Here is a 72,089-nt window from a genome sequence, read left to right on the forward strand (position 1 = left end):
TTTATCCTCAGACAACCATACTCTTTGATACCTTTGAGATGTTGTTGTTTCTTCTATCTAAAATAGCTCTCCCCCAATCCTCTCTTAGCTGTCTACACCCAGCTCAGATGTCACCTTCTTGTCGTAGCTTGCCAAAACATGTCAGGCAAAATTAATTACTCCTTCATTCGGATTCCCATAGCACTTTGTACATCACTCTATACTGCTTGTCACATGATATGCGAGTATTTGTTCACATGTCTCGCTGGTTGGATGATGCACTCTATGGAGGGGAGGGGACATTTCTTATTCTTACTTACATCCCCAGGGCCTGGAACAAAGGAGGGCTCTGTGAACATTGTTGGACAGTGGCAGCAACAGCAAAGGTTTTTTTGTTTTGCTTTGCTTTGCTTTGTTTTGCCAAGGGTCCTGGGAAGTTCCTTGTGGCCAGGAGCACAGGACCAGCTCCTGAATGACAGGATCACTTCTCCCTCCCTTACCACATTCTCCAGTGGGACTCAGCTCGGTCCCTGGAGAGGACAGCCCCCCAGTTCTCATACAAGGAGGACATTCAAGGGGCAGAGTTTGGTTGGGGGCTCAAAGTGTCTTTTGAAGGGCATCAAAGTTCCTTTGCAAAACCGTGATGATAGCTCCCTAGGAGAGGGGAGTAGATACAGAGATGGAGTCACCATTTATGATCAGGGTAACTTTGAACAAGTTAATTCATCTTTCTGAGGTTCAATATCCTCATCTGTACAAATGAGAAAATATGCAGACCTTGTGTTGCTGTGAAGATTAATAATTACTGTTTACTGGATTTATTGGAGCTCTAAGGGCTCTACAAACACCACCCAGAGAGAAAGCCACAGGGACAGAATCAGAACTTGAACCACTACTCCGTGTGAAAAGGACATGGAAAACTGCCAAAGAGCACACAAATGTTAGGTATAGCCATTTACTGATAGTTCATTTAAATCTGAAAACCTTTGTCCTGTTAGGAACTGAAACTGGGCAAAGACATTTTTCCTGGGCCATGCATGGTAAATAACTGTTACAGGAAATTCAAAGGTGGGTGGTGGCAGGGAGAGCTAGTTGTCCACCAACAAATTGTGCTTCACTTTCCATGGGCTGAAGTGGCTGTCCAGACAGGATTCCGTCTCCTGGCTCCTCTTGCATGTAGGTGGGGTCATGCAGTAGCTTCTCCTACAGAGTGTGATCAGAAATGACGTGTCATTTGCAGGTCAAGATGATTAGGAGAAGGGTGTGGATAGCTAAAAGGTAGAAACAACCCAAGCATTTACTGACAGATAAATGACTAAACAAAATATTGTCTACACATACAATGGAATATTATTCAACCTTAAAAATAAATGAAATTCTCACACACACTACAGCATGGATGAACCTTGAAGACAGTATGCTAAGTGAAATGAGTCAATTGCAAAAAACAAATATTCCACCTATATGAGGTAGCTGGAGTAGCCAAATTCATAAGAGACAGAAAGCAGAATGGTGGTTGCCAGGGGCTGGGTAGGGGGTGGGGAGTTAGTGTTTAATGGGTAGAGAGTTTCAGTTTGGGAAAATGAAAGTTCTCGAGATGGATGGGTGGTGAGGGTTGCACGATGTAAATGTGCTTGGTATCACTGAACTGTACACTTAAAGGCTGTTAAAATGGTCAATTTTATGTATATTTTACCTCAACAAAGAAGAAGGTAGAGGAGGAAGAGGAGGAGGAGGAGGAGAAGAAAAAGGAGGGGGAGGAGGAGGAGGAGAAGAAGAAGAAAAAGAGGAGGAGGAGGAGGATGTGGTGGAGGAGGAAGAGGAGGAGGAGGGGGAATAGGAGGAGGAGGAAGAGGGGGAAGAGAAAGAGGAGGAGGAGGAGGAGGAGGAGGAGGAGGAGGAGGAGGAGGAGGGTCTTCTCTACATTTGCCAGTTAGATGCAGAGAATTTCCAGGTCCAGAGACTGGAACAGCCACACAGTGGAAGTAGCCACATGACAAAAAGCCACTTGCTGACTAGGAATCTGGCGCTGGGCACTTCTGTGAGTGATAAGTAGACTTCCAATGTGTGAAACCATTTAAATCGGGGTTGAATTTGCTACAGCAGTGACTGGAACTCTAACACAACCTGCAGCCAATGCTGATGGTTGATGTCACAGGATGTTAACACTGCAATGTGGTCCCCTGAGGATGGCATGAGGGACAGTTCCAGAGCTTGGCTTGGTTTGGGGCTGAGGAGATGTTGGCGCTAAGGGCCCACCTTCAAGTTCAGCAGTTCTCAAAGACTGAGTTAGAATCCTTGGCTGTGAGATGGCTTCCAAGGACTCTGTTACTGAGGAAACCCAAAGGAGTTTATCTCCTTCAAGACACATCACCCATTGAGTGATAAGAACTGGGTGTAGAAATGCAGAGAGAGAAGGGAACTGTGGCCCTCAGTCACCCAAGGCAGACATGGGAACCTGTCCCCACATGCTCTTCTCGGCACCCTTGGGCCCAGGGGAAGCGACTCCCTGTGGCTCCAGTTGGGCATCAGCCTTAGCTGAGCATAGCATTGAAGGGGGCAGGGATTGTCCCATCTTGTGCTCAAGAGACAATTGTCAGTGGGACCTGCACCAGGGCTGATGGCTCTGCCACTAACCCCAGGATTAGCAATAAGAGGAGTTCCAGCCTCAGGAGGTGGGAGCAACCAGGACAGGCTCTGGGGCTCAAATGGAGTCATGGAATTACAAACTGGCAGCAACTACAATTGTGGGAGCTGGTTGTTCAGACTCTAGCCCCTCTGACTTTAGCAGCAACCCAAGACCCTTGCATTTGACAGTGACTGAGGAGCTCCCTAACCTCAAGGCATGCCTGTGAGGTGGCTCCATGTATCAGATAAGCATCCAGATAAGAACACTTCTGGACCTCTTTGGCTCACCACAGGACAGTGACCTTGGGAAAGAGAGAAGGCCCTCCTTGTCCTTGAAATAGAGAGACTGAAGCTGGAGCTAAACTAATGGAACTGATAAAAGAGGTGCAACCTCATCTCATTCTTAATTTTGCAGAGAATTTATTGTTTTAATGAATTAGAGCAGCGGTCACCAACCGATGGTCCACGGACCACTAATGGTCCATGAGGTCTAAAAGGTTGGCGACCGCTGAATTAGAGCAATTCCAGGTTACTTTATAATGACAATACTCTTATGTGTATGCCTCCTGTGCTCCTAAGCTGGAGAGGAAGCAATGGAGTTAGGCCTAGGGAGCCAGGAATTGCACACAAATTCGACAATTGTGTCAAAATGTGGGAAGGCCCATAAGTGTGAGTCATGCAGGTGATGGTAATGTGAGTTACATTGCAGTAAAGATTGAGAATGATTGATCTTTACAGATTCCCACCCCTACCCTACCCCTGGATTCAATGTCAATGTTTATTAAATGCACGATTGCCTCTCTCTTCCTCATGATAGCTGAAAATCTCCAGGATTCTCCAGCAGTGTTCATCACACTGCTGTTGGCTCTTACCTCCCCGTAGCTCGCCCTGGGCATTCCCTGTGTGATGTGACACACCAGGCTCTGGGGCATTCAGAGATAACAGCACAACATTCAAAGAAAAGAAAACGTGCAGATCATAACCTTTCTTTGCATTCCCTGTGTCTTGGCGTGTCTTGGAGTCAATTCTCCGTCTTCCTCTAAGGTGCCTTGTGGGGAGCTGATATAGGGTTAAGCCTCAGACTGACCTGTGGGCAAAGTCATAAACAATTCGCAGCTTAGAGGGCACAGTCCTCTTAGCATAATTAGGCTTGACCTTATGAGGCTCTCTAGATCTTATCTGGGAAGCTAATGGGCTGAGGGAAGTGCAGGAAGTGTAACTATGGTCAAAACAAGTGAAACTCACAAGAACTGTGTAACTATAGAAACCACTACCTTGTTTACTCTCGCTATAAAATAAAGGCTCAGCTTGCCTTGGGATCTCTCTCCTTTTTCTCTGTGGCCTCAGCCAGGCACAGGGAAGATCCACGGAGACTAAGGAAAGCTAGAGAGTTCTGAACACTGTCTCTGTGTAAAACTTTCTTCGCCGACTCCATCCACACCTTTGGGAACCCCTGGACTGCTGGGGCTAGCCCCCAGCAGTGCCTGTTTGCTTCTCCAACTCTGGGCGAATGTTTGCATTTTCCTTCACAAGGCCAAGGTGGAGTGTCAGCACCCGTCCTATTGCCTGAGCCCTATTTAATGAAAGTTGTTTTGGCTTCCCTGGCATTTTTCACATCTCTGATGCGATCTTCTCCCAGGCCTTGTGCAAGAGCCAGCTGATAAGCATCTGAAGCCAGCCTTTGAAACAGTGCCAAGACCCCAGGGCCAGTGCTGAGCTCTCGCCCCTCCAGCCCGCCTGACCCGAGCAGGGCCCAGTGGGGAGTGGAAAACCTTAGGGAAGGGGGACCTGTCCCTTGCCAATCAGAGGCTGACTCAGAGCTGCCAATCTGGAATCCCAGCTCCCACAACATCTCAGTGCTCTCCTAGCCACTTGCTGTCAGGATGACCCGCCTCCTGCCTGGCTGTCAATGCTCACCTTTATTGGAAGCGCTCACTGGGTCATAGGAGTATTTTCCTATTCCCTTCAGCACCTGAATGTCCCTCCTGCCCTCTTGCTGCCACTGGGAATGGGCAGAGCTATTCCTAAAACACGAGTTGAGCAACACTACAGGGAAGCTATGCAAGAATGAGTATACCCAAGCTGAGATCACCCTGCCTTGCAAAACTCAAGTCCACTTCCATGGAAGGGCTAATGTGCCCAGGTGTCTGCATATTCCTGGCGGGGCAGGTGAGAGTGGACTCATGTTCTTGGGCTCACCCCTGGCTCCTGGTGTCCGCTGCCATTGGATTCTTTCAGTTTGAGTCCCTTTGCCATCTGTGTGTGCTGTCCCGGGTCTGCACTCAGATGTGGAACTCAGGGCCTTATCTTGAATTCCATCAAAACCAAACTCCCATGTAAGACCTTTGTGTGTGCCGCAGACTGCCCCGGCTGCTCAGGCCAAGGGGATTTACACTGTGGCAATGCAAACAATTTCATATGGAATTTTTTATCTTTAACGATCTTCTTTGAGGCTACCCTGATGTCCAGAGATTTCTCACTGGCCAGACCACCGGACATTACTAACGAAGCTCATGTTTCTCAAAAAAGTGGTTTATGAACCACCTTTACTAGAATCACCAGTGTAGAATGGGACAGAGGGTCTGTTGGAGGGCTCTGTGTGTGTGTGTGTGTGAGAGAGAGAGAGAGAGAGAGAGACAGAGAGAGAGAAAGACCGAGTGGAGTGGAGTGTAGTTTGTTTGGATTTTGTTTTTGTTAAAATTTCGTAAGTAAACCTTTACATTTGAGGATACTCCCCCATGATATTTAGTGTCCACTCACTAGAGTGGCCTCTTAGACCATATCCACAAAATCTAAAGATTGAAAGGAACAGTGGATGCCATAAAATTCAGGGGTTTTCAAGCATTTTGCTTGCATTACCCTCAAAAAACGTTTGAAATATTATGCACTCCCCTCAAACATTTTTGTATTGATATCTAAAAATTTTCATCTTAAGTTTATATTTTTCATCTTAAGTCTAAACAGCTGTTAGAGACTAAATGTCATTGTAACTTTAAAATATGTGAACAGTTTAAACATAGAATTCAAGTGTTATAGCAATTGATATCCTCCATCATCCTTTAAAAAATACAATGAATGTGCTGTTCTTTAACAATTGGAAATATCACATTATTCCTTTTTCTCTTTGAATTTTCATTTTTCCTCCTCTATATCTTTATCTTAAAATAATATAATTTATGATGCAAATCTTTTATTAATTATTTTATCATAGTTCTTTTAAAAGTGTATATACATCAGCCTGGACACTGTGGCTCAGTGGTTGAGCATCACACCTGTGAACCAGGAGGTCATGGTTAGATTCCCCGTCAGAGCACATGTCCGGATTTTGGGCTTGATCCCCAATCAATGATTCTCTCTCATCGCTGAAATCAATAAAAATATAGTTTTTAAAAAGTGCATACACATTCAATTTTCCTTCCATTTCTGTGGCCATAAAGTTCTAAAGCTATGCTAATACTGTAGCCACTGGACACATGTGAGTATTTAAAATTTTGCATTAAATAAAATTTAAAATTCAATTCCTCTTTCATGCTAGCCACATTTCAAGTTCTTAATGGCCACATGTGGCTTATGGACCATATTGACAGACAAATAGAAAACACGTCCATCATTGCATAAAGTCCTATTAACAGCACGAGTTTATAGTGTGACAAGATTTTCGTCTGGAACTAGTTGTTATTACAATTAATAGTAACACACAATTCATCAAAATAACATAGATATATCAGCACATTTATTGAACAATTTGATAAGATGATAATCCAAAAATTAACATTTTCTTGGAAATGCCTTTCCTAATTATATGATTGGTCCTTTTTTTTTTTTTTTTTTGTATGTATGTATGGCTATTACTTTCTCTAAGTTCAGCACCAATTCTACCTTTAATTTTCACTTTTAAAAAATATGTGCTAAGAAAACTTGCTCAAAATGAAGGGGGTTTATTGTAGTGATATTATTTGAATCTTTGAACAAAAGTTATACATGATGACAAGGTTATTAGTGATTTATCATCAGATATTAAAAGTTCATTAGTTTCTCCTGCACCTTTGCTAAAATGATGAGATACTATCTGACTTGCAAAAGGATCTGTAATCCAATCTTTAGAGTAATTTACTTTCTTGACTAGAACCAAGAACTCTGAACTCTCCCGATGGAGTCCAGAGATTTTTACAAATAATAAGAAGACAGAATGGGCCACATCTTTCTTCTGAAAAACACAGGAAAAGGACATTTATTTTTATTTATTTTTTTAAATATATTTTATTGATTTTTTACAGAGAGGAAGGGAGAGGGATAGAGAGTTAGAAACATCGATGAGAGAGAAACATCCATCAGCTACCTCCTGCACACCTCCTACTGGGGATGTGCCCGCAACCAAGGTACCTGCCCTTGACCAGAATCGAACGCGGGACCCTTCAGTCTGCAGGCCGATGCTCTATCCACTGAGCCAAACTGGTTAGGGCAAGGACATTTATTAAAAAGGAAAGGAGAACAGCCCACTCAGGGGAGCAATCCAGGGAGACTGGTTTTAGGAAAGAGGACATCTGGCTGTGAGCATCTAGAAATTGATTTCTTTAGTATTATCTGCATTGCAACCCTTTAGAGTCTCTTCATGGATCCTGGGAATGTGCTTATCCCAGTTTAAAGACCGCTGCTCAAAGAATTCCAAATGTTTCTCAGTTCAGCTCTCACCTTTTTCTCTCTTGGCCACTACATTTTTTAAAATACAAATACATGAATTAGTTCAGCATATTTAAGGGCCTATTCTTTTTCCCCTTTCTTTTCTTTCTTTCGATCCAATAATTTATACCTAATATATATATTTAAATAAGGTACACACATAGATAATCTATAATAATAAAAGCATAATATGCTAATTAGACTGGACAGCCAAACGACCTTCCAGAACACTTTCCGAACGAAGCCAGGGCTGCAAGGGCCAAGCCCCTTGCACGAATTTCGTGCATTGGGCCTCTAGTATTTAATAAGCATACAATAAGATTTATTTATCTAGCCGTAACCTGTTTGGCTCAGTGGATAGAGCGTCGGCCTGCGGACTAAAAGGTCCCAGGTTCGATTCTGGTCAAGGGCATGTACCTTGGTTGTGGGCACATCCCCAGTAGGAGGTGTGCAGGAGGTAGCTGATGGATGTTTCTCTCTCATCGATGTTTCTAACTCTATCTCTCTCCCTTCCTCTGTAAAAAATCAATAAAATATATTTTTTTAAAAAAGATTTATTTATCTATAAATATATAGTATGTAATAATTAAGCAAATACCTGTGAACCCACCACTCAACTTAGGAAGTAGAACAATATCAAATGACCCTAGTTAGTTTCCCTCCTTCTATCCTTCTACGGACATGATCAGGTTGTACTCCCTCACTCCCTTGAAGTTACACATGGCCATGTGACTTGCTCTGGCAAATAGAATGGGGTAAGCAGAAGCAAAAAAGTGCTGCTTCTGGGTGGCCTTTAAGAACCAGTGCATGATTTGCCATGTTCCCTCCCCTCGCACACCTACTAGAGACATACCATCTGACGGAGGCCCTATCAGCTTGCCCACAGAACACCTTTGCTGTATTTGAGCCATTGTGACCTCAGGTGTTGCTTGTTGCTGGAGCATAACTAGCCCGTCATAACTGAAACAACTCTCTCTGCCTCTTCATGTCTACCCCTCAGCAATGTTCTTCTTCCCCTCTCCCCTAGGGACACCACTCTCCTTGCTCTTCTTTAAGGTTTTACCACATATTTCTACCCCTAAATAATATATTTAATGTGTTTTTGAACTCTATAAATATGAAATCACATTTTATTATTTTTATATAATAATTAAGCAAATATTGATAACTGTGAGTATACCACAATTTATCTGTTCTACTATTTATAAACATTTGAGTCGGAGTTTTCTTGGTTATAAATAATACCACTGTGGACATGTTTGTACACATCTGTTGGGAAAGACGCATGAAGTCTTCTCTGGAATAGCAGTTCCCAAAGTGTGGTCTGAGGACATCTGGGCGCCTCTGAGACCCTCTCAGGGGACTCTGTTGAGCCAAAACTATTTTTGTAATAATACTAAGATGCTATTTGCCTTTTTCTCTCCAGAGTGAACGGTGGAGTTTTCCAGCAGGTACATGACATGCGCTGTCACAAGACGCTGGTACAGAAGCAGGTATGAGAATCCTGTTGTCTTCTATGAAGCCAGATTTGCAAAACTATGAAATGATGCCACCCTTCCCACTAAGCTGTTTTGCTTTGGAAAATATAGCTATTTTTTTCATAAACATATTATTTATGTTAGTATGTATTGTTGCTTTTAAATGAATTAATAATTTTTTAAGTTCTTTGTTTTAAGTTCTACTATGGTAAATATAACTCACCTAAACAAAAGTTATTTGAAGTCCTCAATAATATTTCAGAGTAGAAAGGGGTCTTCTGGCTCTACTGGGCTGAAAAGGAGCTTCCATGGAGAAAAAAATGTTTCCCACTTTTTTTCCCTCCCTGTCTTGGAAGAAAGAATCTAGAAGGCCTGTTCTTGCCTCAGAAACACAAAGAGGTAGAGCTTATTTTTACTTTCCATTATTCAAAGCATTCTCAGGCAGAGACCACAAATAGCTTCTAATATTCCTTCTCTGAGAACAGACACACGCACCTGGGAATAATTGCACTCATAGGAAGTAGACCATGTGCACAACAGCCTGGGGGAATAAAAACCATCCTGATACTCAGAAACATGTTTACTTCAGAGCAGGGTTTTTAACCAAGAAAAATGCTTCTGGGTTGTGTCCACTCCCTTGATGCCCTTGTCCCTCCTCCCTTCCCACAAATCTCCCACTTCCGTCACAAGTTGGCAGGAACTTGACGTGCCTCAGCCCTGGGAGGCCTGCCAGAGTCCTCCCACTTTCCTGAGAGATTCTCTTCTATTTCTAAGCAGAGTTGTTTAAAACCGGATGCCACATGCAGCCCTGGCTCCTTGGCCTCCGATCCCCCCTCTCTAAACCCCTTGCCCCATGGAGTAGCCCTCCTCCCTCACTGCTCCTGACTTCGCAGCCAGACAGTGTAACCACAGCCAACTTCCTCTGTGGGGTGGGCAGGCGCACGCTTTGGGCCAATGCGGGGGAAGCTTCCAGAGGAAATTTCACTGGGCAATCAATGAGACTTCCAAAAGGCCTTTCAGCCACCTCTGCCCTCAGCTCCTTCCATTACCTTCTCTCCCTGCCTCAATGTCCTAGAACCCTTAGGCCAGAATAATTAGACCAGCTCCTGTAGCCCTAGCCCAGTGATGTCGAACCTTTTGAGGTCGGCATGTCAGCATTTTGAAAAACCCTAACTTAACTCTGGTGCCGTGTCACATATAGAAATTTTTTGATATTTGCAACCATAGTAAAACAAAGACTTATATTTTTGATATTTATTTTATATATTTAAATGCCATTTAACGAAGAAAAATCAACCAAAAAAATGAGTTCGCGTGTCACCTCTGACACATGTGTCATAGGTTCGCCATCACTGCCCTAGGACCTGACTGCAACAGGGCCAGACTTAAGCCATCCCAGATTACAGGGAGATATCCTCATTGATAAAGCAACCAAAGGAGTGTCTACAGCTTCCATTCATTTAGTTCTAATACACTACTCCTTGAGCAGAAGGTGTTCATTCATTCATACCTCCATCATTCATTCATCTTCTATTCAACAAGGTAACTACGACGTACTAGCTACTCTTCACAGTACTGTGTCCTCGTGAATCCTATGTACCGATGGATGTTAGGAATTTAATACAAGGAAAGAAGGACTAGGAAGTCATTCAAAATATGATAATAAAGAGAGTAATTAAAAGGCTTCTCAGTTCCAGAAAATGACAATAGCTTGGCCCAGGTGCATCTAGGGCTCACCAGGCCTGAAGCCCGGATCTGGAATCAGGAAGGTCAGAAAAACAGACAAGAATTCGATGGCTAATGGGAGCGAGACATTGGAAATGTGGCTTTGGATTTCTCCCAACACGTGTGTGGAAGGGGGTGAGCCATCTGAAGCTTCAGAGCGGTGGCCCCGGCCCACAGCAGTAGACCTCTCTGCTGATGTGTTTGGAGCAGCTGGCGGTCAGAGGGCCGCCCTCAGGCGCAGGGAGGGGCCCTTGGCCTACTTGCCTGGTGCTGCTATTCTGGTTTTTGTAGGATCTGTGACACTATTATAGCCTCAGGCCACCGATAATGACAGTGAGGGAGACCCAAAAAGAAACAGCCACTGCCTTCCTGAAAAGCTGAATTGATGTCCATGTCTCTGCAAATCAAATTCTGCTTCCCACAGTGAACTAGTCAGCCGGGGCAGGGGGGGGCGGGGGGGGGGGGGTGGCGCTTGTTCCCTGCTCCTGATTATTGTTCTTGGGCAATGCCTCCAACATTTTGCTTTCAGTTTCTCTGCTTCCAGCTTATCTGTCACACGGATAGTGATCTATAAATACACAGTTATTCATTCATTCAAAAACTTACACTGGGTAGCAGGCAGGTGCCAGACCCTGTGCAGGGCACTGGGAATGAGGAGAGGTATAGGTCCTGCCCTCAGGGTTGTAGTGGGAGAGACAGGCGTCACCTGGAACAGCACACACCTGAGAACTGCTCTCCGGAGAGACCAGTGTGCTCAGTGGTCTGGGGCAGACCGGAGGGCACTTCTGACTTCACTGTGGGGCGCCCTTGAAAGTTCATTGAGTGCCGGTTGCACTGTGCTAAGTGCTGGGATCACACAGGGTTTAGCTCAGAAGGGACATGAGCTTATTCAAGATGAGTGAATAGAAGTTTCCAAGGCAGACACCTGGTAGAAGGGGGATGGGGGAGTTCTGTAGTCATAGTGTGCAGCCTGTACAAGGCTGAGAGGTGGGAAAGAGCAAGGTTCACCGCAGGGCCTGCGAGTGGTTCCCAGGGTCTGAGCCTGAGGAAGGGGGTGGGGAGGTGGCCTGATTGGAGGGAGCTGGGATGAAGGGTGGAGAGGCCAGAGTGTGTGGAGGCTGTGCCAAGGAGAGTTTGGCCTTTATCCTATAATAAAGCAAGAAGGAGCTGTGGAAGGTTTTTATAGCTGGGTATGACTAATTCGATCTTAGACATAAACTCACGCACAAACAAATATACATTTATATTCTAACACATTGTATCTACATATAAATATCAATCACTTAAAATATCTAAATATATACACACTTTAAACACATATGTATACATTTCACCTATGTAAACCGAGGTTTATATGCTCTTCTTCCTCTATTCCCGCTCCCCTAGCCAACAGAAGCCGGCACATTGCCCAGGAGAATGATGATTCTCTTCACAGAAATATAACGAGAAAAACACAATTAGCATTCAGTAGGTTTTTTTCTCTTTCTTCCAAATGGTGCTCTAGCAAATCAATAAGCAGGGTTCTTGAAAAGTGAATTTGGAAGAGAACAGAAGAGAGGGAAAGACTACAGATGAAGCCCACACCTGCCCACTGCCATGGTCATAGCACTTCACCATAAAGGTAGGTTCCCAAACCTTTCAAAACACTCAGCACCCTCAGGGGAATAATCTCAGGCCCATGATTCCCACAATCGACCCTGGACTCTGTCCCGGCATCAGGGCAGAGCTGATCCACTGTAAAGCCCATGAAGCTTTAAGATCCAGGGACTCTCCTTGCACTGGCCTCCATGGCTCTCGATATAGCTTTGTAAAATTGACAATATGTATGTGTGTATACAGTATATGTATATAGTATGATATATATTATTCAATATATAATATATAATATGTAGTGGATATATATATATATATATATATATATTATGTACAAGTCACTAAGTCTACCTGTAACATATATTATACAACATACATTATATATAATAAAATATCTATAATAATAAAAGCATAATATGCTAATTAGACCAAACGACCTTCGGAACGACTACGTTCTGACACCCACTGGCGCCAGGCCAGCCAAGGCAGATGGTCGGGGTCCCGGCCATTGCCCCACGATCACCCCGGAGAGGGAGGCCCAGGCCACCGGCTGGTGGGGCTGTCAAAAGGAGGGTTCCATGATCGCCTCAAAGAGAGAGGTCCAGGCCACCAACTGGCAGGCTGTGGCGGGTGGGAGGGGCCTCCCTCTGCGAGGGGAGCCCGGGTCCCAAGTGTCAGAGGGAAGCTGGTGCCAGCAGCCAGGGGAAGGAAGGCCTACTCTTACACAAATTTCGTGCATCAGGCCTCTAGTACATATATAAATATAATGTATATGCAGTTTACCCTTCAACAACATGGATTTGAACTGTGTGGATCCACTTATACATGGAATGTTTTTTTCCTTTTTCTTGAATTTATTGGGTTGACATTGGTTAACAAAATTATACAGGTTTCAGGTGCATAATTCCACAACACATCATCTGTACACTGTATTGTGTGTTCACCACTGCAAGTCAAGTCTCTCTCCATCACCATTTATCCCCCCAATACCCTCCTCCACTACCCCTCACCACCCCTCTCTACATGGATTATTTTCAATCAACAATTTGGAAAAACTCACAGGCAAACCATATAGCCAAGAAATATTGAAAATTTAAGAAAAAGTTAGGTATACCATGAATGCACAAAATATATGTAGACATTAGTCTATTTTATCATTTACTCCTATAAAATAGTCACAAATCTATTATAAAAAGTTAAAATTTATCAAAACTTACAGACAAAAACACTTACAGGTCATACACGGCTCCATTTTCAGTCAAGAGAAATATAAACCAAAGTAAAGATGCAGCATTAAATCAAAGCTGCATAAAATTAACTGTAGCACAGACTCTACTACTGTAATGCTTTCATCGCCACCCCCTGTTGCTATTGCTATGAGCTCAAGTGTTGCGAGTAGCCACTTAAAATGTCATGTGAAGCTAATCATCTCCACGTGAGCAGTTTGTCTCTCCAGCAAGTTGCCTATCATGGTAAAAAGTGATCTCTTGTGGGTCTCATGTACTTCTCATTGCGGTTAGTTTAATACCGTAAACCTCGAATGACACCATGAGACCCATACTAAGTGCCACTGGTTATGCTGGAAGGGCTCCCGAGAAGCAAAGAAAAGTCATGACATGACAAGAAAAAGTTGAATTGCTTGCTATGTACCAAAGATTGAGGCCTGCGGGAGAAGTTGCCAGCCATTCCAAGGTAAATGAATCCATGATAAGGACCATTGTAAAAAAGAAAAGGAAATTTGTGAAGCCGTCGCTGCAGCTACGCCAGCAGGCATGACAATCTTGCACTTGTTGCTAAATTCCTTTTTTTCTGCATATTGAAAATGCAGCTTTTATGTTGGTGCAGGATTCCCATAAGAAAGGCATGTCTATAGACCCCAATATGGTTTGCGAAAAAGCAAAGTCATTATATGACAAAGCAGAAGGAAGGTAAAGGATCAAAAAGCTGGAGAATTTAATGCCAGCAAAAGATGGTTGAATACTTTTAGAAAGAGATTTTGCTTTAAAAAAATATCAAGATAAGCAGCTTCTGCTGACCAAGAGGCAACAGACAAGTTCCCAGACACCATTAAAAAAAAAAAAATCACTGCAGCCCTAGCTGGTTTGGCTCAGTGGATAGAGCGTCAGCCTGCAGACTGAAGGGTCCCCAGTTCGATTCCAGTCAAGGGTACATGCCTGGGTTGTGGGCTCATCCCCAATGGGGGTGTGCAGGAGGCAGCCAATCAATGATTCTCTCTCATCATTGATATTTCTATCTCTCTCTCCCTCTCCCTTCCTCACTAAAATCAATAAAAAATATATTTATAAAAAGAAAAAGAAAAAGAAAATCATTGAAAAGAATGGATATTTTCCTGAACAAGTTTTTAATGCAGACAAAAGTTCCCTATTCTGAGGAAAAAATACCACAAAGGACACTAATTAGTACAGAAGAGAAGCAAACACCAGGATTTAAGGCAGGAAGGGATAGGCTAACTCTACTGTTTTGCTCAAATGCAGTGAGGCTTATGATCAGAATGGCTCTCATCTATAAAGCTGCTACCTAACCTCTGAGCATAGAAGGGGAGAGATAAATGCCAGCTGCCAGTCTTTTGGTTGTACAACAAGAAAGCCTGGACAGTGAGAACGCTTTTGCTGGATTGGTTCCACTGATGATTTATCCCAGAACTCAGGAAGTACCTTGCCAGTTAAGAGACTGCCTTTAAAGTTCTTTTGATATTAGACAATGCCCCGGCAACCAGAACCCCATGAGTTCAACACCAAAGACATCGAAGTAGTCTACTTGCTCCCAAACACAATGTCTCTAATTCAGGGGGTCATGAGGACCCTCAAGGCTAATTCCACATAGTATTCTATGGGGAAAAAATGTCAAGACTATGAAAGAGAACCCCAATAGAGAGAACACCATCAAAGTCTGAAAGGATTACATCATTATAGATGCCATCATTGTTATTGAAAAAAACTATAAAAGCCATCAAGCCTGAAACAATAAATTTCTGCTGGAGGAAACTATATGCAGATGTTGTGTATGACTTCACAGGATTAATGACAGAGACAATCAAGGAAGTCATGAAAGGGATTGTGAATACGGCAAAAAAAAATGATAATAAAAGTGGGAAGACGAATGGTTGCAAGACATGGATCTTGGAGAAATTCAAGAGCTAATAGACACCATGCCAAAGGACTTTACAGAAGACAACTTGATGGTGATGAGTGCTCCCAAACCAGGGCCAAACAATGAGGAGGAAGATCTATTCTAGAAGAAGCAGTGCCAGAAAACAAGTTGATGTTGATTGAACAATCTGGCAGAAGGGTTTCGGTTATTCAAGACTGCTTTTAACTTCTTTTATGACATGGACCCTTCTATATCAGCACTGAAACTAAACCAATGGTGGAAGAATTGGTACCATTTAGAACCACTTTTAGAGAGATGAAAAGCAAAAAAAAAAATCAGACAGAAATTATGATGGGTGTTTTTAAAATTGTACCAAGTGTGCCTGCCTCTCCTGCCTCCCTGTTCCCCTCCTCCACCTCTTTGGCCTCTGCTACCCCTGAGAGAGCAAGACCAACCCTCTCTTCCTCAGCTTACTCAATGTGAAGATGATGAGAATGGAGACCTTTATGATGATCCACTTCCACTTAATGAACAGTAAATAATCACCATGCCGCACAGTTAATGTCTGTTGTGTATGTGTGTGTCTTTGTGTAAAAATCTAATAATTATTGGCAAGAAATGTATAAGATGTGTTTGTTATCATCATCATCATTGAGTAAGAATTCATCATGTATCATCATCATTTCATCACCGTGTGTAAAACTTATATAAAAGTGGGTAGCCTATCCTTATATAGGTATAAGGTGAGAGATATCTCTCTATATAAAAGCCTAATATACAAAGTGTCCCCTCGGGAGTTTGACCAACCCGGAGCTCAATTGCTCACTATGACGTATGCTGACTACCAGGGTGCGGCGCGGAATGATGGAAGGCTCCAGCCAGCAGCCAGCAGCGGGGGGAGGGAGGCCCTGACCAGCAATTGGCAGTCACTAGGGACCCTATCCATGCACAAATTTCATGCACTGGGCCTCTAGTCCTATATAATAAAACCATAATATGCAAATCGACTGAACGGTGGAACAACCAGTCGCTATGACACACCCTGCCCCCCGCTAGAGTGAGGCAACCAGCAGCGGCAATCAAGGGGTGGGGCTGGCCAGTGAGTGGCGCCAGGCTGCCAGCCAAGGTGGGTGCCAGTGGGGGCCACCTGATTGTCCTGCCCGCTGGTCACCCCACAGATGGCCCTTATCGCCAGCTAGGCCTAGGGACCCTACCCTATATATTGGAAACAGTCTCTTAGATTTAAAAATTAAAACCTGGCAAGGCTACTCTAACACTGAAAAAACAGGATGATGCAGCGATGACATGCATGGACTCTGGTTTGCACATTTTGTGGTCAGCCCTGATTCTGACACTTATAACTGTGACAAAGCCAATTACTTAACTTCTCTCTGCTTCAGTTTTTCCACCCATAAGATGTGGAAAATGGTACTACTGCCTCAAAAGGATCATGTTATGTACTGCTTTTTATAATCAGGGCAGAAAAATGTAGCTGCCCATACAACAGCAATATGCCTTTCACCTGTATGAAAAGTATGGTCACTGGTGCATGCAGCGTCCCAGATTTGAGAGGATGTCTGACTGCCGGTTTAGGCCTGACATCCCCTGAGGGGTCCCGGATTGTGAGAGGATGCAGGCCAGGCTGAGGGACCCCCCATCAGAGGAATTTTGTGTACCAGGCCTCTAGTTTAATATAAAATGTGTTAGTTTTTTAACTTTGTTTTATAACTTTGCTTTTAAAGAATTACATTACTATAAAGTATGCCTCTCTCTCATTATTGAAGGAACTGAATATTAGCCTACTATCACAGGCATGTGATTAAAAAAAAGTTTCCAATACTGTATTATGAATATAACTGTAATATTGTGTGCCATAAAAATTTTACAATGGTTCATTTATTAGTGTATAAGCTAGGCTACCATGAAGCAATTTCACCAACTACAGTGGGCTACCATAACACAATCATATTGCTGCTCCTTTATTATCAATGCATGGATCAGTATACCTGTAAATAAATACAAATTTTTTACATATTATCTTTTCATTTTTCATGTTTAGTATTAGTAATACACATAGCATCTACAGTGTTTCGTATCATATAAACAATACTGATGTAAGTACTGACAAACAATTCATCTTGTAAATAAGATGATGTAAACTTACAGTATCGATAACCAATGCAATACTGTAAAAGTATTTTCTCTTTTTTATGATTTTCTTAATAACATTTTCTTTTCTCTAGCTTACTTTAAGAATACAGTATACAATATGCATAACTTACAAATTATGTGTTAATCAATTGTTTATATTATTGGAAAGCTTCCGGTCAACAATAGGCTATTAGTAGTTAAGTTTTGGGGGAGTCAAAAGTTATATGCAGATTTTCGACTGTGCGGGTTGATACCTCTAACCCCCATGTTGTTTGAGAGCCAACTGTATTTCTAACAGTTATAGTTTAAGATGACAGCCTCTCTCCACTTTCCCTCCTCCTCTATCATGCATCTCCCAGGTCAGGCAGCCCTGGAGTGGTCGTGGGCATTGGGGAATCTGGCTAAGGAGAATTCAAGTTGGGGATACATTTGATGTGGGCTTAAGGGAATATTTGTGGCCATTTCCATGTGCAGTTCAGTGATAGTCAGCCACCCCAATGTAGGAATGGCTTCAACAGCCCATTCTGCCAGCTCACCCAGTGTCCTGATTGAAGGCACAGAGGGGTTGTTGTGCTATGAATGTGATCTGGGCTCCCAGCACCAGAACTAGTCAGGTGGTGGAGAGAAATACACACACCAGGAATAGAATTTTAAAGCCAAAAGCTAATGTAGGGAAAGATTCTTCCAACTCTCACAGCTTTGGTATTAAAGAAACTCAATTACGGTTTCCCCAGACTTGACTACAATTCTAAAAATACATACATTACTAATAATGAGTTGTGAAGTAGAAAGAAACTTTACTGAATTATCAACAGCTTAGAAAAACAAGTTTTAAACACATTAGAGGAATTACTGAATTACTGGCTTTCTATTCTCTGCAAAGAAAATTATAGTACAAAATTATCACATGAAGAGAAAATCAGTGTATGCAGAGCAAAGCTATGGGGGGGGGGGGGGAAGTAGTATAAAGGTGTGTCAGGAAACAAATTAATAAAAATATTATGTTATTTTTCTGGATTCTGTATTTATGATATTTTTCATAAAAGAGGTAGTTTGTGATTTATCACTCTCAATATTCACTTTTATATTTAATTTGAATGGCAATTTTACATCCTTTTTCTTAAAGAAGACCCCTCCACAAACCAGGACCCACCTTGAAGGAGAGGCTACTTGCTTGGGATTCTTTCCCCACCTGCCTCTCACACTCATGCCTCTCTTCCTCACCGCCTTTCCTCCCTTCACCTACAAAGAGATCTTCACAGAATCCCTAAGTGGCATGAGAAATTTGTGTCATAGACAGCCTTTGAATTATAATGTGGGTGCTGGTGCATTTCTTGGGTCCACTATTCATTTTATAGATGAGGAAACTGAGATCCAGAGGGCAAAAACTATTTTCACAAGATCATACAGCAAGCTGGTGGCAGAATTTAAATACAGGGCCCTGACTCCTAGTCCAGGGCTCTTTACACAGATGCTTTTAGTTTGTTGTTATTCCAGCAGCTTGCAAACCAATAAGCGCATCAAAATTACCTGGTGGTTTGAAATGCAGATTACAGGGCCCAATCCCCAGAGATGGTTTCGTTACAGCTGGGTCTAGAAATCGGTGTTTTTAAAAACCTCTCCAAGTGAAGCTAAGGCAGAGATGAATCAGCCTAACTCACCCCGGCCTTCTTACTCCTCAAATCCTACAATCCCTCCTTCCACTTAGTCCCCCCACCACCTCCCAGTAAAACAGGGAGAGGGAGTGCCAGATACCAGCTCACTTCTTAGCCTCTTACCTTAGTCCCATCTCCCTCCAGATTATAAGGATAAATACCCAGTGAACCCCAAGAATTGTCTAGAGTCTAAACAGCAAATAGACCACAGGTCACATACCAGGATTTTTTGAAAATGATTCCCACGAGATTTCACAAATGTTTATTTGTCCTCCATATGAAATGTAAAATTTGGACCTGTCACATCCAGTTTCGTCATTGGCCATGGGGATAATCACAGGGCGAGCCAGAGAATATTGCTGGTGTGATTAATTTCTGACTCAGGCCTTTAATACCATCTTGACGCTAACGACTGGTGATCTGATCTGTTGGCTCCAGAAGTCTGGGGCCACATGAGAATGACAACCAGAACAGGACACACAGACAAAGTGGGTGCCATTTGAGGCCTTAACAATTATGGCCCCTGAACTTCACCGGCCTCTAGCAGCCCAAATTAGGAGAGGGCAGTCTTTACCTAACCCCCAGGTAAAGTGAGATAATGTATATGAAACTCTGAAAATTCTCAGAAATAATATAAATGTTCCTACTCACTATTTATATGAGGTCCAGACCAGGAAGTCCTCGAAAGAGGTTCTTGAGCCCGGAGTAATCAGTTGGTGCTCCCCTAAAGCACATAATCATGGACCTGACTAATAACCAGGTCCCCCGAAGAACTCCTCATGGCCCTCCAGTTCATTTTATTTTTATAAGATCTATAAGGAAGATTATTAATGGCAATGCTTTTTGTTATTAATAATTGAGCTTGCAGAAACGGTTTCCTATGGTGTGCAGGTCCTCAGGCACAATTCTGTGTGGGGTTCCCCGAGACATGAGGGGTCTCCTGGGGCTCAAACCAACCAGCCTCCAGGAGTTGCTGGCTTCTTTAGTTACAAAAGTATTACCATCCTAAAAGCATGTCTATGTTCTGTTCTGTGGCCTTTCTGCTTCTTCTATGTTCAGTGTTCCAAAACTAAATTCAAAAGAGGAGCTAAAAGCTACTTGTCTCTCTAAGTCAGTGGTTCTCAACCTTCCTAATGCCGTGACCCTTTAATACAGTTCCTCATGTTGGGGTGACCCCCAATTTCATTGTTACAAATTGAACATAATTAAAGCATAGTGATTAATCACAAAAACAATATGTAATTATATATGTGTTGTCCGATGGTCTTAGGCGACCCCTGTGAAAGGGTCGTTCGACCCCCAAAGGGGTCTCGACCCACAGGTTGAGAACCGCTGCTCTAAGTAGACTTGGATTTAGTACTCCAAGAAGAAATGTCAAACCTACCTTTGTAAACGTAATGGTCCTGCTTCTAGAGGTAATAGCTACAGGGCAACTTGTCCAAGTGGTTTAGGAAATGCTTTTCTTCGTTTTAAGGGTAAGAATAAAGATCACTCAGATCTGTGATTCTGTCTTGGCAGAGAGTTTCAGAGTCTGGGAACCAGAATCTATTGGATAAACACGCATAGGATTAATTTCATAATCTCAAATGACAGAGATTTTCTCGCTGACTGCAAATGAGGACCCAAATGCTTAGCTAGTTTTGATATTTTAAACTAGCACCCTTAAAATAATAATGAAGATCATCTCTTGATCTGCCTTATATCAAAATGTATTCTCAAACTGCCTCAACAAATAAAAGTTGACGTTCTATCATTGAGAAAATGACCTAGTAAATTACCGGTAAACATTGGTTGATATGCAAAGAATTGTGCTAAGTACTTCGGTGACAGAAAAACATGGGACAACATTTTCATCCAGAGGACCTCACAATCCACTCATGGAGACAAAACAAGTACACTGGTAAATACAAGTAGAATATGAGAAGTACCACCAAAGAAGTACAAACAAAACTATAGGGTTTCAGGCGCAGGAAATTACTTCTAGCTGAAGGGAATCCACGGAGATCTTAAAGGAGGTGACATTTGAGCTGGGTCTTAAAGCATGTGCACAGTCTTGCCACTGGATCTGCCTTATATTTCTCCAATTACTCAGTTTAGTTTTCTTGCCAGTGTAGCTCATGGTTCTGACTTGTGTTAGTTTTCTATGGCTGCCTAACACATCACCGCTAACGTGGTGGCTTGAAACAATACCTATTTATCATCTTGCAGTTCCTGTTGGTCTGGGGTAGCTGGGTTCTCAGCTCAGGGTCTCACAGCTAAAATCAAGATGTCAGCCAGCCTGTGTTCTCATCTGGAGTTCTTCCAAGTTCAAGTTCAAATTGCCAGAGAATTCTCTTGCAGTTGAAGAACTGAGGTTCCTATGCTCTTGCTGGCTGTTGTTTGGGGGTTGCTCTTGGCTCCTAGAAGTCACCCTCATATTGCAGCCACTTGGTCTTCTCTCAACAGGGCAGTTTTCTTCTTCAAAGCAGCAAGAGGATCTCTCTCTGGAGGGCAGATCTGAACCTTTCTTTAAAGACTCACCTGATTATTTCAGGCTCACCAAGGGTAATCTCCCTTTTGATTAACCCAAAGTAACTGATTAGGGACCTTAATTACATTTGCAAAACCCCTTATCTATCTCATGTCATCCAAACACCCATCATGTTCACAGGCCCCACACACACAATGGAGGGAAATTATCCAGGTATGTACATCAGGGAGGTAGAAATATTGGGGTCTATCTTGAGGCCATTCTGCAAAATATTTTTAGAGCAAAATTGCAAGCTTTAGCACCTATGTGATAACAATCCTTATTACAAATTCTGTCTCTGTCTATAAATTTAAACCAATAGGACTATAAGAGTGTATACATGTACTCTACATTACTACAGTGTAGTGCATGTAGAACACTACATACACACATACATACACACACTACACATATTATTCCTACAATGTGACATTGAACCCTCCTCTCATTGGGTAGTGGAGTCCATGTCACCCGCTTTGGACTCCACTACTTGGACAGAACTATGTACCTGCCTCAGCCAATAGAGTATGGCAGAAGTGATGCTAAATGGTTTTGAGACTAAGTCATAAAAATAACATGCACTTTCACCTTGTCTCTTGTGACATCCACTTTTGGAACCCAGCCACCATGCAGTGAGGACACCTGTCACATAAAAAAGCTACATGTAGGTGTTCAAGCTGACAGTCTCAGCTCAAGTCCCAGCCAAGAACCAGCAACAAACACCAGACATGTGAGTAAATAAGCTTCTGATGACTCCAGCCCTCAATTGTGGAGTCACCCCTCACCTTCAAGCCACCTCAGCAAGATCCATGTGGGAGAAGAGCCCTGCCCAAATCACAGACTCAGAGGTGAAATAAATGAATGTTGTTTCAAGCCACTTAATTTGGGGGTGATTTGGAACGGCAAGCTGTGGACCTGGCGGCTCTGGAGTCCCCAGAATCAAGAAGAAACCTTCCCATAACCAGGAAGGTGGAAGCAGAAGTATTGAAAACTCTGAGGCCCAGCGTCCTAACAACCGTGCAGCACCCTAATCTTCCCTGCTTTGACCTGGGGCTCCCTCCGTGAAGCAGATCAAAACTCTGAGCTACTGTCCATAGTAAAAAGAGAGAGCAAGGGGGCTGGAGAGATAAGTGAAGAGCAATAGAACCAGAGAAAGAGATGCAGAGAAAAGAAGAGGTTGAGTTTAAAATTGGAGTCTGAGATGTAAATGCAGGTGTAAATAGGGGAGCGCAGAGATTTTAATGAAAGACACCCCTACACACACACACACACACACACACACACACACACACACCTTTAGCTGCCAGCAAGAGACAACACAGCCTCTACCCTCTCTTGCCCTCTCAGGTCTGGGAAAAGGAATTTGGCTTCCGAATGCAAACCGAATTTCCTGTTGCCATGCCACGTCCCTGGCTCTCTACAAAGCATATAATTCCAGCTGTTTGGCTGCATCTCAAGGGACACTGAAATAAGAAAGGCTTTCCACATGTGTTCTTGTTTATTTGGCTGGGTGTAGGAGGAAGGATTTCTGAAGGATCCAGAAATCCAGCATAGATGGGGCAATGTGGGAGGTTGCTCTGGATAGCAAGAATAAATAGTGCATATACTATACACACGACCCACATACACAACACATACCCATTGCACACATATGCCACACACAACACATATACACACTGCACATATACACCTATACCACACACTATACATACCCACATCTATATACACACTATACATACACACTACATATGCACACACGTACACTGACATACATATACAGCCATCTAAACTTCAAGAGGAGGAGCCTAGAGATAGGTTTTAATTTAAACACTTTAATAATCTAAGCAAAAGTGCAAATTCTACATTTATAATATTTTGCAATCATTTAATACAATCTCTCCACTTTATGGGCAAAGAAGCTGGGGATTAGCTGAAAGGAGGAACTGTGTTCTCCTCCCCAGGCTGGAGCTTTTTCCTCTGATCTCAGTGCTAAGGAAACCCTCACAGTGCCTCTCCTTGAGTTTTAGAAATATCTATGTTGGTTAAGACTTTGGCTCCAGTATTATTATTATTATTTCTTCTTCTTCTTCTTCTTCTCCTTCTCCTTCTCCTTCTCCTTCTCCTTCTCCTTCTCCTTCTCCTTCTTCTCTCTCTCTCCCTCTCTCTTCTCTCCCTCCCTCCTTCCCTTTTTCCTTCCCTCCTCCCTCCCTCACCTGTGCAACTGTTGTTTTGACTTAAGTAAAAAAATTTAAAGGAAAGCATCTGTTGCTTCCACCCATCCCCATGCATAGAACCATGGGCTCCCTTTTGCTGTCGCATACACAATCTCATCGTTTATTTTTCAATTTGAGCTCCAAATCCAGATCTAAAAACTCCAAGGATAAAGTTGCTGTGGAAGCTGAGGCTCAGAGCCCAGTGAGAAAAGACAGGTGACCACAGAGCCTCTCTCTTCACCCAGATGCCTCACTTCCCCACCCTCAGAGGTCACCCTTCGCTCTGATGCCTGCGAGCACTGCCTGTGAGCCCCTGAACCACATGACCCAGGAGGCCAGGCTTTCGCTGGATCCTCTACCCAGGGAGGGCTTCCTGGGACTCCTCGGGAAGGCAGACCCTTCGGTCTCACTGTGGATGGCTGTTGCCAGGAGCGGTGCTGGTCACTTGTCATTCCATAACCTGCCCCTCCAGGCCACCTGAGTCTGGTTAGACAAGGCACATCCCCACCAAGTCAACTGACAGAACTTGTGAATCCTATGAGAAGACACCAACTTCCCCTCGCCCTTGTCTCCCAGAGGCTCCGCCACATTGCAGGCAGGTTAATCATAATCTAGAGATGCAGCTCTGTCCACCATGAGGAACTTCTGCACCTGTGACCAGGAAGGTTTTCACCATAGCCCAGCCCCACCCAAATCCCTCTGTTGGGTGTCCCCTTCCACACCATCCCCCCCAATCTTGGGGCCAAGGAGGACCCTCTGTTGTGGAGGGGCTTACAAGTGACCTGGGCTGTTGTCGAAGGAGTCTGTCCTGGGTGGTAGATAGAGTTCCTCCAAGTTACTGGGCATAGGAAGGTGTCTTTTCCATTGGTGATGGGAGACCCTGTCAGATAGCAGGTGTAGTCATCTGCTAGGGTTGTCATAAATACCACAGACTGGGTGGCTTAAACAGCAGAAATTTATTTTCTCACAGTGCTAGAAGCTAGAGGTCCAAGATCAAGGTATTAGCAGGTTTGGTTTTTCCTGGAGCCTCACTCCTTGGTCTGTATGGCTGCGTTCTTGCTGTCTCCCCACATGGTCCTGTATCTTCTATCTCTTTTTTCTTCTGTCAGTCTTGATAGAAGTTTGCCAATTTTATCAATCCCTTTAAATAAAAAAAGCTCTTTGTTGTGATTTTCTCTATTGTCTTTCTGTTTCCAATATCATAGATTACTGCTGTTGCCTTTACTGTTTTATTCCTTGTGCTTGCTTTGCTCTTCTTTTTCTAGTTCTGGGGGTGGCATGGGGGGGGGGGCTTAATTGACTTGAGCAAGGGGTGCTGCAGAAGGAGGTAGAAGTCCAGGGTCCCCACATGGTCTTTACACAAGATCACATAGTTAGTCAGTTGTTGAGTTGGAACTCAGGCCAAAACCCAGGGTCTTAAGTACTCCATCATAATGCTATGAACTGTGATTATAACTTCCTACAAATATTTATATAAATGGCCAAAGACTCGGGAGTTATGGAGGCATGAGAATAGTAACTCTGTTAGAGGGAAATATAATGACCCTTTTTATTTAAAAATTATTTAAAAGTATTTCTGCCTCCAGGAAGATGAAGCAGACATACGTATCTCTAGCTCTCCTACTAGACACTACTAAAAACTCTGGATAAAACAGATATAAGAAAACTCTGAAATATAGAGATAAGAAGGCAGACAGACTAGGAACCTCTGAGCCCGAGGTTCATATGTTTAATCTTTATGAGCGTAACTGTGCTCTTCTATAAAATGTGGATACTCACAGTACCTCATGAGGTTGTTGAGAGGCTTCCGTGAGATAACGCAGGTTAAATACTTGTCACAGGGCTTGGCCTGTAGGAGGTGCCCAGTGTTAGGATCGTCATTGCTATTAGCTGTCACATACAGTTGTGGCTCCAAACACTGGCTCTCAAGGCAAGGGACCCAGTGAGTTGTTTTGTCGTCTTCAAGTTGGTATTTCCATTTGGGTTGAGTTCATTAGTGTCTGTGAGACTGTAGATTGTGAAGCTTCTTTCTAAAAGCCCGGGTTGTCTGATTGCTCCAAATGACAGTCGGCTGGCTCCACAGGAATGATTTGGAGTCCTTGTTACAAGTACAGATTTCTAAGACCCACCCAACCCATTGAATCAGAATGTCTGGGGTAAACTTACTATAATCCCTGTCATTCTTAACATTCCTAGACTATTTCCCCTTTGTGTATCCCTTTGACTTCTTACTGACTTCTGAGATCTGTAATGCTTCTTTCTCACTTGCTTTTGAAATTCTGACACAATAAAATTTCCTTCAAGCAAGGAATAAATTCTACTATCTAGATTCCTTTAAAAAAAAAAAAGATCAAGTAATGACATTAACATTCTATTTTGTTTCTAGTTGAAGACTAAATTATGTAAATTAAATAGCTTTCTAATAATACTCAAAAGGTGAATCAATTTGTGAAGGCTCAGATTACCCAGCCACTCTAAAATATCGTAATGCCAGAATATCTGTGCTGAATATTTTCCATTTGTTCTTTCAAATACATTCACCTCTCTTTCTATCCTCTCGGGGCTTCAGGAGACTGACCTTTATGGATTACATTGATTTTCCTCTGACAGTTGGGTTCAGCCAATGGGAGGCACCCCAGGAAATCAGAGAAATCATCAAAGTCAGGATATTCATAGCCTGTTCCCTCCCTCCCAGGTAACTACAGGCTGACTATGTCTCTCTTTCAAAGGCTGAAGCTCCTCTGAGGGAGCCCTTTCCTATAACTATTGCTCTGGGTTTTATTGCCTGGGCCCTCTCTCTAACACTTCAGGTCTAGAAACAGTACCATTATTGCTCGCCCTGGGTACTGTGCCATCCCTTGTTAGCTTCTCTTAACATTACCATGCCTTTGTAATTATTCATTTAATAAAGGGAACATGCTCCTCACCATGTTCAAGACTAAGACCTTGACAGAATATCCTACCCATTTCTTCATTTTCTTTCAACATTCCAAGGGCAACTTCCATAAGCTTTAGAAATTTTTAATGTATTTTTATATTTTTCAATTGCAGTTTACTTTTAGTATTACATACTTTGTATTGATTTCAGGTATACAGCATAGTGATTAGATAATCATATACTTTACAAAGTGTTTCCTCCTGATATTTCTAGTACCCACCTGGCACCATACATAGTTATCACAATATTGTTAACTATATTGCCTATGCTATACTCTACATCCCGTGACTATTCTGTAAGTACCAATTTGTGCTTTCTTAATCCCTTTACCCTTTTCACCCAGTCCCCCACTCTCCTTCCCTCTGGCAATCGCCAGTTTGGTCTCTGTATCTATGTGTCTGTTTCAATTTTGTTTATTTTGTTCTTTAGATTCCATATTTAAGTGAAATCACATGGTATTTGTCTTTCTCTGACTGACTTATTTCACTGAGAATAATACTCGCTAGGTCCATCCATGCTGTTGCAAATGGTAAGATTTCATTCTCTTTGTGGCCAAGTAATATTCCATTGTATATATGCACCACAGCTTTTTAATCCATTTGTCTATTGAGAGGCACTTGGGTTGCTTCTGTATCTTGGCTATTGTAAATAATGTTGTAATGAACATAGGAGTGCACATATTCTTTTGAATTCCTGTTTTGGATTTCTTTAGATAAATGCCCAGAAGTGGAATTACTGGGTCATAAGATAGTTACATTTTTAACTTTTTGAGGACCCACCATACCATTTGCCATAGATAAACCTTTAATTTTTAAAAGTGAACAACTGTGTCATCAACAAGTTTACCTTTGTACTAATATCAACAGGACTTTTTTTTCCCCATGAAGAGATTCAATCAATAAAGCAAACAGATGGGAAAATATTCAATATTTAGTTTTATTTTTATTTTTGATCAAAAGACAAATTAGCCCAGGCAGTGTTGCTCAGTGGTTGAGCATCGACCTCTGAACCAGAAGGTCATGGTTTGATTCTCCATCAGGGCACATGCCCAGGTTTCGAGCTCGATCCCCAATGTGGGGGATATGCAGGAGGCAGCCAATAATTATTCTCTCTCATCATTGATGTTTCTATCTCTCTCTCCCTCTCCTTTCCTCTCTGAAGTCAATAAAAATATTTTTTTTAAGAAGGCAAATTAAGCAACAATAAACTTTTTTCCTGTAAGTGAGTTCCCTGGCAAAAATATAAAAAATAATGAGATTACTAGTTCATGTAAGGACACAGAGAGTCTGGTACACATGTACTTTGTTAACAAGTTTATTTTTAAAATCATTCATACCTTTTGACTCAATAATTCTGCTGCTGATAATTCAAAAGGAAACAATTTATAAAAACTAAAGGATAATATTAATGTTTAAGTTAATTAGATCATAATTTTAAATAAGCAAAAAACCATATTAGAAACAACTTAAATATCTACTGACTAGAAAATTGTTGAATAAATAAAAAGATAAATAAGCAAATTAAGTAACAATGAGAGAAGATTGTTAGAGTACAATGCTAAGTTCAAAGGCTTTTGAAATTGTAGCGATGCTAAAATGGAACAATTAAAATTTAAAAATTGATTTTTAAGATAATAGAATTATGGTTAATTATTTATCTTTTTCACTTATTTTGTCTATACAACTAATTTTTAATGGAGTCAAAGGATACCTCACTAAAATAATAATAATATATAATGTAGTATAATATATATACCATTTTACATGGTATTACATTAGATACTTACCTATAGCTTGGAGACAATATAATCCTCATTTTATACATGAAGTGTCAAGCATCATGGAAACACCAACCTACCTACACTGGCAGCCACAGCTTCCACATGGATGTAACCCCCAAATCAGGCGGCTAAACAAACGTCGGTGCTCTATGTACCTGCCTGAACTGCAATGTACATATATATCAGGCATAACTTTGGGAGTGCCTTCTATATATACAACATTTAACAAATTGCTTACCCAGGGATTGCCCAATATTCTTAAGATCTAGTTATTAAGCATTTAAAGCCAACTTCCAGCATATGAGATATAAATCATAATGTGTTCTGAAAACTGCAGTTGTCATAAAAGCTGGTCTGGAAGAATTGCTTTTGCCCAGGGACAAAAGCACTGATAGACATTTGAGTGGCAAGTATTTTAGACAGTGCCATTAATTCACGCCTTTACACACAGCCTGAAGACGGAAGGATTGTCTTCCTCAGCTTGCTGTTGCTAAATGCACTACAGTTTTTTAGTAGAACTATTTCCAAAAGAGTGCAGTGTGAGTTTACTATGTATTTAACAACTTGGATTTAAGAACTTGTGCAGCTTCAGACTTGACCTTCCCAATAAGGCAGACAAAAGAAATGTTAACAACAAATAACAGTGAAAAAAAATGACTTGCCCTACATAGCCGGTTTGGCTCAGTGGATAGAGTGACGGCTCTCAGACTGAAGGGTACTGGGTTCAACTCCGGTCAAGGGCACATACCTCCATTGCAGGCTTGATCCCTGGCCCTGGTCAGGGTGTGTACAGGAGGCAACCAATGGATGTCTCTCTCACATCAATGTTTCTCTCTCTGTCTCTCCCCCTCCCTTCCACTCTCTAAAAGTCAATGGAGCCCAACCGGTGTGGTCCAGCAGTTGGGTGTCAACCCAGGAACCAACAGGTCACCTGTTTGATTCTCAGTTAGGGCAGGCTGGTTCCCCAGTGGGGGTGGGCAGGAAGCAGCCTATCAATGTGTCTCTCTCATCGATGTTTCTGTCTCTCTATCCCTCTCACTTCTTCTCTAAAATCAATAAAAACGTATTTTTTTAAAAAGTCAATTTTGCCCAGCTGGCATGGCTCAGTAGTTGAGCATCAACCTATGAACCAGAAGGTCATGGTTCGGTTCCGGGGCAGAGGATATGCCTGGGTTGCCAGCTCAACCCCCAGTGTGGGGCGTGCAGGAGGCAGTCGATTAATGATTCTCTCTCGTCATTGATGTTTCTCTCTCTCTCTCTCTCTCTCTCTCTCTCTCTCTCTCTCTCTCTCTCTCTCTTTCCCTCTTTCTCTCCCTTCTTTGAAATCAATAAAAATCTGTATATATTTTAAAAGTCAACGGAAAAATATCCTTGGGTGAGGATTAACAACAAAAAGACTGACTCATTTCTTTCCATAAAGGTGTAAGAGAAATGATCATTAAAGATACAATCATTTTCCAAAAAGCTTTATTGCAGTTTCATGCAAGGCTTTCTAGAGCTTTCCGCTCGTGTGGTGTGACAGCAAAGCCAAGAGAACTGAGCTGGCATCCTTCCCTGGTGACTCAGGCCCGGCCGCTCTTTTCAACAGCTCTTGTTAATCTTGTTAAATCGTAAGTGCCTCTTGGTTTTATGAGCCAGGCTCGCTTTCCCTTCCAGCCCTCACCGACCTTGCTGTCTTTGTGTGGCTTGAATGTCGTCTCACGGAAGAAGCGTACAGTTAATTCTAGGACACCAGCAGGCTGAAGAGTATGTGTGTGGCCCACATCACAGGGGAGAAGCACAGGAACCAGGGCGCATATCAAGTGCCCATCGAATTCATTTTAGATCTGTGACCAAACATCTTTTAGAGACTGAATTTTGGTGACTTGGGGGTTGCCTTTTTGTCTTTGTTATTTAGAAGGGGAAAATGAGTTTGTCTTAGGGTTGGTTCAGCTATGTGGCGACGCATCACACGTGGGAATAGGAAAATGAGCCACACTGGACAGAAACTTAGCAGTATCTATAAAACTAGTTGATGTGCATATCTTATAATCCAGGAATTTCACCTCTAAGTACTCAAATGCTTTGATTTTCACAAGAATGTGTCCTGATATTTCTGTTACTCGTAGCATTCTATGAATAATACACTTTTTAATGCTGAGTCCAGCTCTTGGAAGAGTTAAATGTCTAGCAGCTGAGATGGATTCCAAAGGCAGTGTCTAAGGACTGAATATAGGCACTTTAAAGTCCTGAAACAACCCACCTTTTGAGTGTTCTCTGAAATAAGGCTTATTTTCACTGGGTCCCATGCACTATGACCAGCTGAAAAAATGACTACAGAAAGGCAGGTCAGAATTGGCAAAGGGTCAATAGGGTGCCTGAAGGATTCCAAGATATGTCCCCTCCCTTCTACCATTGCTCCAGTCCCTACCCCTAGGCAGTGCCCGCCACACTTACTGCTGCTTCTGCCTTCATAAGCCTGTCATGTTTGGGAAAAGATTCTTCAATAGAGTCCTAGAGTTCAGAAAAAATTTGTTGGTCTCCCACCCCAAATACAAAAACCATTTACTCCAGGAAACATCTATGTTTCACTGAAAGCATGCTCATTTTCAGGAGGATGCCATTAGTAACATTCTGTGTTCCAGACACAGGAATGTCTCTTCTCACTCTCCCCATTTGGCTTAGTGTAATAAATCAGTTTGAGTAGCTTCTCTAACCAAGATCTATATGTGGCATCATGAGTCCTCTTGTAGTTTAAATTAGATTTGAACATCTTCATATTTGCTTTGCTTTGTGAATTAGAGAATTGTTATTCTGTGGGTTTATAGGGCAAGATTCTAAGATGGCTTTATGTGGTATGAATAGGGGCAAATCGTGTTGAAATATCCATAAGAGCATGTAATAGAATATGTGACAAGGGAAAGGACCTGTTAACATAAGGGTCAGTGATGGTGACATAATCAGTTCAGTAGCAAGAATGACCTTTATTCAGATCCCAAGTAGAATCCTTTAATCCCTCTGGCTCACAGGACACATTTGCTCTGCTGGGAAGTTTACATGTCCTGTTGCTGAATTTTATCCCTGCTGACTATTTTTGCAGAGAGCACTTCCTACCAAGATTTTTATACCAGCCTTTTGGACCCTATTTTCTATACAAATAAGGGTAGTGAGGGAGTAAAACAGAATTTCTCAATTAAACTCAAAGAGGGGATTTCACCAAACTCCAGAAAAAGAAATGTAAAACCAGTTCATCCCTCTAGAGCTAAAGCTCTTAAAGATAATGACTTCTATTGCACGAACTCTTCTAGACAACAATAGCATTGCAAAATAGGAGGAAATGTGTATTCTGAATCATCCAAAATAAAACTTGCCATCCTTGGATTTCCTCCTTACCTAAGCCTGATCTTTAGAAATAAGAAGTCTAATTCCATAATATAGGAAGTGGTTTTAAGGTATCTTTAAAGATTTTTTAAACGTATAGTTCCAGAAATAGTGATGAAAAAAATGTTCTGCTCTCACCGGATTTCCTCTTTCCTCCCCACTTCTGTCCAAGTCCACCCATCCACCCATCCCCCTCTGAGGAGAAGCCTGGGCCCCTACCTTTTACCTCCTCTTGTGCCCTCTGGTCCCTCAGTGTTGTGCTATCTTAGAGACCCTCGGAAGAGTGTCCAGGGCCTATCCTGCTCACACTGCTGAACCCTCTTCTCCCTCCTTTCCCTTCTTTCCATGGTGCCACCTGCTTTTCCCTTGGGCCCTTTTATTTAACATCTCACTCCTGTGACAGGCAGAGCACAGGACTGGTTGGTCTTGTCCTACATTTTATAGCCTTTCTTCCACCTACTAGCTCCTTGCCCTAAACTCCGAAGGAGCCCTTCTTTCGTGTGCAGGAATTCACGCCTAGTCATTGCCCCTTAGCACCTACTCCTGATTCTTACATTTTTACAGGCAGGATTAATATTTGAATGCAGTAGACAACCCCAAATTATCACCTTTTGATGTTATTCTTAATAAAGGCACCAACACAAAGTGAGGCATGCACGCACCACACCACACACACACACACACACACACACACGCATGCACCAAATAAAAAACTAAAACACTCGTGTGAAAGCACTTTACAGTGTCAAAGTGCAAAGCCAATATTGTTTTTTTTATTATTATCAGGCTATCCTCAACCTCTCTATGAAGTAAAGGCCAACACAGGATAGCTGCCTAGTGAAAAGCTCTCATCCTGGAGCCACACTGCCTGGGTCAAATCTCAGCTCTGCTACGACCTAGTATTAGCAAATTACCCAATTCCTCTATGCCAGTTTCCTACTCTGTAAAATGGACTTAAAAGGACCTGCCTCATAAGGTTGTCATGAGGGTTGGATGAGTTAATATTTGAGTAGACACAGAGGTGCACTGCCCTGACTCCCCTTCAAGGGAGAACTTGCTGCCCGAGGCCAAGCCCTTCCTGGGGAAGCCCAGGTTTGTGACTGAGCAAGGTGGGTGTGTGAAGGCGAGCGATTCGGGTCTGGTGCAGAACACGCTGACGGGCAGCGCTCCCCTCAGGCTTCCTGCCAGGTCGGCAGAGACTTTGTTGAGCCTGCATCGCAGTTGGACTTCTCTCTGCTTTCTCTCCTTTCTCTTCAAAGGTGGTAGTCCCTTCTACATACCCCAAGGTCTGTCCCAACTACTGCTTGCGGAGACCTTAACCTGCGAAGGCACTGTCAACCATTCAGAGAAGTACCTGGAGCATAGTGAACACTATGTAAATCTTGTTCAGTACGATTAAATAGGTAATCTAGAAAGACAGCACCTTCATAACTCATCCCACTTAGAGAAGGTGTTCTAGCTAATGTTCAATATTGGGTTACTTTAAAGAGTCTCTGAGTCTACTAATCGGGATGAGGAAACAGTCATACCACTAATGCAGCCACTGTATTGCTGTGCTTGTGCTTTGGGCTTTCCCCCTCACTTTCATCTTTTCTGTGCTTGATCTCACCAATTCAATTTCTCATCACTTACAAAGGCGCTTTCAAACATTTTAAATTTAGGTTCAACAACTTTGGCTAATGCCTAATGAGAACTCACATATAACCCCTAAGGCATCTAGAATCCAGACTTCTCAGAGTCTTCCCATGTCAACCCAAGGATTGACTGGTCTCAGGCTGTGTCACAGGAGGAAAACGAGTGGACTCTGGCCTTGGGACCCTGGAATCCGCCACAGCTCTTCACTTGCAGATCTGGGGCCGAGCATTATTCATCAACTCCTTCATTCAGTCAATAAATCTTCACTTCTCACAGTCACATAGAAGAAAGACAAGCTCCTGCTCTCGAGGCTCTTACCCTCTGGTGTGGAAAGGCCACACCAGGTAATAAACGAGACAATTAGAGATGAGGTAAATACTGTGGAGAAGATGACCACACAGTAAAGAGCCCTGGCTAGGGCCTATATTAAGGAAGGCCTCTCGAAAGACACTTGATTTAAGAAATTAAGGGTGAGAAACCAGAAAAGTGCCTGGGGAAGCAAGTTTCAGGCATGTTGAACAGCAAATGAAATGAGTGTGCTTAGCTGTTGGAAGAACACCAGGGAGGCCAGTCTGGGCTGAATAGTAGTAAGCCAGGGAGAATGTGGTACCCAGGTGAAGTTGGAGAGATGGGGCCCGATCCTGGAGGGCCTTAAAAGCCATGGAATAAATTAGGGCTTCATTCTAACTACCATGAGAACCACCAAATGATTTTAAGGAGGGTTGACATTACATAATTCATGTTCTTAAAAGATTATACTGACTAAACACAAGCTCAACATTGAAGAAGGGAACTGAATTACAATTTACTAAAAGATGTGGGTACTCTCAGATTCCTGGGTGATGCTCTATGTTAGCATTGTGTAAACATGTCTAAGGGCTTTTGGGCCAACCCGTGGCTGGTTTAATGAGTTGCTCTCAGGGCACTAAGAATAAACAACACTGTACATTGATTAAAATCATCGCTAGACCTGAAAAAAAAAAATCATTCAGCCCATACTCAGAAATTGTACCCATACTCTCATCTCACTAAGCTCATTCCTTCTTATTTCTATTTATAGCTTATCGCCTGGCATTGGATAATCTGTATAAATCTCCTAAGCCAACCTTTAGTCGTAGCTTCTCTAGAATAATTGTTAGCTATATCACTTTGGCTTGAAATGGGAACCATTTTTTGGCCTCCCCTGGGTGTGGCATCAGTCTGTCAATGGTGGGCTCAGCAAAGACAGGAACTCCTGCCAAAGACCCATATGTAACTGGGACATGCTTGTTTTTAATTTTCTCTTTCAGACTGAGAACTGACTTACCAAAGACAAGCTGTGGAGGAGAGTGCAGAGCTAATGGAAGGAGTAGGGAGGAGTCTGAAGGGCCAGGAATGAAGGGGGGCAGCCTGTCCAGGGGAAAAGCGGGGATTACTGGGGAAAATGAGCTATCTGGTATCATTACGTTAAGTGCCATTGAACTGATGTGTAAGGTGGGTAGAATGGGCCAGGAACCCAGTTAAGTGTGGAAAGATTCCAAATTGGTGTCAAGGAGAGCAACTGTTAGCAGAGAAAGCTTTAAAGGATGGATAGTTAATACTTGTATCTCTGCCTCAGTCATCTCAAAAAAAAAGGTAAGAGGTTCTTCTCTCCTGTTGATGGAGTTTTCCCTGACATTAAGTCGATGGGATCAAAAACAAGCACCGACAGCTAATTTGCTTCCTCTCCCCAAGTTACTTTTGTTTATTCCTGGTAATTAAAATGAGGATTGCTTTTCCCTCCCTCCCTACTCTACCCCGCCTTCACACGCACATGCACACACGTGCACACACACATATCAGGCAATCTAGAAAAGTCGTGCCCAGCCAAACCCTCCTGAATTTATAGAACTCCAACTAATTGGTAGGTTTGGAAGCAGCGCCCAGCCAAGCAAGGCCAAGTTATGAATGAATGAAATGTAAGGACTCTAATATAGACTGCCAATTTGAACTTCTGCAATTTAAAACATTTCTTTAACTTAATCTTTCTCTATTAGATAAGTTAATCATTTAAACAATTCAGGCCTACAATCAATGTGATCAGATAAACTAAATTTAGATAAGAAAACATGTGATCTGATTGGAGGTGGGATGGAACCAGCCTCTGAATTCAAAACATGTCATTTTTATTTTCTGGGCTATGTTGCTATGTTGGTGGGGTAGCTCTTAGACCCATTCTGAATATGGTCAGATGGGAGAGGCAGTGTGCAGGGAGGAAAATATAATATGAGAAGGGTAGAGATACCCCTAAAAAACTCATATCTTAATGGAGGGCAAGTACTTTAAGTTCAAGTGTATGTATGGCTGTTGCTGTTTTTTAAGAAAGTAAATAAATAAATGAACTCTGTCTTCTCTGAATCACTTTGGTTAGTCACATTTGGATGCCAAGTTTAAGTTCCCAGGTCTCTCCTGGCTGGTGGTTCGTGCAGAAGCTGTGCGGTGCTAATCCCTACTCTGTGTCATTCACCTTTGCAGTCACCCAAACACGGTACCTCTAAAAATCAAATTACCACCTGGCAGCAAGCCTCCTGAGTTTTCCTCCACATTACTCAGGATTTCCAAATGACTGCTAGATCTGAATGTTGGTCTCCTTCCACCCAGCAAGTTTCCATGAAACTCCAAAACTAAGAAATCCTTTATGCCACTTGACAACAAGAACATAAAATCACAGAGACAATAAAAAGGAGGACTCTGAAGCAGCAAAAGAAAACAGAAACTGTTAAGGATAATGAGAAAAGTGAAATTAGGCCTGGGGCACCGCCACCCAGGCCAGTCCCATGCCTTACTGGTAAAGGGCTGGTGGAAGAGCAGATCTGCCTGTTGGAACCGCCTAAAGATGAGAGAAGGCGCAGAAGTATGTCCTTGGCTCTCATTAGAGGCACAAAGCCCTTCTGAAAGAATCTTAAAATATCTTCCACTCATGTCGCCAGCTCTGAAAGCTGGGAGCAGTGTCCTTTCTGCTTCCCCATCATCGAGGGCTCTTGTCAACTTTCACGGGAGTGAGCTCTCTCAGGAGAGGGTGCACTTCGTGGCTGTCTCAGTCACACTGAAGGGCCCACAGGGGTGTCCCTGGGGCAGGAAGCAGTGCATACCTTTGAAGCCTGGACTCCTCCTGGGAAGGGCTCATTACTCTTCAGTGTGGAGGTTTTCTGAAATCAATCCTGCCTGTGCTAAGTAATTAAAACACAAGCAGGAGGCTGGTTCTAGTTTCCTTATAAATAAACTGAAAATAATGAAATGTTAGGAACTGGCATTGGCTGCCAAGTTTTATGGCTGCCCCCTAATTACTTTGCTACAACACAAATTTTTGTGTGTGTCCAACATAATTATTTGATAACCGTGACCATAGTTCCCAAAACAATTAAGGACTTTAATCATGAATTGAAAGACAGAAAAATCACTTGACAAACGTTTGCCCTCCTACCTCACTAGAGTGCTGAGTTTGTATATTTTGCTGCCTACATGAATATTTATCATGAGCAGAGACAGGCCTGACAAAAAACGGTTATGGAAAGTGGAAAGCCCAACTGGCCTATAAAACTGCAGCGCCCTGTTCCTCAACGGGTGCTGCAACCACCCCGTGGGGCCTGGGGTGGGGAGGGAATCAAACCACAGGATGAAGGAGGTAAATGTTTGGGATGCTTTCATTTTACTGCATTCAAGGGTGTGGAGAGGACATTATGTTTATGCCAAAAATAAACATGGCAATACTGTGGAACAGGATGCAGTATTCACACAAATGTCTCGGTGTGACAAAGACACGGCATGCACAGGGGCCCTCCTTCCTTTCGGGGTTCTCTGTGGAAGGTTGGTGAAGTGCTCCTGCAGTGTCAGGAAACCAGGAGATGCCAAATAAAAAGGTAGGTGTTTCTGATGTGCAAGTTTCTACTCTACATTAGAATAGATGAGTTTCATATCTCATATCAATGTGAATAATGGGCATTTAAAGCACCTTCTAGATAATTGGTTCTTTGCTCTCCCCCCCGCCCCCCCCCCCCCCGACATTTGTTAGTGTCTGAGGACATTTTTTTTGTTGTCACACTGGGAAGGGGGATACTACTGGCATCTACTGCTCAACATCCTATAACGTACAGGGCAGCCGCCCACAACAAAGAATTCCCCAGCCTACAGTGTCAATAGTGCTGAGGTTGAGAACCCCAACTCTAGCCAATCTGTATACAGTATATACACAGAGATAGAAAACAGGTGGTCTGAAGGTCAAAGTCAGGCCTAGGAGATCGGGGCCCAGTGGAAGCCTAAGAACACAGTGACAGGACAAGAAAGGAGGCACAAGTCTGCCTGGACCAGGGTAGGAGACAAAAAGCAGTCTCTGGGAGCAGGGTTCAGCCGGTGGCCAGGACATGAAAGGAGTAGGTTCAGAATTCAGACGATGAGCTACAGTGAGGTCTTCGAAGACTTGCTTCTCTGGGACTGTGGAAGATGCTGGTACGCGTGTGGTCACAGATATCTGTCTCCTCCAGAAAGCTGCCTTCGGCCTTAATCCTCCAAATGCCCTACCTCCTCCAACCCCCACCCCTCACTCCAGTGCTCAGGCTACAGGTCCGAAGCCTTTATTATCTGACCCACCACTACATTCTGCCCTGGTCCCCAGAGTGAGCGGGAAGCTCCTCCAGGACAGCGTTGTATATCCCCAAATATCCTTTCGGTCCATGGTATCATAGCACGTAGCAATACATAGGATGGCTGCTGAATTGATGTCAGTGCTGTATTCTCCTCCCAATGTAAGAAATTCTGTATGTATACATTTGAATAAAACATATTAAATAGGAAGGAAAAAGGAAGTGATCTCCTCTTTTCATCCGGGAAGGTCATTTGGCAGTCTATCTTGAAAAACCTGTTCATGCTTTCTTTTTAGTGCTAATCTCATCTATTTGACTGCCTTCCCCCTTCTTTAGCCTTTTTAGCAGTTTCCAGTAGTAATGCAGTCCATTTCATAAAAAGGTCACAATCTCGGTGAATGCTTTTTAGAGACAAATGCCTATAATCGAAGCACAAAGTTTGTCTAGCCTTCACTATACAACTAAAAAAAAAAAAAGTTTAAGTTCTATAACTCATTAATCTGCTTATGACTTTTCCCTGTAAAGGGTAGTTTGATTCTGTTCAGCTTTAATTATAACAAAATATTCATGTAGGCTTCCTGTCTGCTCTCCATATTCAAGATGAACCATTCTATAGACTGAGAAGGAATGGAGCATTTTTGGAATAAAAGGCAATTTTCCATGTTCAAACTTTTCCATTCAGGGCAGGTTCAGCACTTTCTTATTCTTTACATTCCCAAAATGTAAGAAACTCATCGGAAGCAATCCAAATATCTGCAACTCTATTTTACCAAAGAAATAAAAGGGCTATTTTTCACCCCCACAAAACCATTTATCAAAAGATTGAACCCAAGATTATTTTTACTCAGCAGCATCCACTCTCCACCCATTTACTAGTAAATGTAGATGCTACTTACACAGCATTTCAGAAACCAGAATTTTGTAAGAGCCAAGAAGGAATAATGAATGAGCCCAACCCCTTAATTTTGTGGTGAGGAAACTGAGGCTTAGGAGTTGATATGAACTCTCAATGCTACCTAATGACAACAGCTAGGACTTAGCAAGGGCCCACGGCTTCTCACATCTTCACCACTTCCTCCGGGTCAAAGCCGGCATTGTAAATCGCTTGGGCTGATGCACGAGCCTTCTAAGGCCTGCGTCTGCCCTGCCTCCCACATACCACTCTTCCCACAAAGACTAGTCACTCCACACAACAGCCAAGAGGGATGCATCTGCAACAGATGGCAAACTATGTCTCTCCTTTGCTGAGAAACCTCTCCAATGTCTTCCCAGCTCTCCTGAGTAAAAGCCATCTTCACATGGTCTACATGGCCTAGTCCAGCGGTTGGTTCTCAACCTGTGGGTCGCGACCCCTTTGGGGGTTGAACGACCCTTTCACAGGGGTCGCCTAAATACATCCTGCGTATCAGATATTTATATTATGATTCCTAACAGTAGCAACATTACAGTTATGAAGTAGCAACGAAAATAATTTTATGGTTGGGGGTCACCACAACATGAGGAACTGTATTAAAGGGTCGCGGCATTAGGAAGGTTGAGAACCACTGGCCTAGTCCATTTCTAGTTACTTATCTCTTTAGTCGTTGCTCTCCAGCTGCACCCATATACATCACCCTGGGGACTTTGCCCTTGTAGTTCCCTATGCCAGCAACTTCTTCCAGACATCCAAACGATTCCCTCCTTACCATTAGGAATCTTCTCAATCTTCCATAGGTGGCCTCCCTGACAACCCTTTGTCTCACCTCCTATCTCTCTCTCTCTCCCACCTTACTTGCTTTACTATTTTTTCTAAAATGTTTACCAGCTGATGTATTATATATTTATTTATTGACTGCCTTTCCCACCAGAATGTAAGCTCAACAAAAAAGTCCCTGCTGGATCCCCAGTGCCTGGCACATGGCAGGCATTCAATATTTTTGGAGCAAGTGCTTACTATGTGTCAGGTACTAACTACTCTAAAGAAGATACAGGAACCAATTTACTTAATCTCCCCAATAGACGAGATAGGCACTATCTTCATCACCATTACTGTCATCTCTGATTCACAGATGAAGAAACAGAGTCATGGGGAGGTTGAGTAACTTGTCCAAAATCACCCAGCTAGTCACTGGCAGAGCCAGGATTTGAACCTGGGCACTCTTTACCCATCATGATGTATTAGATCACTCTTAGCTTAGCTAAGGACAACTTCAATGATACCAGACTCTCAGAAATTGAGATATACTGAATACACTTTCGAAATGTCAATAGTTTTCTATTACTGCCTAATATTTTAAAGTAATCAATAACGTATGATGTTGAGCTAAGATTGGTAAACAAGTGCAAAAATGTAAGCCACAACGGTGCAGCACTTCAGTGTCTAACTCAGAGAACACACGGATGGCTGTGGCTTACAGGCGTGTGCAGGTAATTCTTCCGACTGGGATGAGATTACCACAATTAGCTCTGGTCCGTAAAGGGAAAGCTAAGACACAAAAGCCACAGTGATGTTCCAGGCCACACAGCCAGCAACAGTGAGGGCCCCTCTGGGATTGCAGCAGGTCACACACGCTCTCAGCTTATTAGTGTCAACACCCTGATGATTCACACAATGGAATGTTTAAACCAAGATGTCACCTAATAGAGGTATGTTGATACAGCTTTATCTGAGAAGTTACATAATCATACTCATGTGGAAATGCCATAAAGGAATTTGTGCCTTAGAATAAAGAGGGGTGCACCCCCTGGAAATGACTCCTACAAAGATTTTCAGTGACAAATGTACTACCCTGGACTGGGCAGGTGTCTCATACAAAAACAGGACCCAATGGAGGCTCTTTGGTAAGACTGAGCCAGACCCCAGCCTGAAAGAGCCCCAGGTTCCCCAGGAGAGGGCCTGCTCTGTAGCTAATCTCCTGGGATATAAAGTGCCTACTGAGAATCCTCCTGCCTTTGGCTTCGGGGCCCAATATTTAATTATGCAAGCCTAGAGACCTTTCATTATCTTTCTACCAGAGAGCCCAACGGCTCTTTCCTCCCACTTCTTTGGAATTCTCTGAAAGAAATCTCCAGCTCTGGAATAATACCCCCAAACCCAGTCTTCCCTTGACCTGGCCTCCACTGTCCCACCTGCCCCAGGACGTGGCCGAGAAAGAAGGGGGCTGGCTGGAAGGGAGGGGCGGGGATGTCACAAGCACCTGTCACCTGTCAAGCCCCCTCACTTCGCCATCACCCCCAGCCCCACCCTCCCTCACTCCTGGGAGGGCCGACCAGGCCCTGGCCCTCCCGCGAGCGCTAACCCGTACGCACAGGCCCGTCCCTCCCGCCCCAGCCTCTTGCCACTGTCCAATGGCCAAGGGGCAGGGCAAGCTGAGCAAGCCGTGGCAGCCTAGCCCGGTCCCCGCCCTGTTCCCGGTTCCCGAGCCGGACCCCGGCGGCCTTTAAATGCCGCCCAGGGCCGGCGCGGTGCGGCTCTTGGCACCTTTCATCTTCGCGCAGCGACAGCAGCACCCGGAGGCAGGAAGCAGCTCGACTGGTCAGTCGCCGTCCGGGCAGCCGCGGCCACCTCCGACCTCGGGGCCGGCGCCGCCTCTCCCTTCCCTCCCCCACCTCCCGGGCCTGGCTGCCAGGTCGGCGCGGGGGCCCCGGCGTACGCGCGCGCGCGTGCCCGCGTGGGGGTGCGCGCCCGAGCCATCCTCGGACCCGCGCCCCCGCCCGGTGCAGGACCGCCCCGGGATCCCCGCCCGCGCGCCGCGTCCCACGTCCCCCGCCACCGGCCTCCAGCCGTGCACCCGCCGCGCTCTGCAAGAAGATGGCGGGATCGGTGGCCGACAGTGATGCCGTAGTGGTGAGTGTGGCGGGGCGCACGCGAGGCGCCCCCTTCCCGCGGCCCCCCACGCCGAGCCCCTGCTCCCGCCGAGCTGCGGCGGAGAGGAGCTGAGGCCCAGCCCGGCGCCCCCCGCGTGGGAAGGTGCCCGGTACCTGTTAGCAGGAGCCGCTGTGCGCGGCCGGCTTGGGGGCGCCAGGGGTGCCCCGGGCTGGGGGCCGCTGGACCCGGGAGGGTGTTTGGGCGGTCGGCGGGATGGGGGGTCACCGACAGCCCCCTCCGTGCCGTGCAGCCCCCGGCCAGGTGTGCACGTTGCACGTGTGAGGGTGCGCGTGCGTGAGTGTATCGGGGCGCGCGCACCCCGCGTCCGCCCCCGACCGGGGATTCCCCCTTGGAAATGGGTCGGCGCCAGTGGCTCCCGGGAGAAGTTGAGCGCGGCTGCTGCACTCCAGCCACGTCCGGGAGGACAGGCCTGGGAGACCGCGCGTCCAGATGCGTTCGCGGTTAGAGAGGGGCCTACCCTCCTCCGGGGCTGGGCTCTGGCTTCCCGGTGTGCCACGACCTTGATTTGGATCTAGATCTGAAGGGTCTGGAGATCTTTAGAGGCTTAGCTACCAGGTGGAAAGAACGGGTTTTGTTCCGAGGATTTATGCGGTTATTCAATGGACTGTGAGGCGGCAGCATCTGCAGACGCTGCCTGTATTCTGTAAGGGCTGCTGGATTCCTCCAGATTTGTGTAGGTTCTTCCCGAACTCCCACCCCTCAAAACAAGAGCCTTTAAAAAGCCAGTCTATGTGCTTCTATTTTTAGAAACTAGATGATGGACATTTAAACAACTCCTTGGGCTCTCCAGTGCAAGCCGACGTGTACTTCCCACGACTGGTAAATGATTTTTTTTTCTGGGCTCTGTGTCTCTGCCGGTACCCTCTTCCTTTCTAATTGCATTTTCTAATGGGTCAGGTCCTCAGGATCTGAGGGCTTGGCTCTTCCCCTTGCAGGCTGTAAACTTCCTGTTTCCCCTTGCAGATAGTTCCATTTTGTGGGCATATTAAAGGTGGCATGAGACCAGGCAAGAAGGTGTTAGTGATGGGCATCGTTGACCTCAACCCTGAGAGGTAAGGCAGAGCTATCAGGCAGTGACAAGGCCCTGCCCCCTCCTATGTACTGCTCCTCCTCTTCCTCTCCCTGTGGCCAGTGTTGCTAGTTGGAAGTGCCAAGAAAGTACCATGTTCCCATGAAAAGAATGTGTATGAATCCCAGCCATCATTTCTCCAGACAGCTATTTATATCTAGAGATTATAAATATAGGCCCACATCATTTTTTCTTTGACCCTTAGGGAGGCCAAAGGACTTGTTTTTTGTAGTTTAAAAACATGGTGCTTGGAGTGAGAACTAGCAATATAAATGAGAACCAAATTTACAAGATATTATTTCCCCTGATCAGTTTTGGGGGCTGTTTTTGAGAATTCCGAAATGGATTAAGATACAAGATGTGTGAATGGTTTGGGGTATCTGAAATCCCCAATGTGAGTCATTTTCAACTCCAGCGGGGCCTCCTTTATGTAACAAAATAACTGGTTTGATTATAATCCCACTTCTCCATACCTAGTCTAACCTGGGTAAAGAGTAGTGTCCCATGAAAAGCAGACAAATCCCGAGAAGAAGGAGAAAATGTGGGAGCCTGGGTCATTGTTAAATGTTGTTATGTCCAACCTGGAATAATTGAGACGATTTTCTTACCAGTTTTGCCATCAGCTTGACCTGTGGTGACTCAGAAGATCCTCCAGCTGATGTGGCAATTGAACTCAAAGCTGTGTTCACAGACCGGCAGCTACTCAGAAATTCTTGTATATCTGGCGAGAGGGGCGAGGAACAATCAGCGATCCCTTACTTTCCATTCATCCCCGACCAGCCATTCAGGGTGAGTACCTCGAGTGCTCCAGCTCCAGCCCCTGGCAGGGTGAGGGTGTTTTCCTCCTCTAGTGTTGCCAAGAACGCTTTAAGCAGCCAGAATTTCTGCATGTCCAAGAAATTTGTCACCCGATGGTGAAAAAAAGATCAAAAGAACTGTGTGCTGATTTGAATTAATACTCGCCATGGTAGCTCTTAGCTAATACATTTAGTAAGTAAATCCATATTTATGTGTCCTGATTGTTAAGAATACTTTCTATGTAGTGCTTCACATAGTATTAAGTATATAATAGATACCTTTCCCAAAAATAGTTGATTGATTAATAAATATGAGTTGTCCTCATTTTTTCTCAACCTTTAAGAAGCATTAAATCTTATTAGTTATAACTCTTTAAAGAATATAGTGGTTGGAATTTCAAGGCTGGCTATATCTTTGTTTCCTCCTATGGGTTAAGTAGCCTTAGTCTGTGTCTTTGTCACAGGCTGTGTGGCTGACAAATCTTTCCCTTTGAGCTGGATGAGTATAGATTTGCTCCTCACTATCTAGCAAGCCGGAAGCTCAGCCCTAACTTCCCATCCAATTAAGATGCATTAGCAGCACCTTCCTCTATGAAGGACAACACCAAGTAAGAGATGCAAGTCAGTAATGTGTTAAGAAAGGACTTACTAAAATGTGAGACCTGCTGATGAAGTTGTCCCCATTATACCTTGTTAACAAAAATCACAATAATGACAACTCAGTTGAAAGCTCTATGTGGCATATACTCCTAACAAAGCAGAACTACCTACCTTTGCTGTTCACCTAGAAATTTATAAGGGCCTTATGAAGAAGTAATTATGTTCTGGGGGGAAACATAAGAATCCATAACTTTTCATATCAGTGGTCGCATTGAGATTGTTGCCCTTCTAATCATAGTCTGGGAAAGGCACCCCCACCCATGATCCCTGCCCTTCCCTTTCTCTAAAATGGTAATGACCCCTTCGGCTACTCTTGACTGTGACAGTTTCTTAATTATGAATCTTAATGCATAGCTCAGGAGTGTGAGTAAGCAGAGCTCCTGACTGCCAAGAGGAATATAATGCTTCCCAACAACAAAATTGAAATGATGTTGGCCTTCCTTGGTGACATAAGTTTGGTAATAATACGAATTAAATGTGACTAACATCACATATGGAGTCTCTTCTTGCATGGTGAATACCAATGCTTTTAATAAATACATAGCATAGAACCAATGATTAAACTCTATGGTGAATTACTTAAGGAAGAGAGGAAGAAAAACCTTTTACCATATGGAATCAGTATTTCTGTCTGTCTTAACAAAGCCTTGTTAATTATACATCCTTGGTCCAATGGTAATTACTCTGTAACCTCTTTGCTTTAGTGTTTACCAGGTTGGAGTGTCTAGACTATTATTACATGCTACTAATGCATACCAGTTCTGCCTTATGAGAGGCTCCTCTGAAGGTGGGATAGATTGTTCAGGGGGATGACAGTGGAGGCATTAAGTGCCATATAAATAAAGCTGTGCTCTCTGGAGTGTTAAAGCATGAGCAATTTTAAATCTTTAAAGGATATTAAATAGTGTAGAGCAATGGTTGACAAAGTGTGTTCCTCCTTCCAGCAAAAACAGCATCCCCTTAGAACTTGGTGGAAATGTAGATTTTTTTTAGAAGTCACATTAGACCTACTAAAATGAAAATCTTGGAGGTGAGGCCCAGCAATCTGTGTTCTAACAAACGTTCTGTATTATATTCCGATGCACTCCAACATGTGAGAACCACTGAAGATGTTGCCGTTCTTTCTCTAAAGCAGCGGTTCTCAACCTGTGGGGATCGAACGACCCTTTCACAGGGGTTGCCTAAGACCATCAGAAAACACATATATAATTACATATTGTTTTTGTGATTAATCACTATGCTTTAATTATGTTCAATTTGTAACAACGAAATCGGAGGTCACCACAGCATAAGGAACTGTATTAAGGGGTCGCGGCATTAGGAAGGTTGAGAACCACTGCTCTAAAGTGAAAGACTGTTTGTTTGTTTTCCCTAGCAGGGTTCATTGAAATTGTGAACTGAGATTGATTATTCTGTTTCTTCCAGGTGGAAATTCTCTGCGAGCACCCACGTTTCAGAGTGTTTGTGGATGGACATCAACTTTTTGATTTTTACCACCGCGTTCAAACGTTATCTGCAATCGACACCATAAAGATAAACGGGGACCTCCAGATCACCAAGCTTGGCTGATGTTGTTTCAACCACCTCCATTTCAAATCGGATCAGGTGCCACAACTATCTGACTGTTGGTCTGGAAGAAGTGTCTTAACAACATCTGGAGACTTAAACAGAAAACAAAAACAAAAGGCAAGCTTCACTGTCTCTTCTTTGCAGTTGAAACCCAAATGACAACTTCAACCAAGGTTTGCCCTGAGGAAGCTGTCGGAACAAAGACACCGAGCCATTATTCCCAGAACAAAGTAATAACATTTATGCTGGATTTTATTCAGACCTAAACTGAAATGGATTTGTGATGATTTGTGATTTGGTAGCGAGTTATACATCTTTTCAAAGCAAGGTGATGTTTAGAAACAAAAAGTGCTAAAGACTTAACAACAAAGACGGTACACCGAAATCAACTCATTTCTGCACTGAAGTGGAATTGCGTAGCACAACCAACATTTTAGTCAGGGTATTAACATAGAATGTAGGTTGTTCAAGGTTTCTGTGGTTGTTTTTTTGTTTTGGGGGGTTTTTTTTTTTTTTTTTATCTTGTTTTGGTTTTTTTGCACAGGATAATGTTAATTCAGATTTTTAAAGCTTTCTCATATTTATTTATGCTCAACATATGTATTAGAAAATGATTAATATCTCAAGAACAACAAGTTAGGAACTTTTGAATGTACAAATATCTTAGGTCCAAGGGGGGAAAGATACATATTACAATCATGTAATAGGTGAATTTCTACCTTAAACAATTGAGTCATATCCTCCAGACCCCTATATTTAGGATCTCTTGATATAAATTGCTGTAAGTGCTTTTGGAAAGACTGCAACATTTCGGTAAAACTGGTTTTGGAGTTATTGACAATTCATGTAAAATTCTATTTACATTGCTTTTTCTCCTTCCTGTGAATTAACACAGTATTGGCTTCCTTAAGACTGACTAGTTACTTTTTCCTAGATTTACATAATGGCTCCTTAAGTTGCTATTAAACTAATTGACAACATATAAGAGGTGATTGCATAGACAGTTTTTAAATGACTATTATATAATCTTTTAAGAGTATAATATGAAAATGATTCTGGAATGCAATGTAAAGCAGGAGCCACTGGCCCCAAATAACTTACTCGCAAATAATTTATATCAACTTAAGCTATTAGCTCATTGCATCCCTTTTATTATATGACCCTCACCCGTATCCCCAAGCAATGCCTTTGCAGCTGCAGAGTAGAGGACGGTTCCTACTTTGTTGGCTCTGATGAGATACTAGGATAAGACAGGATCCAGATTAGGAAATGATCCAATTAGCTTATCTGAAAGGTTAACTCCCAGAACTCTAGGTCTTTGAGTCCAACCAATAGGACGCGTGCTCCCAATTAAGCTGTAGGAGTTTCCCTGCACTTGTGGAACTGATCAAACAGCAGTGCCTCTCCAGGAGGAGCCTGCACTACCATCAATGTCATCGAGAGGCAAGGGACGGTCAGCGTCCTGGGTGCTGAATTTCCCAAACCCCATTGGCCCTGGAGAGAAGAACCTTTGGCATTGCTTGGTCAGGTAGAATGGGGTCGGGGGGAAGGGGTGCTAGGGTGGGGGTGTATTTATATATAATTTAGGTTTTGTTTGTACAGCATACCATGTCTTGTTATGACACGTCCTCGTCCTGCTTTGCTTTTGAGTTTTTTTTACACAACATGCAGAGGCACTGAAGTGGCCACGTCATTTCCACGTGTCGAGAATGTAGACAGTGTTTCAGTACCAAAGTCTAAGAAAAAGAAAACTAAAATGGTGACTTTTTTATAGGCGATGTATTTGGATTCTTCTAACCTTTGAAACTGTGTAGCACAGTTCCATTGTGTTATATAAGAAGATCCTTTACCCAACAAGACTGGCTGAGCATTGAAAAGCTGTATGGACCAGCTGACTTAATCAGCCAAGAGAGCTGTCTGTGGCTCCAGGTATTTTCAAGCCTGTGATTAATTTCTCATGGTCCTGAAGGATATGTGTTGGGTTTTTATTCTACTTGTGGTGGAAGAACCCATGGGAGGTTTCCTTTGAGTGGCCATCCGTTCCCACCCACTGCATAATTCAGCAGAAACCAGAGGCGTTGGGAGTGTAACTGATTGGAGTGGACACTGTACTCTCTACCTGTCGGCTAACTGGTTAGCAGCCAAGCCCTTAGGCAGTGTAATGTAAAGACAGGCTGTTAACCTTTCGTTTCTCTCTGAGGTTTTGGTTAAGCCTATTGGAATTAATCTAAAGGATGTGATAGTTTGGTTCAGCTGTAGGTAAATTAGCAGGGGCCTACTTCAGCTGTAAACTGGAAACACTGTTCATGTCATCTCATGGCCATGTGAGGCCCAAGGTGGGAATTCAGTATGGAAAGTGCAATTTAAAGCTTCACACGAAAGCACTTGGGTATGTAAGGAGTTATTTCTGACCAGAGTCCTCATTTCGCAATGTGACCAAAACCAAGGAGAATAATGAACAATCAGGCTCTGGGGGAATAAAGGCAGGCTGTAAGACAATCTGTCCATTTCTGCATCAAAATTGGAGTGAATGTTTGTATATACTTACAAGTTAATAGAAATGACTTCTACTTGCTGGGCTAACCCAAAATTGTCTTAAAATTCTTTACTTTTTTTTTACTTGAAACCCCATTTTAAATCTTGCCAGCCTCAATTCAAAAATCACTCTTAGAATTGATGGCGATTTGTTAAAGTGGCAAATCCTTTCATTTGTATTAAAAAGAAAATATCCAAAAAGAGGGAAACAGCCTTGGCGTTTTCTGGCATTAATGAAATAATGACCCTCTGATGAATTATTTTCAAAGAAACACTTTCTTATTTACTGTGTGGTGTAAAATGTGCTAAATGTGTTCTTACATTATTATGTCACTGCTGAAAGTTATTTGCACTATAATAAAGCAATTTTCTACAAAGTGGCTTCCAGTTGATCACATGCTAAATTTGGCTCCAGTTGTGATATACTGACCATTGATGTGTATAACAATGTTCCCTCAGTTTCACGACCACGTGTTTCTGTATGCCCCACATTGACAAACTGATTGATCAAGGAAGGAAATTGTCTCAGGGTCCTCAGAGACCCAATGAGTTTATGTTGTGTAGGCAAGGGATTCTTTTTCTTTTTCTTTTTTTATAATATATTTTTATTGATTTCAGAGAGGAAGGGAGAGGGAGAGAGAGATGGAAACATCAATGATGAGAGAGAATCATCAATTGGCTGCCTCCTGCACACCCCCTACTGGGGATTGAGCCCACAACCCAGGCATATGCCCTGACTAGGAATCAAACTGTACCTGCTGGCTGATAGGTCGAAGCTCAACCACTGAGCCATGTGGGCTGGGCGGATTCTTTTTAAATATAATTTACATTCAGTAAATTAACTGTTTGGGGTGGGGTACAGTTCTATGAGTTTTAACACATGCATAGGTTCATGCAGTTACCACCTCAAACAGAATACAGAATTGTTCCATCACCCCCCAAAATTCTCTTGTGCTATATCTTTGTAGTAAAACTTGCCCCCTACTCCTAACCCTGATTAGACAACCACTGATTCATTCCCCCTTCCCTTAGTTTTGCCTTGTCCTGGATGTCATAAGAGGATCCTACAGTATGTGTAATCTTTTGAGGTTACATACTTTCCCATTAGCATAATGCATTTGAGATTCATGTTTTGTGTATCAATGGTTTTTCTTTGTTATTACGGAGTCGCATTCCATTGTATAGATTTACCAGTTTTTTAAACCTCTTACCTGTTAAGGATACAGTGGGTTCTTAATAAATTGTAAAATGCAGTCTTAGCACAGTATATGCAAAAGCAAGGCTGCATTTCGCTTGTCCTCTCCTGTGGTTTGAATGATGGTAAGGAAACAACCTCTTGACTGTTCTACCTACAAGTGAAATATGGCTTAGAGAAGTTTGCCGAGCTTCAGTTTTGGGTGGTGAGCAGAGAGATACTAGTATTTACATGCGGGATCTAGGATCCTGTGTTTTCCTTAATTAGTTTTATTAATCCCCCCCCCCCCTTTTTTTTTTTAAGTTTTAAGGATGCAAGGCCGTGAGGCTAGTCTTACAGCTTTTGCAGTCAAGTGCAGGCAGGGAGAGGTCTGTTAAGGTGGGGACAATTTGCTGAGGCTGTTGGGCAGAGATAAGAGAGCTTCCCTCCCGCCCCCCTAGTCTAGGTAGGAAGGTCCCTTGGGGGATATGACATTTGTGAAGAAAATAATTTTCCTCTCCCCTCTAAATTCTGCAGGACTTATAACCAAATGAACAGGAAACAGATTAACATTAACACGAGACAATGTGTACGAATGTACATTGGGGGGTGCCGTAAGAACGGGACAGGAAGATGCACTGAGCAGTCGAGGTTCATATGCCATTTTGGACCAAGGAAAAGGAGGCAGGGGTCTGGGATTTCAGATGGAAAGCAGGTCATTTACAGGTAGATGGGGAAAGAGCAACTATGTAAACAAATTTTTGCTGGACCACCCAGAAACAATGGGACACAGAGGCAAATACAGCTAACAAGCTTTGCTAGACTTCTTTCGTTTATATTAGGATGCTAAGTGATGTTCCCTTCCTTTAAGCAGGTTTTTCCAAGCAGTTAAAGGAGAGGGTCAAAGGTTCTGAGTCTTTTGTTTCTTAAAAACCAGTTTAAAAATCAATATCCCAAAAAAGCATATTTTGGGGTACAAAACTTTGGTGTCTCCTTCACATTACACTTGTTTTATGACATCCATTGGATTAGATGGTGTGGAAGATATCCATACCTGTAGCCTCCATGGGCCTCAGGCACTTGGGACCTTCATTCATTCAACAGCTCTTTATTGAGCTGTGTCCATTGCTGTTCTAGGCACCTGGATACATCAATGAGTGAAACAGACAGCGATATTTGGTGGTTTAAACCTTATGTGCTTAAGAATCACCCAGAAAGTCTCCTTACAGAGCAGAAGCCCAGCTTCACCCTGGAAGATTCTGTTTCAGTAGCCTACAGTAGGTCTCAGGAGTGTATATCTTTAAGAAATATGCCCTGGCTGGTTTGGCTCAGCGGATAGAGCATCAGCCTGCGGACTGAAAGGTCCTGGGTTCGATTTTGGTCAAGGGCACATGCCCGGGTTGTGGGCTTGATCCCCAGTAGGGGGTGTGCAGGAGGCAGCCGATCAATGATTCTCTCTCATCATTGATGTTTCTATCTCTCCCTCTCCTTTCCTCTCTGAAATCAATAAATATATATTTAAAAAAATAAAAAAGAAATATCCTGGATGCTGTGGGTTTTCCTGGATCTCAAATTAAGTAGCTCTGCCCTCGGAAATTCCATAAACATTTACTGAATCAACTGTTGAATTGTGCAGGGCTGTAAGATTCTGATTTGTGGATGTTTTTATGTGAAAACTTTATTTCAACACTAGACAGCCTGCTCTGCCAAAAAAAAAAAAAAGTCATTACAATGTTACAGCTATGTGTTATTATCCCTGATTTAACTTCCTCTTCTCCTGCCCCTGCCTCAAATAGAAAACATTGTAGTAAAAGAAAATTATTTCAGCCAAGTTTTGTGAAAGTCCTCCTTGTCTGGGTTGGTTTAGGACCGCAGTAGCACTCTAACACCTGTTTTAAACAGGGCTGCTCTGAGAAAGATTGAAGTTCCGGGGCCAGCCTGCCTTCCTCATAGGAAACACTTCAATTAGTTATTTATCACCAGGGAGGCTCCCCAGGGTGGAGCCTAATTGTTCTATGAGGCAAATACACGAAGTGGCTTACAACTTGTAAAGAGGACAGAGGGCAAGTGGTAATGGCCCAAAGGAGCTGCTCATGGCATTTTTGGAAATGAATTTAAAGTCTTCCTTTCACAAGAAAAGGCAGCTGAGTCTATACAAGATACTTCATGCTTGCCTTGCTTCCTAATCACCATGTTAATTTTAAAATAATTTTTCCCTTAAGCCTTCAAAAAGCAAAGAACTGCCTTGCAAGATAGATATTTCATAATTAAAACGGGTGTATGCACAAGGTGCTGAAACAATATTCAACCGGGAGAGAAGGGGAAGAAATGGCCACTGATGCTTTCTTTTGCTTTGATACACCCTCCCATCTCCTAGGGAAGGATGGTGACGAGGTGAGCAAGCACAGAGGTAAGGAAGTGTTATCATCATAATCGCCTCGTTATTAATATTAATAATGGGAAGAGAGCAGAGGGGAGGCCAGACGTTGTAAGCATGGTCATCCGGGCAGCTTCACCAAGAAGCTACAGTTTCACCATCCCCAGGGAACCACCAGTTCATTCCCTGCAGATCAGGGAATGGATCAGGGATCAAACAGAGGGGGAGATGGGGTGTGCGCAGTGAAGTCTGGGTGGTGTAGAGAAGGTGTTTGCCTGTCAGTTTAGCCTGGGGAAAAGATCCCATTGGCTAGGAAGGCGAAGCCACTGGGAGCACGTGAAATCTTGGAAAGGTAAAATCCCCAAAGAGTTCCCCCTCTCCTGCCTTCTGGTTCCCCCTTACTCTCTCTTGCTCCGTGACTTTCATTTGCCCATCATGTGGCCTTAACCAGCCACATGGCTCTGACTATGCGGACCCCACACGCAATGGACTAACGCTGGGAACACAAGCTAACCTAGCCAAATGCTGGACTGGACTGGACTTTCATATGGAGTAGAAATTCTGGGCAGTGGCCTGAATTCTGACTCTGCTGAATACACGGTGGGACTTTTTCCATGGCGGGACAGACAGAGATGGGACCTTGAAGGGGAATCCCCTTAATTTTACATCATTCATAACCCTTTCCACAAAACCCAGGCCTCCTGTGGAGGTCTCGGGAGACAATTTCCCCCGTGGCACCTCAAGAACTCTACGTCCACGGATAACAGAAGGAGGCTTCATGGTTTGAGAGGCCCTGAAAAGCGGCAAGCAGGCCACTGGCTGTGGGGGTGATGTGGGGTTTGGGGGGGCCTTCCAAGCTTTTGTGAGTAAGAATAATATGTGCTAATAACTCCAGCACCTCCCTTTCTGTCACTGATCTGTCACTAATTCTAAAAAGACAGAAGCAAAAAACTCAAGTCTTACCTAAGCAGTTGGTTTGGGAATCAGAGGAAGAGAAGCAGTGAGCTTTCCATCTTTTATGAGAATGAAGAATTATGGGAATAGGGTGCCGGGCCTCAAGGGTTTGTTGTGTGTGATCTGGCGAGCACCCTCAACCCCCAGCCTTAATAGGAAATGGAATAATGACACTTGTGACGTGTTTGGAGAACCGAGGGTGACAACAGGTTGTACAGGAATAAAACATTTCTTACAGCTGGTAAGGCCAGAGTTACTTCATAATCATGATACCAATTTCTATAATAATCCTCCACAATTTTATAATGAAACAGTATTAAAAGTGCAAATCCTGAGACTATCTAATCCATTAAAATAGGCTTTGTATGATTTCATTTGAAGTCTACTTTACTTAAATTCTAGCCCAAATTGACGGTGTATTAGATATTTAGAATGTTTGTAAAATGTGCTTAGGAATTCTTTTACCCCGAATTATTGTAGTTGTTCCAATATTACAAAACACAGATTTCTCCTAATACAATAAAAAGTGATCTTTAGTTCAGCATAAGAGAATTTTTTTAATGTTATTTTTTTAAAGTAAACAAGGTAGATATGCACAAAATGATGAGGAACTGCCAAAAGCAATGTTTTTTCAATGAGAATCTTCATGGAGTAGTGTGGTCTGTTATGCTAAGATTCTAGTTAACCATTCATTTATTTCACATTTTTGAATCCTCAAATAAAATAACTTATACAAACTATGGGGCACAAAACCACAGCCTTTTTATTTGAGAAAGTTAGAAATAGACACACTCCCATAAGGCTCTGATTGAAGTCATATATTGGGCTGACCTCACAATTTGGATTTGACTTGAAAGTCCCCTTGTAATCCTCAGTAACTTCAAAATTAAGTAAACAACTTTAAAAATCTTACTTGCTAAGTTGAAAGGGAAAATATTGGCCTTTGTATATAGTCTGTGCTCTTAAAATATGTCCATATAGTCAGTTCATGTCCATCATTCCTCTCTCCTATAAGAAAATCACTCCTAACTGATGCTAAAGAAGCTAGATATGAATGGAGCCTTTTTATATGAAGGCAAAGTATTAGATACTGTGGATTATAAAAAAGAGATAAATGACATATGCCATCTGCCCTTGAAGAATTTATGATCTAACTGGAAAGACCAGCCATGTACATATGAAATATACATAAAGGTGAATGTCAATAAGTAGGGCCAGACCAAGGGAGCAGAATGTTGCTTGTTACAGGAGTTCCAGAGACTGAGCTTGCTGATCACGGGGGTGACTTGAGGGGGTGTCTGGGTCTGAAGGACTTCAGCTGAGCTTCCAAGGCCTGGGAGCCACTTGCACCCTGTGCTGCAACACAACTCCCCAGCAGGTACCAACTTCGATTTGATCTGAAGGGCCACATGCTGTTTTTCAAAGCTCAGTGGCAAAGTTGAAATCTGGCCTCCCAAAGGAAGAGTTCTAGGAGGAACTTGGTGTTCTTTAATGACAAAACACATGGGTCTCTGGGAGAGAGCCCTGTCTTTAATGAAGCTCTGAGCAACTCCTAGAAGAAGAAAAAAAGGCAGTAAAATCACTATCTCTCTTAGCAACATTTCTTTCTGATATATCTCATTGGGCAAGGGAAACAAAAGAAAAAAATAAACAAATGGGACTATGCTAAACTAAAAGTTTTTGCACAGCAAAGGAAACCATCAATAAAAAAAAAGACAATCCACTGAATGGGAGAACATATTTGCCAGTGATACATCTGATAAGGGGTTAATATCCAATATTTATAAAGACACTATTTTATCCCCAAGTCCCTCTTTGGCTTCTAGCTCTCTACAATCCCCCTCCCAGGCAACTTCTCAATCTCCCCAATTCCCCTCCTATGGATACCTATTTGACCACTGCTAGCTTTTCCAGGGGCTTTTTTTTTTAACCCTCACCCTAAAATATGTTTTTTATTTTAGAGAGAGGGGAAAGGAGAGAGGAAGGTAGGCGTGAGAGAGAAACATCGGTCAGTTGCTTCCCGTACGAACCCACAACCTAGATATGTGCCCTGACCAGAATCAAACCGGAAACCTTTTGGTGTACGGGATGACTCTCCAACCAACTGAGCTGCCCGGCCAGGAGCTTTTTAAAGCATTAACCCAGCAGAGGCCGTTTTCTCTATAGAGAACATTCTGCCCCAAAGAAAAATAAGAATTGTCTATCATTCTTTTTGTTAGTTTATTTAACACCCTGCATCACAAGGCAGCAAGAAGTGAGGACATCAAGACAAGTGAGGAAGAAAATGCCAGAACCTCCTGGTCCTTTCTATCCTCAAGACTCAGGTTTAATATCTCCTCTTTAATTCCCCAACTTAATTTTAAAGAATGTGCCTCCTCCTTTTCAAGGTTTGCTTGCTTTATGTCCATCTCTCCAGCTAGGTAATCATTCCCATCAGGGCAGGTACCTTGCTAATCTTGCTCACTGCATCCCAAACATGTGACATAGAACTTGTCACAATAAAAAAAAATGAACAGATGTTTGTTGGATGAATAAATGATAGCCAAGTTGCTGTATCAGTTATTTATTGCGGTGCAATAAATTATCCCAAAATTTAGAGGCTTAAAACAACAATAAACATGTATTATCTCACACTGTTTCTGTTGATCAGGAATTTAGGAGCAGCTTAGCTGAGTGGTTCTAACTCAAGGACTCTCCTGATGTTACAGTTAAGCTGTCAGCCAGGGCTGCAGTCATCTGAGGGTTTGATTGAGGCTCTGTAATTGGGATGCCTTCTTTGTATTTGAGGATAATCAGTTTCTCTCCACTCAGAGATATGTGCAAAGGAAAGAGCATAAGAGAGACAGATTGGGGTTCAAATCATGCCGCTTGCCAGCTCTGCGATCTTTCTAAGTTTTGACCAGTCTGAGTCTCCTTTTTCCCTTCTGTAACATAAGGCTGTAAAAAAATCTTCTTTGCAAGATTGTTTTAAGGTTTAAGCAAAAGAAGGTCCATAGGCACGTAGCAGAATTCCTGGCATGTAATGAGAGTTTATGAAATGGTTGCTGTTAGGACTACATTAGAGTGACAATACCCTCACCTGACATTTTATATTCTAGACCTCAACTTAGCAGTTTGGAGGTGACCTGAATAGTAGAGCTTGTCAGGTTATCATGTTGCAGAGGAGAAAAACAAGTCCAGAGAGCTTAGGTGACTTGTCCACGGTGTGACTTTGCTCCTCACTGCTTGTCGGATCCTGGGCAGGGCTCTCTGAGGAGGCACAGTGGGAAGCAGCCTGGGAGGGTGATGTGTGGCCCAGGACAGCTGTGGCCTATCTGGGCTCCCGGAGGTCATCCTGGGGTGAGCTGGGACTCTGGTTACTGTCTTGGTTAATTCTTCAGGGGAGACTCATGTGCCTGACCCACCTCCCAGCGATTTTCGATTTTCGAGGGGATTCATTAGCGGCTGGTAAAGCAGCAGTGACAGGGCATCCTTATTCCAATAAGCCCCTGGAGTGCATCCAGCAGCTATCGCCAGATGGGAAAACAACCATTTAGGCCTTAACGAGCTTGTGATTCTGGAAAGTCCTGAGAGCCTTACTAATTATCCCATCTTTTTGTTGTTGCTTTGGTTTTTTTGCAGGAGGGTGGGGATGTTAATGCCCCCCCCCCCTTTTTTTTTAGGTTTTCCTCACTGGGCAGTCTCCTGCTTTGGTAAGTCACCCATACTGTCACATCCTACTTTCTGGGTAGATTTTCAATCATTTGCAAATGCGAGATTATGGGACTGTGTTTGTATTTCAATCTCCCTTTAATTCATATAAATGGCTTCCATCTTTAGCCCAAAGGGCACACACTTGTTTTTTTTAATCCATTCTAGAACCTATTACAACCTACCCAGGGCTCTAGAAGTTCTCCTTTTCTCTTTTTTAGACTTTCTTTTTTCTACAGAAAGTAACTCCTCGGTTAAGCAATGAATGGGTTCTTAAACTGGACCGGAGGGCCGGAACAAAAGCATGGATGGAATGTTTGTGTGAACTAATATAAATTCAAAGTAAACATCATTACATAAAAGGGTACAGTCTTTTTTTTTTTAGTTTTATTCATTTCAAATGGGCCGGATCCGGCCCACGGGCCGTAGTTTGCCCACGGCTGATAGCCCTTTTTAGATCAGGAGGATGGGATATAGTGCTCTGCCACTTTTATGAAAAACTCTGTATATGAGCCAGCACCTGCCACCCCCACCATGAAAGTGAAGTGGAAAGTTTACCTGTGTTCACACTACAGTAAGTTCAATATACACCCTACCCGACCCCATGGACTAAAAGAGAGAAAACTCCTACTTATGCACCAAGTTTGCTAGCAGTGAAGTGTTTGGGTGCAGGAGAGGACCAATTAGACAAGGAGCTCTCAGTGGCTGGCTGACTGCAGTGGGTGGTGGATGCCACAAAACCATGTTCTAAAATCACTGTGGGTTACGCTGATGCCGAGCGTGGTGTTCCCGTCAGGAGAGTCAAACTCTGGAGATAAGGCCCTACCTCTAGAAGGCACCTGGGAAGAATTCAAAGAAAATATCTGGAAGGCCAGCATATTGGCCTTGTGGGATTGGGACTTAGAAGGCAGGTCTAAAGTGCGAGAGGGAGTGGACAGAGGCATAGAGCTCATTCTTGAGGTGATCTAATGTTGCCATCTTACGGAGGAGAAAATTGAGATGAAATCAACTGCTTAAACTCAGTACAGTTTATCAAAGGTAGATGTTCAGATAGAATCCAGATCTTTCGCTTCCTAGGCCAGGACTCTGTAAGAGAAAAACCAGGATCATGAAGAGGCAGTGTAAGCGGTAGAGCTGAAATGGGAGTTTCCAAGGCTGCTGGAGAGCCACTGAAAGGAAAGGCGTTGGGTACTCCAAATACTTCACATGTTTTCTAAGGATTATCCCAGCTTAGGGAGTAATGAAGGTGACCCTCCAAGAAATTGAATTTTGCTTCAAGGATAAGGAACAGATACAGAAAGAGGGAGGGCCTACTCAGTTTAGATGCCCCACAAAAGAAGGGCTGAGATGAAGGTGAACTTGGAAAGCTATGTGCAAATATAGTAGTTTGCTGGAAGCATTGAAGATGGTTCAGATCTATAGCATCTCTGTAGATTAAAAGAGAACAGAGATAAATTCACCATCTGTGGTACCTAAGTATGACATAGTTATCCAAAACTAGGCGCCAAGGGCCAACTTTGCCAGGCATGCCCACTGCTCACACTCCCAAGAGGCACTGACTTGTAGAAACAGCTCACCCACAGGTGCTGGGGTCTCCACCTTGTGGAAGACTGTTCATCCCTATGAAACGGGGAAGGGCAAGGGTTTCTAAGAGGCCTTCCAAATTAAGTCAGAAAATAAGAATATGGACCCTGAAGAGGATATGGAGTGGGGACAATACGGAAGATGACTGGACCCCAAGTTTCCCTAAGTATATTGATGCTCCCACTCACACCCTGAGCAGTCCATGCGTGGGTGGGACTGCATGTGTATCTGGCTCCTTGGTGGGCAGGAGGCTGAATTGCAGAGCCCAGCGCAGACTCAGAGCCGAGGGCTGAGGAGAATGGAGGGCACTGGATGCTACAGCTGCACATGCCTTCTATTTGGGCATCTGTGGTTCTGTGAGGTGGACATTTATTCTCACAGCCAGACCTTCTAGTTTCTGAGCTTCTCTTCACCACCATACTCCCGAGAAGATGAGCGCTCCAGTTCTTCCAATGACCAATTACTTAACATGGGCATTTTGGGTGGTATTAGACATCAAGGCCAAGTGTAACCTGGGTCTTGAGGGAAAAGGGTGCTGAGAATCGCTGGTAACTGCTGCTGGGTAACGTTCCCTCACACCCCTCAACCTCCCCAACCACCTCACTTTGCTAGTAGATAGTATGGCACCGTTGTAATCAACCCTTGAGTTGTGTTGACCGAAAACATCGAAGATTTATTTCTTGCTCATTGCTACAAGTCTATCTCAGGTTGATGGAAGTGCCATCATTTAGAAAGTCACCTGTCACCCTGGCAGTAAGTAAGCACTTAATAAATGGATCTGGTGTTTCTCTTATGGAGTCAGTTTCCCCCCCATCATATGGTTCTGTTGAACATAGTGTGACCAGGGAGGGAGATGATGAGAATATTCATCACAGGGCAGCAGAAAACCAACAGTGAAGAATTAGGAAACTGAATCCCAGTTTTAAAACTGCCTAGCTATATGACCTAGGACATATGACCTTATACATGTTCAAAACAGTTTCTGTGGCTTTGATTTTGGTCATTGTGATAATTGAATTGTCCATAATGTGAATGTGCATTAAGACGTAGGCTTTGTTATAATACATTTTGGTCCTGAATTCATTGATTGTTCTCTGGTCACTGATAATGAGCCTGGTCAAGCAGGACTCAGGGCCTTCTCCATTCCCAGGCCTTGTGTGGTCCTTGGACTCACACTACACGGCACTTGATTGATGTCATGTCCCTGCAGCCATCATATCTGCAGCCTCTGGTCTGAAAAGGGCTCAGTTTCTGGTGAAGACATTGTAAGAAGTCCCTGTGTTTGTCAGACAGCACTTCTGTGAGCTTCAGAGTATGCGAACACGGAGGCTTCCTTTTTTCTGCTGCTTGTCTGATCAACAAAAGGCAGCTCCTGGGCCAAGAGGCTGTTCCAGATCAAACTCTCCTGACAGGCTTCCCATGTACCTGCCAGCACGCTGCTTCCTGAAACACTGGGATGTCCAGGCCAATCTTTCTTGTCAGGAATCACCTGGACAGGAAGAACTGACAGGCTTCCTAAAAGCACTCGGTAAGGCAGAAGAGAACACTTCTTTAAAAACCTGATCTTTGAAAATAGACATTCTCAAACTGGGCTGGTAGAAATGTGTGCCCGAGCGGTCTTGCTGGCAGGCCATTTGGCAAAACGCATCAAAAGTGCATATGCCATTGGAGCCAGGAATTCCATTTCTAGGAACTTACGCCAAGGAAACAGTCTAAGATATGCCTGAAGATTGAGACGCCAATTTTATTCTTTGCTTCACTTCTGTTTTATTCTTCAAGGTAAGCCAGGGGAAGTGCCGCTATGTTTTTATATCATAAATTCCCCAATTTTGCTTACCCTAACTTAAATGGTCTCTGTTTCTCATAACTCATTCACAAACCTGCGTGTGGGTTCTAACCAATACCCTTGTTCATAAAGCTCCTATGAGAATCAAATAAACTCATTTTATAGGAAACATTTGAAAACTCATTTACAAAGGCCATCCCCTGACTTTTGCAGAGTTAGGGTAGTATCTCAGTATTTGACTGGCTTCTTATCCCCAATTCAAGCAATTCCTACTGATTTCAACACCAGCTGCACCCCATGTTCAAAAATACATGTTGCATCAAATTTTGGGGCTTTTGGGGTGTCCGTGGCCCAAAGTAACATGATGCCAGAAATTGGTTACAATAAGTATTGGTTACAATAAGTATTGGTTACAATAAGTAAACGTAGCTGCTATAGCAAACAAACCCCAAACCTCAGTGACTTCGTGAAATAAAAAGGTAATGCCTAGCCCATGTCACAGTCTGATGACGTTGCAGGAAAGCTCCGATCAACCCCGTTATCTGAGAACCTATGTTCCTTCTACCAAGTGGCTTTGCAATTTCCAGGGCCTCAGAGTTCTCCACTGGATCCTTTGTACCCAGCCAGCAGATATAGGTCTCTACTTCTCCAGTGAGAACATGGAGGTCTCCCGGGAAGTTTTTAAGGTGCTGGGCCTGCAAGTGGCATACCTTATTTCTGCCCATATTTCCCTATTCTCTCAGTCCAATGGCCCCTACCTCGCTATGAGAGAGGCTGGAAAAATATAGGCTCCCTGCATGTCCGTCAGGACAGGGGAAAGGGGCTTAGTAACCACATCACGGTCCTTGACTCCATTTTCCAGCCCCACGTCCCCACTCATTTCTAGTTGTCTCTGGCCTGCTGACATTTAACCAATAACACAGGGACTGGCAAACAACCCCTGTGGGCCAGATCCAACCCCTGGCCCGTTTTTGGAAATTAAGTTTTATCGAAACACAGCCATGCCCACTTGCTGCCTATGGGTGCTTGCATGCTATAATGGCAGAGTGGGAGAGCTTTGGGAGAGACCCTGTAGCCTGCCACGCCTAAACTATTTACTATCTGGGCCTTGAGAGAAAAAAATGTGATGACTCCTGCAAAGCTGTGTCAGCTTTCCACATTCCGAACGTGTGCTGTCCTCTCTTGACTGAGTGAGTCTTTCCCTCCCCTCCTCCCTTGCCCTTGTGGGTCAGCATGGCCGCCCCCCCCCCTCCCCCCGCCACCAGGTAAACCAGCAGGTGAGAACCCCTAGAGAGAAGGGTTCCGATCTGCCTGGGAAGAACTTTGATGCTCGAGTATTCCTGGGGTCCATGTTGCTCTTTTTCATAACATTGCTGAAGTTTTTCATGATTTTAGGTTTAAGGAAACTCTTGGTGAATTTAAGTCCTTTCTCCTATTCAATGTCCAAATGAAATTTCCATATCACCTGGAAGTGCCATATATGTTTTCAACTAATAGAACAGAAAGCAAATAATATGTATGTGGCCAATTAAAGGACAAAAAAAAAATGGTTTCTAGGAAGAGCAAAAACTGGAGAGAGCGGTGAGAAGTGTTATGTCTCATCATCTACAGCTCCAGCTCTACCCCTCTAATATCATCTCATTGTTGTCACTGAAAAAAAACTAACTGCAAAATCTGACTTGTTGCCTAAATTGTACTATCTTTGTACATTCAGAGATTCTATGTCTCTTAGATTATTTAAAATTAATAATGACTATATGTTGCTTCACTGTCCTTTGTTGTGTATCATGTCACTAAACTTTGCTGTGTTTTAAACTTCCCATATCCCTTTTTAACAAAGATTTTGAAACTTCAAAAAACCTACATCCCCTCTTCTTGTCGCCCAGGATTCCTGTGATTCCCAGCAGCACCACCCAACTCCCAGGGGGCTCTGTCAGGCGCTTCTGTGCTGTTTCAAAGGACCTAAGGTTGGTTTCCAAAAGCACTGACATCTCTCCGCCCCTCCCGGTGCTCAGAAAATGAGTTTCCAACCCCTTGGTTTGCTGGCTTTGGCCAGCGCCCAGGCCCTGTGGTGTGGAAGGGAGCCACGAGCTGGGGCGGAGGCGCTCTCCTCCCCGCCCACTGGAGTCGCTGGTCGGGAGCTGGTGTGGACGCTGCCCTCCCACGCCTCAGGGAGCCTCTGGCGTCGGGGCTGGAAGATTGCAGGCTCTTCCCCTGGGCCCCACCTGAAAGAGCAGGTCTAATCTCCGGAGCATGTGAGGACTTTGGGCTTTCTGCTTTCTGAGTCTTTTCCATTAACCCCCCTTTTCATGGATCATTGAGCCCATCTGAGGGCAGAGCTCAGTGGCTCCCCCTCCCCCACGCCACCCTCCCTCTCCTTCACAGCTGGAAAGGAAGCTCCCTAACACAGGGACTTCTGTCTTCTCACTGATGGGGCCTAGAACAGTCCCAGTTCATCTTAGGTGCTCAATAAATATTTGTTGAATGAATGGCTGTTAGATAGATGTTCTACCACTTAGGAATACGTCTGTGTCCACTTACTGGTGTCCTTTAGAAGTATGCCTTTTAAAATTTCTTAGTCAAAAAAAGGTTTTATTTAGGTAAAACTTACACACAGAGATGTGCACAGATCTTCAGTGCACAATTTCATGAGCTTTGAAAAATATATGACCTATGCCACCAGCGCTCCCATCAAGATTTTAAATATTTTCTTCTCCCTGGGAAAGAACAATGTCTTTTAATCAACCCCTTCAGAGTTCTTATTTTATGTTGCCCTATTATACGGACTCGTGTCTGCCTTCACCTACCAAAGTATAAGCTCAGTGAGGCTGGGGATACCATGACCTGTCATGGCTCCTTCAGAACCAGGTAACTAAACAAATGTTGAAGTATGCACTCCTGGATAATCTGAAGATAAAGCCTACATCAAAGATGCACCGAGGAGCACGTGACCTACTTCTGAGTGCAGTGCTGGGTGCAGAGGCATGGGGAGACAATGCTGGGTGGAGGAGAAGGGGAAACGTCCTAAGTTGAAGAAAGAGCAGAACAGGGTTTGAGAAGGGCTACAATGGGACATAGACAGGTCACTATTTTGCCTCAGGTCAGATCTACCACTCTTGCACACCGGAGGATTCCCTTCCCAATCATTCAGTGAAAGATTAGCATGTTTTATTTCCACACCAAAACCCAGACCCCAGATTTGTGAGTTAGCAGTGCCTTGTCCCCAGTAGATGTTCAACACATGACTGTTGAATAGAATTTATTGAATACCCTTACCTCATGCCACAGCTGCACCTGACCCAAAAGACCATGCAGGAAACGGGCTAAGATCTGGAAACAGCCAACAGCATCATGGTGAAGACACAGCCCCTGAGCCAGGTGGACTGGGTTCAGATTCCAGCACCACAGCTGGGTTTGCGACCTTGTGTGCATTATTTAACCTCTCTGTGCCTCAGTGTCCTCATTGGCAAAGCAGAGAGGACAAGAAGGATGTGCTTCTTATGAGGAACGAAGATGATTTGCATAAAGAGCTTAGCATAACCCTAGCATACTAGTATACTAAGTGCTCAATAAGGGCACTCATTATTAATGACTCTTGGGGTAGAGAGAGCCTTACAAGAACACAGCAGGAGCCAAGCAAAAAATTATCTAATCTATTCCTGGGCCAGCTACAATATTGAAAAGGTGTGGCCTCAGCAGGTCATAGTCCCAACAGACAGGGAGCCTTGGAGAGAATGGTAGGAGGCAGCAGAACAGCTCAAGGAAAAGCTTGGAATTTGGGGGCAATTGGGATTGAAGACTAGCCTGGGAGAAATTCTCAAAGTGAGGATGAAAACTAAAAACGGGAGACTTGTCCCAGAAATGATGAGACAGTTCTGCCTTCAAAAGTCATACATCCGCCCTGACCGGTTTGACTCAGTGGATAGAGCGTTGGCCTTCGGACTCAAGGGTCTCAGGTTCGATTCCGGTCAAGGGCATGTACCTTGATTGCAGGCACATCCCCACTGGGGAGTGTGCAGGAGGCAGCTGACCGATGTTTCTCTCTCATTGATGTTTCTCACTCTCTATCCCTCTCCCTTCCTCTCTGTGAGAAATCAATAAAAATATATTTTTTAAAAAGTCATACATCCAATGCCTCCCCCGAGTTGTTGTTTTTTAATTAGGCTACACACCAGGAATGTGTTCAGTACTGGTGCATGTACAAATACATCATATGTTTGTCATGGGAAAAAGGTTATGGCAATTAATAAAGAATCTTGAAAATACAAATGAAGGAATAAGAATTTGTGATACATTCCCATGTTAATGGTCTCTGCTGAAATGTGCATCTCAACTCTGTCCAGACTGTGAGAGCCGGGATCTGCTTCCCAGCATCCCTGCAACCCTACATCGGCACAACGCAGGAGGGAGGAGGCGTGTCTTGGGTGAGAAGCTGGTTCCAAGTAATTTTTTCCTTTTTCAGGCCATTTCCTCAACATCACAATTATTAATTATCCCTGTCTGTCATCCCTATTACAAGGGCTCTCTCCAGGGAAAAAGCTACTGACCTTTAAAAAATGAATTTCCTTTAAAGGTTTAGACTAAATACTGTCCACTCTGTGATGCTCTAAAAACACGTCCCCTGGCAGTCCAGCTATGACTCACACGGCACCGGATAGCATTTCAGGGAAATTATTTTTCTCCGTCTCTGAAACTAGGCCCGTAGTCTAGCCTCTGTTACGGGTTTTCCTTGTTCAGCTGATGAGACTTTCTGACACTGCGTTGATGAAGGAGTCAGAGTTATAGCTTTCCACTCCATTGGGTGTCTCCATTGGTGGGGCAGGAGAAGTCAAAACTAAGGTCTCCACCCCTTGGTGTGGAGGCCTGGGACATCCTCTCTGGGCTCCCAAAGTCCTGGCTGGCCTTCCCCACTGGGGTGGGCAGCCCCCTTCTGGAAACAAAGGCTGTCCCAGGCACCTGTGGGAGCAGGTGGCACTGCGTCCTCCCTGACACGCTCAGCCTTCAGTTTAACACAGAAGCTATCTGACCTGGAGAGTGAAAAAGGGATTCCTTCCCAGAGGACAGGGGTAGCTGGCAGCAGGTCTGTTTAGAAATTTACCTGTTGGCACAGGAAGAAAAGAACAGAGTAATTCTGTGAAAGTCATACAGTCAAACTGGTCGGCCCTCTCTGCGTGAAGGCCTGATGTTGGAGTCCGCCCCATGCCCCATCGGCAGGAGCAGGTGGACTCATTATTGGATAAAAACAATTACCTGGGTGCCAGGAGGCAGGCAGTATGCCACCGTGGAATGGACACGCTCGGCTGTGTCTCAGCACTCCACTTCTTGGATAAGTGATCCTGAGCAAGTTATGTCAAACTCCCCCATCACTGCTACTTTCTTAACATATTTCTCTTCCCTGTTCCTTTCCCTTTTCTGCTGGCTGTTATGAAAGCATGGAAAATGGGAAGGAATAAAGGTATGAAGAAAAAAAGGGTAATCCAGGCAGAGAGGAAGACAGAGCTGGGAGGAAACATCTGAGAAGGAAAGCTCAGGCGCCCAGCTGGCATGGCTCAGTGGTTGAGAATCTATGAACCAGGAGGTCACAGTTTGATTTCCATCAGGGCACATGCCCGGGTTGCGGGCTCGATCCTCAGTATGAGATATGCAGGAGGCAGCCCATCAATGATTCTCTCTCTCTCCCTCTACCTTCCTCTGTGAAATCAATAAAAATATATTTTAAAAATAATTTTTAGAAAAAAGGAAGGAAAGCTCAGGACATTCAGAACCAGAACAATGGTGGTATTTTGTGTTCGAGTAGGTTCTGTGGTGGCTTTCTGTGTTTTTCTCTCTGCTCATGTCCTTCCTCCTGGTACAAGTTTTCTATTGCTGTATCAAATTACTCCAGAATTTAGCAGCTTAAAGCAATACGCATTTATTATCTCACAGTTTCTATGGGTCTGGAATATGGGTGCGGTTTTGCTGGATCATCCAGCACTGGGTCTCTCACAAGGCTGCAATCAGAGAGTTGGCCACGGCACGGATGGGGAAGCATCTACTTCCAAGTTCATCCAGTGGCCATTGGCAGGATGCAGTTCCTTGTGGGCTATTGCATTGAAGGTCTCAGTTCTTTGCTGGCTATTGGCCAAAGGCAACTCAGTTCCCTGCCACATGAGCCTTTCCACAGGGCAGCTTAAGATATGGGAGTTGGCTTCACCCGAGTGAGCAGGGAGGAGGGGGAATCACAGATTTTGGCAAAACAATGTTGAAAGGGACTTCCCGTCTGCCCTATTGTATTCATTAGAAGTGAGTTACTAGGTCAAGCTCACACTCAAGGTAGAGGGGATTACATAAAGGCCTGGTGATCACTAGGGACCATCTTAGAAGCCTGATTACCTCACTGCCCTTCTGGTAAAAGCAATCCTCCTTCCTCTATAAAGGCACGTATGATTCTGGTGGGGCTGATGTTCATAATACCTGCCATTCCCACCCACCCCCACACTGGGGTGGCATGAAACTCAGGTCTGGTCAATCATCAGAGCACATCTAGCTGGCTACAGTGATTGGACCAAGAAGGAGCTATGTGACCCACGCTTGGCCAACCAGAACCTTTCCCTGATGTTATATATACTGAAACAAGGAGATTGAGATCTCTCTGTCTCATCTTAAATCACTAAAATGGAATGATGTAACTTGGGGTTTTCCATGGCCATGTCTCCTACCAACTTTATAAAGAATTCCAATTATACCAGAAACAAGTGAAGCCATCACGTTCTGAGGTAGAGACAAAAGATTTGAGATTAAAGAGAGAGAAAAAAATAAACTAGAGACTTTTTTCGAATCCCTAAAGTGAGTTTCACCCTTCAAAGCTAATCTCTCTTTTTCGTTTGAGGCACTTTAGATTCTGTCTCTTAAAGTGAGAAGAATCTTGGTTAATACAGCCTCAGTTTTTACAATTGTAAAACCAAGAAACTGAGCTAAATTACTCCGTGTGTGTGTGTGTTTTCATACTCCACGCTCTAAGATTCTTACTTAAACTGTCTGATCCTTTACAAAGAAATAGACTTTTCAAAATTGGGGAAAGTGGAGAAGGAGCAGCCTGAAGGAAGAGGCATACATAGGAGGGAGACAAAGACCAAGTCTGCCTTCTTCATAATGTAGGCAAGGCTCCAAGTTTTCACTCAGAACACTAAGAATCCACCATAAAAGACTCATGCCTCTCGTGATCTTGGGTAAGGCCCAGACACATTTACTTCACATGTTTTTACAACCATGATAACATAGTAGTCAAGGTCATGGGCTATTGAGGAAGTAGCCCTGGGTTTAATGATGATCATCATAAAAATAATAACAATAATAGCTCATGCTTACTGAGGGCTTACTATGTACCTGCAGTATCTCAGGTCCCAGCTCCTTGACTTACTCGATGTGTGACCTTAGGCAAGTGACTTAACCTCTCTAAGCCTCTGCTTCCTCATCTGTAAAATGGGGGTAAATAATAGTTCCCTTCTCACAGGGCGTTTGTGAGCATCACATATGAATCAATGTAGGTGAAACACCAAGCAAAGTACCTCACACTGTTCTTCTTAAAATGTTCTTCCATGCATCTTATACCCAGCTCAAATATCAACTATTTCACAAACCCTCCCAATTGCCCACCACCTCCTCTGTACTCCCACATCGCTTTACTCCTGCCTGCTCTTCTAGCCCTATGTTGGCCCTGCATTACATTGTCCTGCTCACCTACTTATCACTCCTCACAGACCACACCTTATTTAACTTTGGGTTTCTGAAGCCTAAATCCATGTCAAAGACACAGGAGGAGCTCAGCAAATCTACATGGGTTGATAGACACAATATTTACCAGTCTCTTAAGAAGAAAAGCAGACAATCTGATGGGTACATGGCCACACCTTTTGGTTTCACCGCCTCATTGGGCGTTAGGGATTTTTGTCAGGCGAAACTCTGAGTGTGTTTGTAAAACTGCTCCTCGGGTGAAACACCAATTGCTCAAGTTAAAAGTAACAATTTCTCACAAACTGGCAGGCCAGTCTGTCAGTAACCAGCGTGGAGGCCCATGTTAACGGGTGCGGTGCGGCTGGTTTGGAAGACGACCAAAGAGACGGTAAACATGACGGTTGCCGGGGTGTATAAACATAAAACCAGCTTCTCTTCACCTCATCCCTGAGAGACTCCAGACACGGCATCGGTGACACCCACAAGTGGTTACTTGTCAGCTCCTGTCAAGTGCAGGGCAAGGGCCAACCACCCCAAGATGCAAATATTAAGGATGAGAACAGTAACAGCAGTTTTTATAAGAAGCTAAACAGTGTGCATGAATGTTCAGAAAAATGTATTTTTCTAATGTGAGTATAAGACAAGGGCCTGTGTTAAAGGAGGAAATATGTCTCAACTTCTGAGACCGCATTCTTTTCTCCAGCTAGAGGCAGGGTAGGGCTAGAAGGGAAAACTAGTTGGAAGTATTTATCCAAATGACTGCTGAAAGGCCTTCTGGGGGGCAGTCTGCTATCTACATGGTGCTGACCATGTGGCACCTCATTTCTCATTAGTATAAATCTTAGGAAAATAGTGCAAAGTACTTTAAGGATTTATAAGGAGAGTAGGGAAAGAAATGAGAAGCATGCCTGATTGGGGTAGTGTGAATAATGGATTAAAAGATCTTAAATACAATTTTGATTCCCCTGTGTTGATTGGAATTCAACGCTGGGGCACAGTAGGACTTGCAGGATAGCAATGGGTGGTCTCCTATATGATAGGAATTCAAAAAACTCTGTTGCCCCAATTCCTCTCCCCAACCAGTTTGTTTTTATTTATTCACTCATTTGTTTATTCATATCCTGCCTTGTTCCTGAAAACAATACAGCCTTATACCCTATAGGCACTGGGGAGCTATCAATGGTTTTTAAGCAGGGGAACTCCATGTTCAAATATGATTTTTGGATCATCTGGAATCAGTGTTAAAGATGGAATTATCAAAGAAAAGGCCAGTAGCCATCCAGAAAAGTCCTAACTAGTGGCCATGGAGAGGAGAAGATAGAGATTATTTAAAAGGTAGCATGATCAGGATTTCCTGGCTGGTTGGATGTGTATGGTAGAGAGAAAGTAAAAAATAACTAGGAAGTTTCTTATTTAGAAGACTTTGTGAATGATGATACTACTAAAAGCAGACTGACAATACAGGAAGAAGACTAGTTTTGGAGAAGGGGTGATAAAAAGCTTGAGGAACTACTTTAGTGGAAAGTGCCATATAACGATGCCTAAGATTTCAATTATGTGTCCAGTAACCAGTGTAGGAAACAGATAATGTTGCTAATGTTAGTTGTCGCTCCAGTGGTCCACTGTGAGTTGATCTCCAGCCATGTGGCATCAAGTGCTCTGACCTACATCCACAGCTTTACCCTTTGGTATGGTCAGGTCGCTAAATAAACTTTGAGAGAGTGTGGGAATGGAGCAGTACAAGCCTAGGGCCAACCCTAGAGACCCAACCAGTAGGCTTCTCCTACTGATAGTGGCCTAGTGTGGCACCATTTTCACATCTTCTAAATATCTAGAGATTGGACAGAAATCTGTTGGTAGTGGGAAACTGGGTACACTAGGGTAGGTGATCTGACTGTTGGGATAGACCGCAGGCCCTGCTTTGAGTCTCTGCCCATATCTGACCAGCTTCTCTAAGGGATGGAGGAAGGAGAGGAATCAGCCTAGTTTTCTCTCTTTTCCCCCAAAACACCTTTTGCCCATCTCATAGCCTCTGCTGCTCCTCCTATGGAGCCAGAATGCCTTCTTTTTTTCACACTGGGAGACTCTATTCAATGGGAAGCTTTGTGAATGGGGAAGTTGTCATCGGTTGTAACAGTCTACCTGTGGACTGTGTAGGCTGTCTGCTTCTGATTGCGGTACAATAGAAGGTGTTTGTTTAGCTTGGGAATTTTTTTGTGCGTTGCTTATTTATTTTTACCTTGTTTTAAATAAAGGTTTAAGTCATCTTGCAATGTAACAGATATTTTTTTAAGAAGAAGAGAAACCGAAGGGGGTGGAGGGTGCCTTGCTTGGGGCTAAGAGCCTATGGAGCAAAGGTAGAGGCTCCCCCTGCTGGCTAGTTTTTGCCCCTGCAGCCCTCTGCCAGTCAAAATGCTTTGTTTTGCTTCTGTGAAGTCCTGTGTGGTTTCACAGGGGAGAATCACCCAGCTTCAAAAGATACTCTTGCTTTCAGAAACAGTGGTCAGTGTCCTTTGTGGACTGATCACGTCAAAACTTGTTCCATCACTTTCTGCCCTTCTCTTTCACTAGCTCTTGCACAAATACTGCAGGTCTTAATTTGTGGAACATTTGTTCGGCCCACCACAGAGCCATCCAGCACTTTGCTAGCAGTGGGAACACGAAGGCGAATGAGACACACTCCCTGCCCTTAGGAAGCCAGCATAAGCAAAGCCCTAGCAGGCCCAGGTTCGGTCACTCAGCCTAACAGGGCTCCCAGCTCAAGGTCCAGACCCAGATCCATGAGGCAGTTTTAGCATCTATCTAGGATTTTCTGGAAATGGGAAGATTTTATCAGAAGTTAACTTCACAGTTAATCCAGTCCTTCAGTGGTCGGCAAACTCATTAGTCAACAGAGCCAAATGTCAACAGTACAACGATTGAAATTTCTTTTGAGAGCCAAATTTTTTAAACTTAAACTATATAGGTAGGTACATTGTAATTAACTTAATTAGGGTACTCCTAAGGCTTAGGAAGAGCCACACTCAAGGGGCCAAAGAGCCACATGTGGCTCTCGAGCCACAATTTGCTGACCACTGCTCTAGGCTGAGGCAGAACCAGGCTGCCCCCTACAGGTGTGTCCCACCCAGGTGACCCTCATCTCAGAGGGCTCCTTCCTCTGGGTGGGGGAGAACGAGAGCAGAGGCTCTCATCACTTGATCCCCAGACTGTGCAGCCTGGCATCACCTGGGAATTGTTAGAAATATAAATTCTCAGGCCCCACCGCAGCCCTACAGAAAGGCAGCTCTGGGGGTGGGGCCAGCAGTCTGTGCTGGTTTAGCAAGCCCTCCAGGGGATTCTGATGCATCCTCAAGTTTGAGAACCACTGGTCCAGAGAGAGTGCGGCCACCTCTACTTGAGGGCATGGCTTCCTGAGACTTGGCCCCTCCTGCCTCCTGTCAACCTCAGGAGCACAGCATTTCAGAGGTTCCTACCCCTTCCCTTTACAAACAAGCACAGTGAGGTGAAAGAATGCATGGTTTGCCAAAGGCAATCCTGCCAGGCAATTCCCCCGCCCCCCGCCCCCCACAAGCCAAATTACCTGAAAGGAAAAGGGAGACCCTAAAAGGGACCGTCCTGGGCTTCCTCTGGTTTTTAGGGCTCTTCGCTCCTCTGTGTGGGCCCACCTCTCCTAGTCCTGTGACTGGGGTACCTCAGAGCTTGGGGCCCAAAGCACAGGCCCTGGGCCCCTCCCTCTGTCTTCCTCTCCTAGGGGGTGAGGGTACATTGAACTCTCTCCTCTTTGACCACACTGGTCCTGCCTGCCACTCACTCGGAGATGGAACATGTTGAGTCCAGCTGTGAAAGGATCATAACAGAATTTGGTGTTGTTTTTCATCAACCTCCAGCATATAAAACTACTTGTCAATCACAGAAAGATAGGAAGTCACTAGAAAGACAGGAAACGTTCGAGGATGGAAACCCATCCCCCTCGGCCTGGTCGTGTGGCACAGGTGTCTTTTCAGGTAAGTGCCGGGGACTTTTTGACAGGCTGGGATTAAGGGAATACTCTGCCTCTCCCTCCCCATAATATTCACGAGTGTTAATTTTCTAGAAGGGAAGTGGGAGGAAGAGAAAAGAATAACATCTTTGTTAACATTAGTGTCCTTATGAACATCATCAAAAGGGTTGGGTCCGAACGGAGAGATTGCACTTTGAAGACACATGTTTCTCTCCAAGAGCAGAAAAACCACGGCCCCCTCCCTCTTTGTAAGTACTTTCTTTCCCTCTCCACTCGTTAG

At 43.7% G+C, this 72,089-nt stretch overlaps 1 protein-coding gene and 1 long non-coding RNA gene across 3 annotated transcripts; one reads left to right on the forward strand and one right to left on the reverse strand.

Annotated features, from left to right (window-relative positions):
• Positions 1 to 920: 920 nt before the first annotated feature.
• LOC139019947 (uncharacterized) lies at positions 921 to 42,217 on the reverse strand. Of its 2 annotated transcripts, none has more exons than XR_011473173.1 (3): positions 41,994 to 42,217; positions 3,591 to 3,694; positions 921 to 1,182 (listed from the first exon to the last, which is right to left on the reverse strand). It is a non-coding gene; the product is annotated as an uncharacterized lncRNA (long non-coding RNA). The 2 variants fall into 2 exon arrangements; XR_011473174.1 differs by lacking the exon at positions 41,994 to 42,217 and adding an exon at positions 41,494 to 41,612.
• Positions 41,566 to 49,283, forward strand: LGALSL (galectin like). Its single transcript, XM_070429336.1, has 5 exons — positions 41,566 to 41,859; positions 42,649 to 42,720; positions 42,865 to 42,953; positions 43,582 to 43,759; positions 45,853 to 49,283. Exons 1-5 carry the CDS (start codon positions 41,824 to 41,826, stop codon positions 45,994 to 45,996), a joined length of 519 nt encoding a protein of 172 aa, XP_070285437.1. The 5' UTR covers positions 41,566 to 41,823; the 3' UTR covers positions 45,997 to 49,283.
• The last annotated feature ends 22,806 nt before the right edge of the window (positions 49,284 to 72,089 follow it).

Source organism: Myotis yumanensis, unplaced genomic scaffold (genome assembly GCF_028538775.1).
Source record: "Myotis yumanensis isolate MYYU_CA2020_CCGP unplaced genomic scaffold, mMyoYum1.0.hap1 SCAF_11, whole genome shotgun sequence".
NCBI lineage: Eukaryota > Metazoa > Chordata > Mammalia > Chiroptera > Vespertilionidae > Myotis > Myotis yumanensis.

Coding starts and splice junctions, on each gene's coding strand:
- LGALSL (XM_070429336.1), top strand. CDS start 41,824: ATGGCGGGATCGGTGGCCGACAGTGATGCCGTAGTG. Junction 41,860..42,648: donor CCGACAGTGATGCCGTAGTG/GTGAGTGTGGCG, acceptor TTCTATTTTTAG/AAACTAGATGATGGACATTT. Junction 42,954..43,581: donor GTTGACCTCAACCCTGAGAG/GTAAGGCAGAGC, acceptor TTTTCTTACCAG/TTTTGCCATCAGCTTGACCT.